Source organism: Cyanistes caeruleus, chromosome Z (assembly GCF_971803275.1).
Source record: "Cyanistes caeruleus chromosome Z, bCyaCae1.hap1.1, whole genome shotgun sequence".
Taxonomy (NCBI): Eukaryota; Metazoa; Chordata; class Aves; order Passeriformes; family Paridae; genus Cyanistes; species Cyanistes caeruleus.
Window position 1 is genome coordinate 3,300,944 of NC_141732.1, and position 70,167 is coordinate 3,371,110.

Below are 70,167 nucleotides of genomic sequence, written 5' to 3' on the forward strand. Positions count from 1 at the left end.
ATGAAACATTGTTCTCTCTTTGGAGACAGGGAGGGCCATGCCTTTCTCAAGTGTTTCTGAATGATGGTGAGCCTCTGGGGAAGTGCAAGCAGCAATTAATATTTGGTCACTCAGGGCTCCAGAAATCTAAACATTATTTGGACAGATACTGAAATCAGCTGGAAAATAAACTTTCCAACACAGTTTGCAGTGTTAGAAAACAGGCATTCTTCAGCAGTGCCAGATACACAGAAGGATATCTCCTTTAATGTGATACATGTGGTGAAATTTCACAGCAGGGTATTTATTCCATCACAATCACACGTATTTATTGCAACTTGCCAAAAAAACCCATTGTAGTCCTCTTCATCTATTTCTACACTGGTTCCAGCTGCACTTACCATCCTGTGTGCACACTTTTACATTCTTTTATCTGTTTTGACAATCAGTCTTCAAGATCTATCCAGCACCTTCAGGGTAACTTCAAATTTCTATTCTGTGTGTTATTTGTCAGGACAAACTACTGTTGTCCAGCATGAGATTTTGGGTACTGCATCTTTGTCTCCAGTACTGAAATCTCAAGTATAATCAGCAGGAACAGAAGGACTATACAGCAATGAAGAGGCTTCCTGAAGTCCCTGCCAGAGGAGATGCTCAGGGGGTTTCTAACCCTGAGAAAGAGCAGGGATCCAGGACACGGCACAGTCCTGCCTTCAGGGTTGGGGCAGGTGAGCTTAGGACTTTCTGTGGTGCCAGTGCCCAGGGAGGCTTTGGGGATATGCTGAGTGTCCCCAGCCCCCTGCTTCTTCCCACCCCAACCTGCTGAGCCCCCTTTCTCCCACCAGGCCATGGCCCTGACACTCGTGTCCTTCCTGGCTCTGCTGGACATCCAGCCCAGGCTGCAGCAACATGGCCAGACTGATGTGGACACGGTCAAGGATGCATTCAGGGCATTCCAGGATGGAATCAAGCTCAGCTGATTCAGTCTTCATTGTAGCATATGCTAAATCAGGAGGAGGAAAACTTACACTTCATATTCTCTTTTATTTTATTTATTAAATTTAACTTATTAGGTAAATAATTATTATTAATTATTAATTTACCTGATTAGGTTAGGTTATTAGGTGTGGCTGGCATGAATTCCCCTGGAACTAAATCAGTACTTACACAGGATTTCTGTGCTACTTCAATGTTCTCTAATAGCGGCAACCTTTCAAAAAACAAAAAGAGGAAGAAAGAAAAGAATACATGTAATTGGTTTTGTCATCTGTCTCATATAGGGCTGGTTAAAGGGAGATGCTGAGGTGGTGCTTGTGGAAATGGAATTGAGTCATTTGTTTTGCAGGGATCTCCTGGTACTGCTGAAATTCATGTGTCAGGTGCCCTCAGGAGCAATTGTGTGTTTGACCACTGGAGAAACAGGACACTAAAAGAGCAGTGAGTGGAGACGCGGTGCTGGAGCTGGAAGGACGGTGGAATGGCAAGTGCCAAGTGGAACTGGAACTCAGGAACAGCCACCAGTGCCGGGGGCTCAGAGGCACCGAGAGCAGCACGCTTGGTGCAGATTTCACTTCTCTGCTCTGGAGGAAGTGCCTTTGGTTCCTGTGATAAAAACAGAGTCCTCGGTATCCTGTGGATGCTCAGATGCTCCTGGGGCTCCAGGCCCCCACATCCCTTCTCTTGGCTGCCACTTTGATTACCTGTGTGGTTCCATCACCTACACGGTGCTCAACAGGGAGCTGACACTGCTGGGTGCCAATGATTGAATTATTCCTGATGTCCTTGTTGTGCATGGAAAGAAATAGCCAATTAAATTATATTTTCCTTGCGGACTACTTGAAAAGGAAAAAAAAATATACGTTGTAATTAAACTCCTAAAACTGTTTTTGGTGCAGAACTATCAATATCCATAAACCTCATGTTTTAATTTTTTTGCATTGTCTCCACCATGTCTCCAACCAGTGATTAGAACACCATGGATCACCCTTTGATATTTCCCATCAGCTTTTATGAAGTGACCACATGCCACCCGTGCATTTTGGCAAGAGCAGGAATGAAGTCACCAGAGATCGGCAGAAGAACATTTTCTGCTTCAGCTACAGAAGGACCAGACCATGACTGAGCATTTTGAAAGTGGGTAGTGACACTGAAATTGGCCAGCCAGAAACTTTCTAACACTTTGAAACTTTCTAACACAATTTGAGTACTAGAAAGCAGCCATTCTTTATTGCAGCACTGGGCACTCAGGGGATCCTTCCTCCACTCAAGTGCTTCAAGTGCTGGGTGAACAGAGATTTTGTCAGACACCTAGATTACATATTCATCAGCTATCCCCACTTATTTGACTTTCTCTGGCACAGTCACACCCCTTATTTGAAGTCCTATATGTTTTTCTGGGGTCTCTCTTCAATGTCCAGTGTCTTTTTTTAGGTAGCTGTTCCTCTAGCCCCTTTTAAGTGCAGTATCTTTGCTGTTCCCTTCTACTGTCCTTATCATGCACGTTGTTTAAGACTCAGTTCCTTTGGGCACTGGTCTGTCAATACCTCTATTTCATTTATAGCGTAAGACACTAAAACAGCTGCTAAATTGAATCCTGATGCAAACAAAAACCATACAGCAATTATTGTGGTAACCATTACAAACACTTGTTTTCACCAAGTCCAACTGGGTAACCAGGAGTTAATTTTGGTCCAGATTTCTTCTAGAGCTGTGCATTGCAAAAAGTTGTCAGCGGCACTTGGAGAGATCCCTTCCACTTTGGCTGGAGCACAGCAGTTTCCCAGTCTCTTTCAAGCAGACCCAGTCTCCTGGCTGAAACTCGTGCCCTGGTGTGTCCAATCCCGTTGGTCTGGAGATCTCCACTGACGCTGCTCCTCACAGCTCACCGGAGCTCCGGGCTAGCTCTGCTCCACTCCGGCGCTGGCAGCAGTCAGGAGTGGGGAACGGTAGGAGAATAAATACCTCAGTGCTGAACCTTCAGAGCCCTGCTCGCACTCGGGCTCTGCCAGTCCCAGGCATCGTAGGTCCCAGTGGAAGGATGGAGGAGGCTCAGTCTCTTGTACTTCCCAGGAACAAGTTTATTAATAAGGAGAGGGAATGGTGACAAGGGTGCAGGCTGGGATGGATGAACAAGAGAAAGAGCCCCAAGCACTCTTGTGCACCAGGTTTTAAGCAGGGGTGGGTACAATCCAGGGACCAATCAGGGCTTACTTTGGGAGGAGTCAAGGGAGGGGTTCACAATCTTAGGGGCCAATGGGAATACAACAGAGGTGGGATAACAACTTTACAACTAATCATGTGCTGAACAAGGTATAAAAGACACAGAAGGGACTGGAAAGAAGGGTGGGGTTTACAATGATGGATAGGGAGAAGGGGCAGGGTGAAGGTAACGGACAAGGAATTTTCAGGAATAAGAGCAGGGGTTTACAACATTGACAGTTAGGGAAAAACCATTACATAACCATAGGGGAGCAACAGGAATGTACCAATTTAACACTTAACAAAATTAAGTAAACAGACTGCAACACTCCACTGCTCACTGGAAATCCTGTAAAGTCTTACTAAGAGAAACGAGGTAATTATTCAAATCAACCTCTCCTTTTATGTGTGTGTTTCCTGGAATGTGTGGAAGTTAGTAGGGTTGACCATAGAGTAGCTCATATGGGCTGATTTTGCTAGTGCCTCACAGCTGAATTCTAATTTGAACTAGACCTTGGACCAGGTAAGGCTTGGACCTGTGTCAAGGCTTCCTGACATATTGTACCCAATTTCAATTTGATTGTATCATTCATACATTCTAATTTGCCAATAGCTTGGAGCCTCTAAGGAGTATAATGATCCCAAGCTGTTACCACAGCTTTACTAACCTGTTGTACCACTTCTGCAATAAAGTGGGAACCTCTGTCTGATGATATTCCCAAAGGTACCCCGAATCCAGGTATTACTTGATTCAACAGTATTTAAATCACTTCTCCAGCCTGGTTAATGCAACAAGGGAAGGTTTCTGGCCACCCAGAAAAGCTATCCACCTGAACTTGGAGGGATTTATACGCCCCTTTTCTGGGCAATTAAGTAAAATCAATCTGCCAGTATTCACCCAAAACTTTTCCAGATTTGATGGCTCCTAGCACTACTTTGTTAGCCATGTTAGGATTGGTTTTTTTTACAAACTATTCATTGCTGGATTCTTGATTGTACAATCTGAGCCATTTTAGACCCAATTACATAATTTTGCAAATGTTTCTAGAGGTAGCCCATTGAGAGGCTTTGTGTTTGTGCTCCAGTATTTTACAAAAGATGGATTCTGGGACTACTCTTTGCCCAGTTGGAGTAACAGCCCAGCCTTGTGGATCAAATCCTGCTTCTGAGGTTTCAGTTAATTGACAGTCCCTAAGCACTGTACTCTGGGAGTTTTTTTTCTACTAGGAAAGATATCTCTGGCAGTGGTATTAAAGATAAAACTTTGTTTTCTTTGTGCCTTTTTCTGTAACCTCTTTGGCAGCCTTATCAGCATAAATGATTCCCCAGTTCTGGGTTGGTCTTACCCACTTGGTGTGCTCTCCAATACATGATGGCAACTTCTGCTGGTTTCTGAACACTTTTGAGTAAATCCAAGATTTGTTTTCCATTTTTCATCAGCATGCCTTGAGATGTCAAAAAACCTCTTTCTTTCTAGATAGACCCATGTGCATGTATCACTCCAAAAGTGTATTTATAACCAGTCCAAATATTAACTCATTTTGTTTTACTCAATTCCAAAGCTCAAGTGAGTGCAGTTAGTTCTGCTTTCTGGGCTGAAACATCAGAGAGAAGCACTCCTGATTTGATTTCCTCATGGTGTGGAGTCACTGAGTATCCAGAGAGTCATTTTCCATTTCAGACAAAGCTGCTTCCATCACTAAACAATTCCCAAACAGGTCTTTCCAAGGGGCTGTCTCCTAGGTCAGGTCTGCTGGAACACACTACTTTGTAGTCTGTAAGCAGTCATGCTCTGGGATTTCTTCCACTTGTTGGTCAGATTAGAACATAGCAGGGTTAACCATGGAAGTTGTTTTGAGTGTCACAAAGTCTTGCTCCAGCAAGACCACCTGGTGTACCAGCTGCACCATGTGTGGTACATAAATGACAATATTTTGTCCCAACATCAGTTCTCAAGCTTCCTGGATCAAGAGAAGAGCAGCTCCCATTGCCCTGAGTCTAAGCCAGCCTTGGCTGACATTATTTAGTGGTTTTGAAAAAAAGGCCACAGCTCTGGTGCCCAGGAGTTGTGACAGCACTCCCAGTGCTGGGTTTCATCTTTCAGAGGGAAATTGTTCATGGGGTATGGCAGCCCCAAAGCAGAGCCCCAAAAGGGCTCACTGGAGCTGTAAAAAGGCAGCCCATGAATCATCAGTCCAGGATAAAAAGTCCTCCTGAGGTGTCTTCAAGAGCTCACACAGCCCGTAATTGCTGATCCACAGGTGACGCCATCCCACCATCCCCAGAAATGCACACAACTCTCCTGCCTTTCATGGCTGTGGGAGTTGGCAAATTGCTTCATTTCATTCCTGTCCCAGCCTCTTTTGTGGAATCCCAGGGCAGGATCTGGAATATTTTTGCTTGTCTTTGGATATTCTGTACCCACTCAGTCCCAGGAAATTCAGTAATGGCACAGTCTGATCCCAGCATAGCTGTTGAGTTTCAGTTCCTCTCTGAATGGCATCTCCGTACTGGAACAAGACTCCCAAGAGGGTTCTGATTTTTCCATTTCACCAGTTCTTTTGACAGCTGATTCCAAACATGGTAGGGCTGTTTTCAAATCCCAGCTGTCCAAGCCTGTTGGGTCCTTCTTCCCTGTGTTTGGATATTTTTTAGATTTGAAGAGCAAAAAGCTCTTCACTTTGAGTACTCAAAGGGATACAGAAAGAGGCATCTTTCAGCCCTAATACTGTGAAGCATTTTCATTTTTCAGTCAAGGTTATTAGCAAGGTGTAAGTATTTACTATACCGGGTATATATCTTCTACTATCTCATTTATGGCTTTGAGGTCCTGTACCAGCTGGTAAACATTTCTATTTTCCTTCCTCAGTGGCCAATTAGGGATATTTAATTTGGTATCACATTCCTTCAATATGCCATATTTTATCAGGTTTTCCATTATTTTCAAAGGTTAAAGTTTTTGCTTTACCAGTCCTGCTCCACATTTCAGTTTAATTCTTACAGGCTCTGTTCTTTGGGACCTCCCAGGCACCTCTCCAGCACAGACTATCGGAATCACTTTATCCCCAAATGATACTGGCACATGGATCACATCTCATTCCCGTGACTGCACTGCAAAAATAGACTTCCACATAATTAGATTCTCAAATAACCACCTGTGTTTTGACAGTTTTAAATTTAATTCCAGCATTTAGTTTTTCCAGTAAATCTCTCCTAATGAGAAACTTTGGTAAATTGGCTAGATACAAAAATTGGTGAATCGTTAATCCATGTTTTTCCTAATTTGAAATAAATAGCTTTTAAAAATGGCCGAGTTATGCAATTCCCTGTTGCACCAACAATTACTATACAACCATTACTCAAATTTCCTTTTACTGGGAAATGTAATGGTGCATCCACCTTGCATATCCTGTCACATTTCTGCTTAGCTCTACTTCTCCCTAAAAGCCTCTGCTCCTTGACACATCCCCTCTATCCTCTCTATCTTCTCCTCTGCCCTTCGACACTTCCTCTCTATCTCCTTTATCTTCTCCTCTCCTTCTCTATACATCCTCTGTATCTCCTTTACCTTCTCTTGTGCTCTTTGATGCATCCTCCCTATCCTCTCTATCTTCTCTTCTAGATGTGCTAAATCTGCCTGGTTTTGTGCCAATTCCCTCACAGTATCAGCCTCAGCAGCCTGATTATCTGTTCCCCTGTCCAGCCTGCGGCTGCTGACACTAAGATCAAAATCATCCTCCTTACTGGGGAGGTGTTTGCAACAAATTTGTCTTACTCTGCTTGTAGAATAGTGTTTTAAGTGTTCTCCTTGGTTCTCCTCTTCAGGAGGCAGCACCAAAGGGTCTGAGGGAGCTGGATTCAAGCCACAATCTTTCTGCCATTCGGGATGATTCCGCAAAGTGACAAACATATCAGCATACATCATCTCATCCCATTTCTGCTCCCGCCTTAAAAACAACAGTAACTGTAGCAATGTATTGTAATTCAAGGTTCCATTTTGTGGCCACTTTTCTCCAGAGTCCAGTTTGTACAGTGGCCAACACTGATTACAGTACTTAATCAAATTCTCTGTGGTCATTGTTCCCCCAGAGGGGCCCTCAATCTTGGTCCAAAGTTGCAAAATGCAACCAAGAGGGGATTTTTTCAAAGTACCCTCTTTAGACTGTCCACTGCCCATCTCCAAATGAAAGACCCAGAATGTTACAATACAAATACAAATACAAATACAAATACAAATACAAATACAAATACAAATACAAATACAAATACAAAAGAATTATCAGTCAATAAAACCAAGTCAAATACTAAATTCCGGAATACCAAATAGCCCACCCACTGTGCTGGAATATGAGGGCAGGATTCCCAAAAAATGCTTTAGTATTGAATGGGGTCTTACCTGTGTCCCAGACTGATCTGAGGGTCTGTGGTCTTCTCCAGGAAAGTCCCAGTGCTGACATGAAGATCCAGAGACCCGTCAGATCCATGGGAGATCAGGCAGAGCGTCACATCTGGATCTGACGAAAATGACACTGAAATTGGCCAGACAGAAACTTTCTAACACAATTTGAGGACTAGAAAGCAGCCATCCTTTATTGCAGCACTGGGCACTCGGAGGATCATTCCTCCAATCGAGTGCCACGAGTGTTGGGGGAACAGAGATTTTATCACACACACTGATTACATATTCATCAGCTATCTCCACTTCCTTAACTTTCTTTGACATGGTCACAGCCGAACCTGGAAGTCTTTGTATGGTTTTTAGGGGTCTGACTTCAACATCTGGTGTTCTTTTTAGGTGCTGTTCCTTGACCTGTTCCTTGACCCCCACTTCGGAGTATGCACAATATTATTGTTTTGCAGAATTTCTGCCTTGTCAGCCTTGCAGAGCTGAGATTGTGTCCAGCTTGCATTTGGCATGGCTTCTGTTTGCCTAAGTTCCATCCTTTATCTATTTGTGCAAGGCTGTGCTATTCTGTGCTATCGTCCTTATCAAAGGTCCAAACTCTCATGCACTGCCCAGAACAGAGACCCAAAGCGCTGGAGACACCCCCTGCCAAGGATGCAGCAGACAGAAGGCTGAAGCCGAGCTGGCTCCAGGCTTTTGTCCCAGGGAACAAGAAAAAGCATGAGAGGAAAATGCTGAGAATTGCACCTGGAAAGGTTTAGTTGGCTGTTTGGAAAGGTTTCTTCACCAGAAGCGTTATCAAACCTTGGAACAGACTGCCCAGGGCTGTGGAGGTGTCACCAATCCTGGAGGGATTTAAAGAGAAGGTAAATGTGGCACTTTAGACACGGCTTAGCGGTTCGATTGGTAGTTTTGGGTTGACGTTTGGATTTGGTGACCTGAAAGCTCTTTGCAGATCTCATTCTCTGTATCCCATCACTTGAGCGAGTTCCTGCTTAGGGACACGGTCGGGCACCCACGGACACCCAGGGGCACTCAGGGACACGCAGACGCCAGTAGGAATTGCTGGCCTTTATTGGCATCGCCAGCCCCGCGCCACGGCCGCGCTCTGCGCGCTCCTCGGGCCGTGCGAGGCCGAGCCCCGCGCTCGGCTCAGCGCCGGCGGCGGCGTCTGCGGCTGCTGCGGCGGCGGCGGTACCGGGAGCGGCGGGAGGCCCGGCGCCTCCTGCGCACGCCCCGGCGGCGGGAGCGGCGGCGCCGGCTCCGGCTGCGGCTGCGGCTGCGGCTGCGGCTCCTGCGGGAGCGCCGGCGGTAGCGAGCCATGCCGCCGCAGGCGGGCGCGGCGCCGGAGTGCCCGCTTTTATAGCGCAGCGGGGCAGCCCCGCCGTGACCTCAGCGGGGACGTCGCCTCTGCGAACTTCTGCATCACAAAGGGCTCCTACGCAACCTCCCTCCCGAGGGAGACCGATTTCCTCGAAATGTAACCCGAAATTACACAGACATTCTGTGCTACTTGACTCTTCTCTAACAGCAGAAACATTTAAAAGAGAACGAAAAGAATAAAGAAAGTGTATAATTTAATTTTGTCATAGATCCTATCTAGGGCTGGTTAAAGGGAGAAGCTGACATGGTGCTTGTGGAAATGGAATTCACTGCTAACCGAATTTGATAGATAACTGTTCTGGTGTGTGCCAGTTGAGTATTTATATGATCGAGAGCTGAGGCTGTTCGATTGGAGATTACTTCATGTACCACTCAGAGTCGGATAATCTGATTTAACATGTAAATTGGAATACGGTATCCCCAGGATCCATCCTGGGCCCATGTTGCTGGCTCATAAGTTTTAATGATCTCCTCTGGTGTCCAAATTCTCCCTTTCCATTTCTGAGTGCTTCCATGTTAATTACATTCCTTCTTCTTTGGTTTAAGTTCTTCAGATCATCATATACTGGAACTCCCAGGCTCGTCCCTGACTCTTTAGGTAGAAGGAAGAAGGCAGGCTTGATAATGCCTATTGTACAGCTCCCTGTCCAATCCTTTGGGAGGATAGTGTAAGCAACATCTCCACAGATCCAAAACAAGTGGTCAGGAGCTTCCCAAAAAGTATCTGTTATCTGTGTAGGGTGTTCTCAAAATTTAGATATCTGCTTTACTTCCCAAGAGGGGTTTACTCCCTTGTCTGCACATTCATGGAGGTTATACCCCTCATGATAAATGCATCCCTTCTCTTTCTTTTCAGTTGCCCAATACATAATTGGTTCTCGTGGGATCCACCTAGTACCTAGATCCTTTGTGATCAAATACCTGTTACAAGCCATCCTTCTGACCAGAGTAGTACACCTTTTTCCTGTTCTCAGTACACATTCTTCACCAATTACCTTTGACTTTAAATCCCATCTCTCTTTAGCTCTTTTTATTAAGAGCTGGGATTTTGTTTCCATTTGAGGATTTCCAATGGTCCCAAACAAATTCCTTCCCAAGGCCCCAGTTCAGACATTGTTGTATTCCCACAGACCCAACAATTAGTTATATTTAGTTCTTTACTGATCCTTTCTACCAAATCTATGAATAAGTTCTTCCCATCAGGTATCTCTAATTGGTCCTTTTTGGCTACTTCTGCTAGTTGTTTTTCTTTTATCAAGTCCTTTATTCCTTCTTGCTCAAAACAGAACCATGCTTCTCCCATAGGGCATTCACCCAGTAGGAGTTGCCTAAACAAGGCAATATTCCTTGCAAGCCAATATCCTTTCCCACCCTCTTGGCAGGTTGTTAACTGGGAGTGGTTGAAGCATTTGGGATTTCTGTTAGTGTGCACCCGGATTAGTGAGCCAAGGTTCTCCCAGTCACAGAGAGGATGGAAACACTTGGAGCGTGCATTCTCTCCACCCTCCATGGTGTTCCTCATCACCAGGACTATTATTGGTCCCCTCAAGAGTCTGGTGTGAACCATTTCTCGATCTCACTCGGTCTTGCCTCTTGAGCTGGGAAGTTCTTATTTCCTTGGAAGGGTGACCGGGTTTGCTTCCTCCCCTTTCCCTACTAATTTGATGCTTTCTTGGGAAATGCTCTGTGGCAGATACTTGGTCAGATCACACTTCTGCAAGTTCTGGGATTAATAAAGAAAACTGAACAGACTTTAAACTTGAATAACAATAATTATAACCATTATAACTCTTAAACACACTTACACAAGAAATTCTGTAAAGTCACACTTATACAAGTTCTGGGATTAATAAAGGAAATTCAACAAAGTTTAAACATGACTAACAGTAATTATAACTGTTATAAATCTTAAAAATTCAGGATTTCAGTCTTTGTTAGGTTCTACCACCAGTCTTTATCTGTCTTTCTTCCTTTCCTTTTTAAAAGTTACTTTAGGGTTGTTTGAATTGGGTATAACAATCCACTTGGGTGAGTTTGCTGGTGTTCTTACGACATCTGGGTCATTACTTGGAGGGGGTACCGGTCCTTTTACTCTGGAAATGTGCATCCAGCCTTTTTCTAGAGTCCCAACTGAAGTGTGTGATGTAAGTAGCACCTGAAAGGGACCTTCAGATTTAGGGGTTAGCGGGATGTTGTTCCACGACTTTATTAAAACCCAATCCCTAGGCTTAATCTGATGTGTATTGGAGTCTAAGGGGGAAGTTTGAGGCAGGTTCCCTCTCTTTCTTAAATCTTCCAGTGTTTTCCCAATAGTTTTCAGGTACCTCTGGGTTACATCTTCCCCTTCCAAATAATTCCCTGTGCTATAGGGAGTTATCAGAAATGGTAAACCAAACATCATTTCATAAGGGGAGGCTCCTATATCTGACCTGGGTCGGGTTCGGATTTGCAGGAGGGCAAGGGGCAAGCATTTAAGCCAGCTCATTTGAGTTTCAGCAATAAGCTTGGTAAGCACATTTTTATGAGTTTTGTTCATTCTTTCTGCTTTCCCTGAGCTTTGTGGGTGCCATGGGGTATATAATTTCCACTTTATTCCTAAAGCTTCGATTACTTTGTGTAGAATTTGGGCAACAAAGTGGAGGTCTCTATCAGAATCAATGTTGTTAACCAACCCGTATCAGGGAATGATTTGTTCTAATAAAATCTTTACAACAACCCCTGCGGTTTCCTTTCTAGTGGGAAAGGCCTCCACCCAATGGGTAAGATGGTCTATTATTACTAGGATGTGCCTGTAGTTTTGGATGGGTGGCATTTCAGTGAAGTCAACTTGAATATTCTGAAACGGCCTTAATGTCAATTCCCTTCCCCTGGGTGTGGTTTTCCTCATTACTTTTTGGTTCACTTTTTGGCAGATTGAGCACCCCCAGGTTATTGACTTTGCTAACTCATATACCCCAATGCACAGATTTTCCCTTAGAAAGTGATCACAAAGTCCCTGGACTCCCCAGTGAGTTAGCTCATGTATTTCTGCTAATACTCTCCTGGCTAATGATTTGTTTAAAAGCCTACGCCCATCAGGCGTCATCCAGTCCCCTTGTTTTGTCCCTGATGCATATGTAGCTCCTTTATCAGCTTCAGTTCTTTTGCATTGAATATTGTCTTTTCTTCTTCTTCATCTTTATCTGATGCTTCATTTAAGTTAAAAATTTTCATTGGTTCCCCTGGACTTAATCCTGCCTCTTTTGCTGTTTCATCTGCTAGCTGATTTCCCTTTGCTCCAAGTGCATCCCCTCTCTGATGTCCCTTAACATGCACTACTGCAATCTCCATTGGTTTAGATAAGGACTCCAACACTAGCTTTATCAACTCCTTATGTCCTAGATCTTTTCCTTTTGAGTTCAAATAACCACGCTCTTCCCAGATTTTTCCGAATGTATGCACTATTCCAAAAGCGTATCGTGAATCGGTGTATATTGTGCACCGCCCTCGTTCTACCAGATCTAACCCCCTGTTCAAAGCATACACCTCACAACACTGCGCTGACCAACTAGAGGGCAACTTTCCCTTTTCTGCAATCTGTAGACTCCCTCCTTCTATGGCTTTTGTTACAGCATACCCTGATACTCTTTTCCCCCCTATCACCCTTGAGGATCCATCTGTAAATAACCTTTCTTCATAAGGTAAGGGGATGTCATCCAGATCTTCTCTAATTTTAGTCTGCAGGTTCACAAGCTCTATGAAGTCATGTTCTAGTTCTGGTAGACGTTCTCCAGAGAGGAACTGGGCTGGATTTAGACTTTCTGAGATGGTTAACTCTAAGTTGTCGCTGTCCATTAGGACAATTTCATATTTTAAAATTCTTGAATCAGTTAGCCACTGTTGGGCCCTTGGACTTAGTAATGTCTTCAGGTCATGCGGCGTATGGACTCTTATTTTTCCATGTAGAGTCAATTTCTGGGTTTCTTTCCTCCATCAGAATAGAAGCAGCAGCAACTGCCTGGATGCAGGTGAGCCATCCCCTGCCTACTGGATCTAGTAGCTTAGAGATGTAGGCAATTGGCTTTTTACATCCCCCCCACTCTTGGGTTACTACCCCGTACGCAACCCCCTTTTCTGTAGTTACAAATAAGTCAAACCCTTTCCTTATATTGGGTAAGCTTAGGACGGGTGCTGTGGATAACTTTACTTTCAGCTCCTCTAACTTCCTTTCATCATTATCAGTCCATTCCAGTGGCTCAGAGTCCACCAATTTGTCATAGAGGAATTTAACATTCTGTGTGTATTGGTCTATCCATAATTTCCAATATCGAAATAATCCTAATAATTTCCTTACATCCTTACATTTTTGGTTTTGGTGCCTGTAATGATAATATACCAGAGATTCTGTCGGGACTTATCTTCTTACACCCCTTTCCAATCAGATGACCTAAATATGTGATTTCTGGTTCCACAAATTGCAATTTGCTTTGAGAAACTTTTAATCCCTTTTCCCCTAGAAAATTTGGAAGTTTTATGCTGGTGACCCTGACTTCATTTTGTTCTGGCCCAGATATTAATAAGTCATGCACATATTGTAATATTTGCACCTGGCCCTCAGGGGTAAATTGTTCAAGCAGGGTTTCTAGCGTTTGTCCAAAAAGGTTTGGGGACTCTGTGAACCCTTGAGGCAGGCATGTCCACCTTAGCTGTAACTTCCTCCTTTGGTCCGGGTATTCCCACTCAAAGGCAAACCAATCCCTACTTCCCTCATCCAGGGGACAAGCCCAGAATGCATCTTTCAAATCAGTGACAGTGAACCATGCATGATCCCTTGGTATTCTGCTTAAAAGGGTGTAGGGATTCTGGACCACAGGGTGCCTCGCAATGGTCCCTTGGTTTACCTCCCTTAAATCCTGCACCAGTCTATATTTGCCTTCACTTTTCTTTACTGCTAATATGGGTGTGTTATGGGGGGACATACACGGTTCTAAAATGCCTTCCTCCAACAGCTCTTCTATTACTGGGCGAGCCCTCTTCTTCCTTCTGGGGATATTGGGTACTGCTTGACTCAAATTGGAGGAGTGTCTTTCTGCATTTCCACTTTTATCGGAGGAATATCCAGATACCCTCTTCCTCCTCCTTCTGCCCAGACTACTGGACCTATTTCCCCTACATCGTCACCAGTCAATTTCATAATCTGGACTACCATTCTCCCATTCTCCAGATTGATCCCCACTCCTAACTGGACTTGCAAATATCTCCCCAGTAAATTACCCGCTAGATTGGGCAGGAATATGAAGTCAGCTAAGCATTTTCAGGAGTTGCCTTGTATTTCAACACCCTCTACTATAGGAGCTTGGAATGGTCATCCCTCTGCCCCTATTACTTCACAAACCCTTCTACCAATGGTAGTTCCAACAGGAAGCTTATTTATACTGGATTTATCTGCTCCTGTGTCCAGTAAAAATTCAAATTCCTCATTCTGGGGACCCACTTCAAAATTTATCAAGGGCTCTTCTTGATGTTTCATTGCGTCCCCCACCACATAGAGCCCCTGACACCCCTAATCGCCACCTCTCAAGATCTTTTCTAGGGCATCCTGTTCCTTTGCAATGGCCTTATCAAATGCCTTCTTGTTACAGTCCTTCTTTATGTGCCCTTCCTCCCCACAAAAATAACATATTCTTCTCTCTACTGGCACACCTGGTTTCCTATCACCCTTAACCCAGGGAGGCACTGTCTTATTCTTCGGTGTTCCCACGGAGGGTTTTGGTTGACTCCCACCTGTCTCAGATGGCTGTTCCTCTCAGTCTCCCACGCTTTCCTTGGCTATAGCCACCATGATCCTGGCCTTCAATTTCCTTCTCTTCTCCTCTCTCCTGAGAAAGACCCCTAAGGCTTCCTTCAACTGTTCATTTATACCTTTCTCCTGCCAGTCTTCCATTTTTTTCAATTTTCCTCCTAATATCTGGCCAGGATTTAGTAACAAACTGCACTTTTACTAGTACTTGCCCCTCAGGGCTCTCAGGGTCTATGCTTGAACACATTTGAAAACTCCTTTTTAACCTATTTAACCAGGCTGCCGGGGTCTCATCGTTCTCTTGCATTCTGTCAAAAGCTAGCTTGGTATTACTGCTCTGGGGAACACATTCTTTGATTCCCCTGATCATTAAAGTTCTATAATCCTCCATATTTCGTCTCCCTCTCGGTTTGGGTTCCACCCGGGGTTTGTCACAGGAATTTTCTGAACCCCTGGAAGCCCTGACCTGTTTTCCCTCTCCCATATACACATCCCTGCCGCTCTAATCATCCTCACTTCTTCTGGACTGAACAAGATCTTAAAGATAGAATCCAATTCACCCCATGTATAAATATTGGGCCCAAGGAACTGGTCTACTTGGTTAGATATTCCTACGGGATCCTCCACCAGTTTGCCCAGTTCCTTCTTAAACCTCCAGACTTCCCAGGCTGTTAATGGGGCATTAACAAATCCAACCCCTCCAGCAACTCCACCCATGGGGACTTCCCTTAATGGGAAGAGTTTTTCTACTCTTTGTGCTCTAGACCTGGTGTTACAATATGGCCCTTCCATCGTGTCCCATTCATGGGAGGGAGCGGGAGGTGTAAAGTCTTGTTGACCTTTGGGCAGGGGATTGGTATTCATTTCCCAATTAGGAGGAGGTAAGGGGATAACAGTGGGTGAGGGAGAATAAACTGAACTCACAGTGGGGAGCACTGGAGATGGAATCATAGGATTGGGTGGAAGGACTGAGGGGGAGACTGAAGGTGTAACTGTGTGAGGGGACCAGGGGAGGGGAACAGTGGAAGCGGGTAAGGGATTTGGTGTTGGGACAGGGGTGTTAGGAGAGGGTTGTGAGGAGATTGAGAAGGTTGAGGGTTCTGGAGGGGGAGAAACCAAAGTTTCAATGGAAGAGGCTGAGGGAGGAAGTGAAGTTACTAAAGGAGGAACTGGAGGATATGACTTGAGGGACTGTGGGGTAGACTGGAGGAGGGGGAGGTAGTTAATCAAGGGGGTCCCATCTTTTGATTTCGTCTCGTTTCTCTTTTTTCTCTTTTTGTTGCTGCACCTTGTATATTTCTGCCATTTCCTGCTCTGTGGTGCTCCTTCCCCAGCAGGCAGCATACATTAGCTGATCCACATCTGGGCTGCCCTGTGACTTTAAATATTGTTTTAACTGAGGACACATCCAGGCGTCCTGTGTGCTGTACCATGGCCATTCCACCTGGAGTTCCAATTTAGGCCAGACTTCTACACAATAATGGATCATTTTAATTTTGTCTAGGCCTCTCGTGGCCTCCCAGGTGTCCCACTGATCTAGCATTTTTCCTAGGGGACTATTAGGGGGAATGTTCTTTTTTTTTATCTTCATCCCTCTTTTGGGAGCCTGACCTTTTGCTAAAGCACTTCCCCATTTCCTTCTTTCTGGGTGTCCAAACAGAAAATCACAAACAGCTAACACAACACCTTGGGCCTCTCACAAAAATCTTAAGGTGCCCCTACCCAAACAGAAAATTACTGACAGGCAACATAACTCTTAAAACTTACTCGGCCCTTCTCTTTAAAACAAAGAAGTTATATACAACTGATCAACCAAAGAAAAGCTAAGGCTTACTCTCTCTCTCAAAAACACTTATTTTCATTCAACCAGTTTAACACTCGCTTATTTCCACTTTCTCACCAGGAACAGATACTGGGGAAAGGATGGGGCTGCACACACTCTCTCTCTGGCCAGATTCTTCTTACACCACACACACTAGACCTGATCTCCCTATCACAGGTCAGCCTATCAGGTCTTGGAAGTCAGCCTCTGTAGGCCTTACTTTACCTATGCTGCACCTCTCACCGTACCCCTGCGCCTCGCCCCCTCTGGGACTACTGAGAACCCTTGATTGACACAGCCAGGGTCCCTAGTACTAGAGTAACCTCAAGACCTTCCCTGTCTAGCCTCCTCCCAGGCTAGAACGTCCTGGCCCTAGTACCGTTAGCGTGTGACCCACACTAGACCTAGGTGTCTACATGCCCCAGAACCCCCTAGGCCTTCACTTAGGTTTGTTACCCCTAACCCCCTTTGCCTCCTAGGTTGGCCACTCTCCCCAGCAGAATGGCCCAGGCCAGATGGGGTGTTTGTGTGCGTGTGTGTGTTTGTGTGTGTGTGTGTGCATGCGTGTATGCCGCCTGCCTCACCCACGTTGGACTCCCCACCCCCGTGCCCTAGGCAGTGGGTTTACAGCCTCTCCCTTAGACTGCGACAGCACAGCACCTCTCGGTACGTCATGATCTAGCTCTGGGAAGAGGGAGCTCTCACTGACCACCCCTGGCACCGGTGGTGTCCGGGGACACCCTGTGAAGGCGTGTCACTCTCACAATATCTAGGCCCCCACATGCCCCGGGGTCACCTAGACTGTTTAATCCCTGGGGGACCTACCCCTTTGCGTGCCACTCACACTCCTTCATTCCCTCCGCACACTCGGAGAGGGGGCCCTGCTGTCCCTAGGAGACGCCTCACCCTCTTCTCTGGGCCCAGTTGTGTCTCTTTCACTCCCTGCCATTCCTGGCCGGCCCCCTTGTGGGAGTCCAGAACCGCAGTGTTGGGCAGTCCACATTTGCCCTGGGGGTCCAAGCTGCCAGTCCCCGTCTCACTCCACACTCGTTTGCCTCCTACTCCTGCGACCAGTGGCTTACCCAATCCGGTGCTCCACTGCGTCGTCGATCCCAGGCTGTTCTGGGTCCAGTATAGCCAGCTGTCCCCTGGAGGCCCGATAGGCTGGGTGGCCGTCCCGTCCCTGGTCCTCTTCGGGGTGTGGCTATCCCGGACGAGCCCCCAAGCTCTTATGAATGGGCCAGGAGACCAGCTCCTTTCAAAAAGGCCTTTATTGAACAGGACAGCTCTGGGGTGGGGGCCCGAGGGGTTGCACACACAGCCACTGCTCCCACTGGATGCTGCAGAAGAGGAGGATCCATGCAGCTTTGTCACTAGCGCAGAGCTGGGCCTTCCTTCCTCACGGGACTCCCTAGGAAGACGGCTTTGCCGGCTCGTAGTCCAGGGGTCAGTACTTTCCTGTTCCTTCCAGGTCATGGTGACCACTTCTGAGCAGGTTCAGGTGGTGTAAGAAGATGGTCTTCCTTCTAACTTCACTGGGATATGTTCTTTTGGTCCTTTATTTTCCTGTTAGTTCGTTGTTGTTAGGGGTTTTTTTTTCCTGGCAGTGCTCAGTCCAACCTCAGTTTGCATGCAGCCTCAGGCACCATTCTGGGGAGCAGTGAAGGCACTGCCCAAGGGGAAGGGGATACAGTCTAAGGGAAGAGTAACCACGGGTGAAGCAGGGAGAAAACAATCAGGGGTAAAGGCACTAAAAACTCAATCAATCAATCAATCAATCAATCAATCAAATATTAACAGCGATTAACTCTCAATTCAACAACTCATAACTTTAGAATCTCATTTCCCACATGAAGCAGATGGAGGGATCCCATTTGTGCTGCTTTGTTCCATTTTTGGCTGTTGAGGGTTAGGTGTCCTTTTTTTGTTGTTTTGTCCTTCTGGCCTGCCCGGGGAATTTTTACCCATTATGTGCTGGGACAACCTAACTACCGGTACTTAGGGGTGCTCAACAACGGACAATGGGAATTTTGCCACCACTCAGACGGAGTTGCTGCTTCTTCTCCTTCTCCCCTCTTTGTTGGCGGCCTCGCACCCCCTGCCCTGCCGGGACGTGTGGCAGTGCCAGGCACCGCTGCGGAGCTGCTGATCCACCTCAGCCACCGGCCCAGGATCTCAGCTCATCCCTGCTGTTTCCAGCCGACTGTTCCTCGGAGCCCTGCAGGAGCACCGGGACTGCCCGCCCAAGGGGGTTTGTGAAAACAAAGCCTCTCCTCCATCCCATCTCAGCTGAGAAAGCTGTCCTGGAGTCCCTGGTTCTGTGTCCTTGTTATTGCTGTAGTTATTGCTGTTTGTTTGCCTGGTTATACTAGTAAAGACTTGTTATTCCTATCCCCAGATCTCTGCCTGAAAGCCCCCTTGATTTCAAATTTATAATAATTTGAAATAATTTGGAGGGAGGAGGTCTACATTCTTTCATCCCAAGGGAGGCTCCTGCCCCTCCCTAGCAGACACCTGTCCTCTAGAACCGAGACATTGGCATACCATGATGTTTCTTAGAATTGGTGAGCCAAGTTTGACCCTTTCCCCCGTCCAAGGCAGTTCAAAGCTGTGTCAGTGAGCCCCGCTATTGACTCCTGTGCTGGAACTCTTTTTCCTCAGTGAAAGGTGCCTCCCGTCATTGCCAGTGGCTCAGGCAGGTGTTGAGTAGATCTTTCTGTGGTGAACAAAGCCCACATTTTCCCACTGACACCAACCAGATCTGCCTATTCCTATTGTCAGGAAAATTAATCCACGAACACCAGAGGTTTATGTCCAAAAAGGAGACAGAGGAGTCCTTTTTCTTTATTCGAATAAAGGGAGAGGCCATGGGGCATTCCCCTGGGGTCTCTCAAATTTTTGGAGGGCGCAGCCTCCTTTTTATCCTAATTCCCGGCCGCTTGTCCCTTCTCCCTTTCCCCATAGGCTGAGGTACTTGAGAGGTACAGGCTTCCCAGAACACCTGACACCTGGGGTACCTTCCCCCCCCCACCCCTAATGCATAATCCCTTCTTAACTTTTATGGAATTCATAGTGTTCTTTCAGTGCCTCTTTGATCTTCTACTGGAATCCATCCCATTGTTTCTGTCGTCTCTCACTGATAGCTACATCTTATCAACTGACCCACAGCTTGTTTGTAAAGACAAACTCATCATTCCTCTCAATCTCTCCTCTTTTAATTTTTGTTAATAATTGTCTTTACAAACCTTAGTTATCATTGACTTAATTTCTTGTTCTTGTGTCTTTTTTGGCTTTGCAATTATTTGCAGTGGCATTACTTTCTGCCCTTTTGTAGCCATCTCTGGGTCAGTAGGCACGGCTACTACCTGCATTCTTTTGATCACATGTTGAATAAGTTGTATTAAGCAAGGGATCATGCATGGTAAAAAGATTAGAGTTGCTACAACACATGAGAGGAAAAAAAAGCATTTGTTTGACTCATAGGCTACCAGGTAACCATGAAAACATGTCTCATTCCCATCCTTTCCATGTTTGGACCGGTACATGGGCTAACTTTCTTATTCCTTTTGTTATTTGTTTTACCACTTTTCTATTGTCATCTATTTGCAAACAGCAGTTTGAGTCATTCAATTTTCCACACACCTCCCCTTCTTCTGCTAATAAATAGTCTAATACCATTCGATGTTGAAATATTGCATTTCTCATCTGAGTAGACTGGTCAGCAAGAAGGTCAAGAGCTGTAGCTGTCTGGTTGATTATTATTTCAAAGACAGCTTGCAACCTAATTATCCGATTTAGATTATAAATGGGTTCTCTGGCACCTGATATTAATTCATTTGGGTTCCAGGTAGCTGGTCTATAGTGTTGTATGATCCGTTCAGGTGGCCATTCATCTTTTCCCCACTTTTGGGTGCTCCTTCCCACCAGGGATGTATCAATAGACCGCTTCTCTCTAATTAGATTATTATATACTTTGATTCCTAACTGATTTCCTTGAACTTGTGGTAGCAGAAAGAACAATGGTCTAATATACTCCACATAACATATCCCTGGCCAGTTTGGAGGTAGCTTGCAGTAAGCATTTTGGCCACAAATTCAGTAGTGCCTCTTTAGAGCCCAGGTCCCATTAGCGAAGGGACCTTTCTAATTTTCATCATCAACTGGTGGGTCAAAATACAGCTTGCTTCCAGGGCTTAGGGGTCCACCCACAATAGTTGCCTCGCTGTAAGAATCACAATATTTACATTTCTAAGCTCTTACATGAGGTTTCTACTTGCAATCACATCCCAGATCTGTTCTATTAGATCTGGACCAGAACTTACTGAAAAGGGTTCGAGCTCCACTCTGGTGCTGCCACTTCCACTGATAGTCTCGGACAACACGTGTCTGACTTGTGGAATTATTTCAGGGGCAGCTTAAAAATAAAGGGTCAAAAAACTTATCTTTCCCCACTGCTTTACAGTTTTCAAAATCTTTTTGGTAATTATGGAAGGAACACTTTACCCAGCTACCATTAGTGAGCTTAACATGCATTTGATTCCATCTGCCTCTATATCTGGAACAGTCATAAGGAGGGCAGTTGGGGGTCTAACAATCTAAACCTAAAGTCTAGTCACAAATGCTCTTTCTCACATATGTGCTTCCTGTTTTGTTTAAGCAATAAATGCCTCTTTCAGAAGAATGAAGCTGCCATGGACTTCTTTCTTTGTCTCAAAATCCAGTTCTATTATTGACTTCACTCAAGGTGCTAACTCACCATTTAGGCTCGACTGGGCTGGCCACCCATGGCCAGCTTTCAGATCCTCCTGGCCCTCTACAGACCCAACAGTTTTTAAGGTTAAAGGTCTTTGCTACTTGTTCTCTTAAAGTAAAAAAACTTATTTTCTCACTTTAGACTCCAACTTAACTGAAAATATAAAGGTAAAATTATTAAGAGAAACATTCTAATAGTGTTATAATCTAATTTCTAATTTTCAATTTCACGTTGTCTTCTACACCACCTGTGGCAAGTGAAAGCACAGAAACAGCTTAGCATAAAGAAAGCAATGACAGCATGGATTGGCTCCCAGTGTCTGGAGATTTGAGAGTAGGGATGCCCATACAGACTATTTCAGCAGGCAGTCTGTGGGTAGGCACTCAGGGCTTCCCCTGATGTCGACACACCAGCTACTGCTTCAGTCCACTCCTGCGGAGTGTCAGTCGCGGCTTCCCATCTTTCTCTTCCAGCTGAGATGTCCAAACCTCTGGGGCCTCAGAGACCTTGACTCGTGTTCAGCTCTCTTGACAGCTGTTTCTGTGGTCAGCAACAGCTGGAAAGGTCCACGCCACTTAGCCACTAGTGGTGCTTCTTTCTACTCTTTAACTAGGACTCAGTCTCTTGGTTTTCACTTGTCCAAAGGCAGGGTCTGTGCCAGCAGAGTTTCCTGTCGAATAAATTTCACAAGAGACAGTATCCAGGCCACAAATTGTTCTAAATATCCATCACTTAACTCTACTCCTGACTCAGGCCGAGAATTACAAAGATAAGGAATTCTAAACTTCAGTTCAAAGGGAGATAGTTGAATATTTCTCTTCGGTCTGGCCCTTACTCTTGCTAAAGCTAGTGTCAAGAGCTACACCCATGGCATATCAGTTTCTATCACCAGCTTTAGAAGATGCTTCTTTATTTTTCCATTCATTTTTTTTTCAACTCGACCTGATCTTGTTTTTAAAAAAAAATACTTTAATAATTGACCTTGTAGTTACGGAAACACTTGGGAACACTTCTGGCTACTCATAACAGACATACTAAAACATCTCTTCACTCGGGGCATCTCAGTAAAATCCACTTGGCACCTCTGGAAGGGACGTACAGCCCAAGGCCTCCCGCCCCTGGCCAGTTTCTTTGTAACTTTGTTATTTGTCTTAGCACAAATCAAACAACTATCAACAGCTCGTTTTGCCAGAACAAAAAGACCCACAGCAGCATACATTTTGAGGAAGGCTTCTGCTATCTCTCGGGAGCCCCAATGACTCCCTTCGTGGAGCTGTTTTAGCAGTTGGGAGGCTAAAACTTTCAGTATCCACTGCTTACCATCTCTTGTAAACTAATTACCCTCTCTTTCCTCTGCCCCACTCTTTTTAACTATGTCAAGTTCTGGTGGAAAAGACAGCTTTTCTGGCAAGGGGGCAGTTACTGGGAGCAAGGGAAGTAACTTAGAGATTTCTGGCAACAATGCAGCTTTTCGAGCTTCTTCATCAGCCAGTCTATTTCTTACTGCCTCTTCCGAGTACCCTGCCTGGTGTCCCTTGATGTGTATTATTGCTACCTTTTTTGGTAAATTCACCACCTCCAATAGGCGGGAGATTAAGTTCTCATGAGCTAACGTTTTTCTTCTGCAGGTTAATAAACCTCTCTCTTCCCACAGTTTCCCAAATGCGTGTATCACACCATATGCATATTTAGAATCAGTAAAAATATTTACTGTCTTGTCTTGGTATAACTCACAAGCTCTCACGAGGGCATACAGCTCGGCCGTCTGAGCTGACCAGGTGGCCGGTAACTTCCCCCCTTCCTTTAATTGCTTTCCACTCACGACAGAGTATCCTGTAAATCGTCTTCTTTCTATCACTTTTGAAGACCCATCAATAAACACGTTTTCCCCTTCAGGCCATGGGATGTCTCTCAGATCATTCCTTGCCCTAGTTTGTAGATCTATTACTTGAATACAATCATGGAATTTTCCTTGGCTCCCTTCTTCAGGGCCATTCAAACAGGAGGCTGGGTTAAAACTTTCCTTGTTTTTAAATTCTAAATTTTCTTGTTCTAATAGACAAGATTCATATCTTAGCAACTTAGAGCTGGTCATCCACTTAGAGGCTCTCTCAGTTAACAACGCTTTAATCTGGTGTGAAACTTTAACAATCAGATAACCCCCCCTTGTCAGCTTTCGGGCCTCAGCCACCATCAGAGCTGTGGCTGCGCAGTTCTGCAGACAATGGGGCCAGATTCTGGCTACTGGGTCTAACATTTTAGAAAAATAGGCAACAGGTCTCTGTGTTCTCCCATGCTCCTGAATTAAAATTTCTTTTGCGTGACTTTGTATAAACATGATTTAGTTCAGCAGCAAGTAATGCCACTGCTTCAAGCCAATTACATTACATTTCTTTATTTATTCTTTTTTTTTTTTCTTTTTAGTAATTAACCACTCTTTATCTTAATTTTTGCATTAAGTCCATTTTAGGCTTAGGGAGATGACTAACAAATTAACTTCCATTAAGGAAACTCTAATACTTATAACATTTTATAACTTTTAACATTTAAAACTTTTATTAAGGAAAGAAACAAAATACTTTCCTTTAAAGTTTTCTCATAATTTCTACAGAGGAAGTGCATGACAAATACTCAGGCTTTCTATAGGACACTATTTTTACAAGGTTGCAGTTACAGAATTTGCTTTAGGGCTACAACACACCACAGACTGGTGGGGATGTTCCCACCAAGGTATGGCTTGCAGCATTGGCTTAATAACTGAAACTTGCCAGTTCTGGCTTTTTACAACAAAACATACAAAAAGCAGAGGGGTGTGGTCCCCTCCAAACTGGAGCCATTCTGCACAAAACTTCATGTAGACAAATTAATTAAATCTCCAAATTAATTTACTACAATTTTTACAATTCTTTCAAAGAAAGATGGTTAAACTTCTGAGCCCACAGAAGAAACTACGATTCTCACAACTCCTTTGAACGATTAAAAAATTCTTTAGACAATTTTCCCCCTCGGGGATAAAAATTAAGGTGAATCGAGAGGTCTTTGTTTTTACTAAGACACACACCTCTCCTCGATCCAGACCTACTTTAAAAGTTGACAACGGCTCTAGGTTGGTGGATATAATGAGAGCCTTTGACACTCTTAACAATCCATTTCTCTTATCTTCTGGACTTTCTCGGCAGTCTAGCTGTTCTTGGCTCTTTTTTTTTATTTATTTTTTTTGCAGACATTGCTGTTCTCAGTGTCCTATGCCCTGAAGACAGCCCACTGATCCTTTCCCAGCCACTGTTTGGCTTGGGTCTCCCCTGCTGGGGAGAAAAAGCCTCTGCCACTTCCTTGTGGCCGATCCCGTCCCCTCTGTCCCGGGGGACCCCTTGGACCTTGCGGTTTTTCTTTCTCTGGCCTGAAAAAGGCCATCACCTTCGCCTTTCCTCCTTGTGCTCACTCTATTTACCACACACTGAATACCAGAGCCAGTCCCTGTCCTGCCACATTGTCCAAACAGCTCCTCCCTGCTCCAGTGTTCCCGGCGGGCACGGCCGGCAGCACCACAGGCAGCCAGGGCGTCCTGCAGCCTCAAAGGGCCGGCAGCTGCTGCTGCCCCTGTCCAGGGCCAGTGGGGTCAGGCACTGCCCAGTGCTGAGTCCCAGCAGCCCCACAGGCCCCCAGCCCGTGCTCCTGGTCCTGCACCTCCACTCCTGGTCCCTGCTTCAACCATGTCTCTCCACACTCTCCATTAACCAATTCTGTTCCAGCACACTAACACAATCCATCCATCTCCTGCTGCCAAAGACTCTTTCTTGACTTCCTTTATTGCCCCCCCACCCCGGGCGTGGATTCTCGAGATCCCTTCTAGTTCCAGGCATTGATATGATATGCTGCTCCCTTCCCCCTACACTACTGTTATTCTCAGGTGCAGCTGTAGGGACAGCATTTCCCTGATCCCTTTGTCCTGGAAGGTGATGATACCGGGACTTGCAGCTGGCCCTGGGTCAGCTGGTACCACCGGAGGACAAGACGGGGGAAGGTGCGGGAAAACATTTTAATCTTCACTGTTTTCTTCTTCCCCACCCCCCGTTTTTCCTCTTCTCCTTTTTTTCTTAACACATAGATTTCTCCTGTTGCTTGTTTAAACCATATCAATCCACATTCCCTTTCAATCCATCCTTTCCAATTCTCCTCTAGATACCTCCACAGAATTCGGCACAAATGAATTCTATCTGTTCCATAAGATGGCCATATAAGTCCATTCGGCAACTTATACTCTGGCCATACATAATAACAATATTTTACCATCATCTCCATAGTTACCTCTGTGTGAATGCATAATCTGTCCCAAGATCTCAGCATTCTACCCAAGGGACTCTCCGGGGGTATTGTGGGATCGTCATCCCTTTTGCCAGGACCCCTTCCCGGCTGTACCCTTGCAACCCTCCATGGGTGCCCTGTTTAGCCTGTGCTACCCTCCATGGGTGCCCTCCCAGGCTTGCCTGTGCTACCCTCCCTGGGTGCCCTCCCAGGCTTGCTCCCCGAAGATCCCATTTTACTCACCGGTGAGGTTTTCAGTGGTCCTTCCCTGTGGACTCTTCACGGACCCCCCTGGTCCGCCACTCGTCTGTCTCCTGGACAGTCTCGGGAACCCAATCGATCGCCCGGTGCCGGCCGCCACCAAGGGGAGCTGATCACTGAAACTGGGTGAGGCGCGCCTTCAGCTCCGCTCGCTGCCCGCCGCCCCGGACGGTGGAAATATCCCGGACGAGCCCCCAAAAATTGTCAGGAAAATTAATCCACGAACACCAGAGGTTTATGTCCAAAAAGGAGACAGAGGAGTCCTTTTTCTTTATTCGAATAAAGGGAGAGGCCATGGGGCATTCCCCTGGGGTCTCTCAAATTTTTGGAGGGCGCAGCCTCCTTTTTATCCTAATTCCCGGCCGCTTGTCCCTTCTCCCTTTCCCCATAGGCTGAGGTACTTGAGAGGTACAGGCTTCCCGGAACGCCTGACACCTGGGGTACCTTCCCCCCCCACCCCCAATGCATAATCCCTTCTTAACTTTTATGGAATTCATAGTGTTCTTTCAGTGCCTCTTTGATCTTCTACTGGAATCCATCCCATTGTTTCTGTCGTCTCTCACTGATAGCTACATCTTATCAACTGACCCACAGCTTGTTTGTAAAGACAAACTCATCATTCCTCTCACTATCGATACAATTTGGCGTTTTGGGAAGAGCTGAGGAAATCAGCACCTGGGCTCCTGATCCCCCTGCAGTCATCGCAGGGCCCTGAAATGTCTTCTTATTTCCCGGTGACTTTTTGGTGTCTCGTTTGCGAGTGGCTCGTTGTGGACTGGAATTGTCCCGGCGGGTAAATGCGGCACTTGGGACATGGCTCAGTGGTGCCATTGGGAGTTTTGGGTTAACGTTTGGAGCGATCTGACACTGACAGGGACTCGGGGCAGGCCCCGCTTGGGGACACGCACGGACACCCACGGACACTCAGGGGCACTCAGGGACACGCAGACGCCAGTAGGAATTGCTGGCCTTTATTGGCATCGCCAGCCCCGCGCCACGGCCGCGCTCTGCGCGCTCCTCGGGCCGTGCGAGGCCGAGCCCCGCGCTCGGCTCAGCGCCGGCGGCGGCGTCTGCGGCTGCTGCGGCGGCGGCGGTACCGGGAGCGGCGGGAGGCCCGGCGCCTCCTGCGCACGCCCCGGCGGCGGGAGCGGCGGCGCCGGCTCCGGCTGCGGCTGCGGCTGCGGCTGCGGCTCCTGCGGGAGCGCCGGCGGTAGCGAGCCATGCCGCCGCAGGCGGGCGCGGCGCCGGAGTGCCCGCTTTTATAGCGCAGCGGGGCAGCGAGGGACCGCATCGGCCGTGAGGTCACAATGGCCCCGGGGGAGCCCCCGGTTACAGCGGAGCTCCGCGGAGCCCGTGTCGCCAGCGGGCTCACGGGGGGTCCGGGTAAAGCCCTTGTGACGTCGGAGCGTGGAATGGAAAACATCAGCGATGACATCGCGGCCGGCAGGGGGGAGCCCCTTGTGATGGCCGAGCTTCGCAGAGCCACATCAGCGCTGAGCTCCCAGGGGCCACACGGACACCCCCAGGCACACCGCCCGCCTCTCCCCCGGCCCGGCGATGCCCGGCGGGGAGCAGGATTCTGGAATGTGAAAAGCGGCCTTTTCCATTTCACCCCGTGGCCGGGGTGGATGCCCGGCCTTGTCACTGTGCCGGTGAAAAAAAAAACTGCTGCCAAAAGAAGTAGCAAAGGAAATTCCTTCCTGGCTTTGGAGCCGCAATTCTGCTTGGCACCACCAAGGGGACTCATTTAATCGGGTAAGCAAGGCACAACAGTTACACGGCCCCAAAACCTGGTGCAAGGAGCCCTCGTGCCCTCGATCGAGCGGGGCTGCAGAGAGGACAAAGTCTGACTTTAAACCTTAAAGGAGAAGAATCTTGTGCAGAGACTGGCCTGAAATGCCTGGAGGTGATGGCCTCTGGCAGCGAGGCAGAGCAGAAGCCTCATGAATAGAGACCAGGGACTGTCACCTGAGGAGATGCTCCTGGGCAGAGCCTGTGGGGGATGCACTGAGCACCCTGGGCTCATTGCAGCCAGCCCTCAGGATACCAGAGAGTGCCCTTCTCATGGAAAAAAAAATACCGAAGAGCTAATAACTCTGAATGATGACAGCAATCTGAGACAAGAAGGGATTTGTGACATTAGGGCCTGCCGACTGTGGCGATGGATCCTGGGCTCTTCAGAGAAAAGGATTGTTGTACCCCGCTCCCGAGAGTCAGCAACTCCAGCTCCTTCCTGCGGTGTCGAGCCAGTCTCCATCGCTGGTACTTTTGAGGAGCAGCAAGACACTGGTTTTCAGGAACATGGAGACTTGGGAAGCAGAGATAGTTCGGGCACTGTGGCCAAATGCCAGCAGAAATGGATGTGCTTGGAGCAGAGGCTTCCTTTTTGCTTTTCCCTGTGGCAGGGGCATCCAAAGGGGTGGGAGACTCCCATGCCCCAGGTTCTCCAAATGCCAGGGCAGGGAGGAGCAGAGGGGTCTGGATCCAGCTGCAGGCAGCCCATGGCGACTGCTCCCACCACAGTCCTGCTCGTGGGACAGCTCAGCAACGTGTCAGGAGCAGGGACACACAGTTGTGGCCACCTGACACAAGTAACCAAAGGAGAGTAGCATGGAGATGTAGAAGTTAAAAGTAAGAAAGACTGTTTTATTTTTGCACCTGACAAGGTGCACCTGCAGGAGGGGAACATCCTATTGTGACATCACAGGGTGGTTGAGGGTGACATCACAAGTGCCAGATTGTGACATCACCTCCATTGCTGATTTCACTCAGGCACCAGCAGAGCCTGGGACAGTCTGGGGCAAACCTTGACTTCCGCCAGCCAAGACTGCAAGGTCTGGAGGGTGAAGTCAGGCCTTTCCAGTACTGGGTGGTGTGTTGGAGCTGATGTCAGAGAATTCAGCAGCTCCCAGTGCCCATCCCAGAGCCATGACTCCTGTTTCCCTACCCTGCCCGCTTGGGGCAAGCTGGCATAGCAGGTGCAGACTGAGGGTGACACCCTTGTGTCCCTGCGGTGGCCCTGGGGCAGGTGACAGGGCTCAGGGAGACAGGAGGGTGTCCTTCTCCAGGCACCTGGGCATTTCCTGCCTTTTATTCCTCTCCTTGGCACAGCCAGTGACTATGGTCTCTCCCTCCTGCAGCATGTGACACCAGCGAGGGGAGCAGCTCCTGGTCTTCAGCTGTCCCCAACGTGCTGCAGAGCACACGGATGGCCACAGGGACAGACAGCAACTGCCCCATCTGCCAGGAGACTTGGGATGACGCGGCTTCAGTTCTGCCCTGTTGCCACCAGTTCTGCCTGGGCTGCATCCTGCGGTGGGCCACAACAAATCCCTCCTGCCCGCTCTGCAGGACAGCAATAGAGACTGTCAGGTTTTCCGAGAGGCGCGAACAGGACTATGTCCAGTTTGTCATCACGTCCCCTGGGGAGGCAGCAGAGACCAGCAGCCAGCCAGGGACAGCTGCCCATCGGCTGGACGAGAACAGCCCCCAGGACCCTGCACCTTCTCCACAGGGGATGCCGCCCCCAGTTGAGCCTTCAGAGCTGGAGTCTGTGGGTGGCCTCCTGCCCGAGATATGGGCAGGACTTTTCCGTCAAGGACAGCTCCTCCTGGAGCCCGTGCGGCCCTGGCTGCGCCAGAGGCTGCAGGGAATATTCCAGGACCAGTGGTGGCTGGTAGATGCTGCAGAGAGCTCCATCCTGTGTGAGCTCTGCCTCCATGGTCTGAATGAGGCGATCCTGGTCCTGAGGTTGCAGAGCCGCCTGGAGGAACACACAGCACTCCTGGTTCGTGACCTCATCAATGTCATTGTGGGAAGGTGCAGCAAGGAGGCCAAGAGGCAGCTGCGCTCCCACGATACCAGAGAGGACAACAGCGCCAGCCCCAGCAGCTCCAGCTCCCGGGTGAGGACTCCTTCCAGTGGATCCTCAAGCTCCAGTGTGCAGGAGGAAGCTGGAACACCACGGACAGGTCTCCAGGAGAGTCACAGGTGTCCCCAGGTTGTGCTCAACCCCACTGAGCGGGAGCGGTTCCTAAGGAGGCGGCATGGTGCACGTGCCCGGGGCCACAACCACTGCTCCTCTGCTCCTGGCCAGGGCAGGGACCACTCCCGCTTTTAAACTCTGATGCGGTGCCTGATTATTTTCTTATATTACATTGCAACTCTGAAACTGCAAGGAGTTCACTCAGGGGTAATAGCAGACAAGGAGGATATTGCAGATGTGTGTGGGAATACTTCACTTGTCTAGCTGACTGAAAAGGAATTGCTGTAACTGAACTGAAAGTCTGCTTGGTAAAATACATTTAAATCTATACATTTAATAAAGGTCTGTGTAAAGCAAAACATGAATATGGCTAAAGGGTCTTTGTAATGCTCTCCTATGTACTTTGTGTTGATGGGAGAAATTCTTGCGGTCTTTTTTCCGTCTCACAATTACAAAGAATGCTATGAAGCAAATGACCAATGAGTACTTTCAGCTCATGCGAAAAATACATTAAGCAAAATATAAACAGGTACATTTGAGCTGCATTTCCCAAGCTGATGGTTTACTTTAATGCTTACAACTATAGAAGGGGAAATGAGAGAATCTGTGTGCTGAACAAAAAACCACAACTCTATCTGTTCCTCCCTCAAATGAATATTCTCATCTTCAAAACACCGCTGCAGATTGAAGCCAAAATTTCAAGTTATATTATTTCAGTGAGATGTGTTAAAGCATTAATAAGAGAATTATTGGTCTGGCTTACTGATTATCTGAATGAATGATCAACAGAAAATTTGTCACATCACAAATACCCCAAAATGCTACTTCCTTGAGTGAGTCAGATTTTCTAGAGAATTCAGCAAGCAGGCTTGAGTTTGGTATGTTTTCTGTCTCTAAAAGAAGCCAAGAGCTCACACCTTTACTGTGAACACACCTTTGCTTTGAACTTTGCTTACTTTGAGGCAAACAGGTTGACAGGGGACACTTGGCTACTGCTAAGGTCACAGATCTGAGATTCTGAGCAAGATGCCTTTGGCTGTCAGCCTTATGACAGGAAAAATGCCAGAAAAGAAACAGAAATAAGCTGAATTCTGACACTCATGCTTCACCCTTCATCGATACACAAAGCTACTCCCTACCCTTCTCATTAATACAAACACAGAAAAGCTGACAGCTGTGGTTTGCAAACTGTAATTGTTAATAGGATTGTATTTGCTTCCCTGCTCTCTCTCTCTCAGCACAGATGCACATTCCTATCCCATCCAGGTAGCAGGGCATGGCCTTTGCTTTCCCTGGGGCCTCAGCAAGGCAGAGGGACTTGCAGGAGGAGCAGGTGAAGCACCTTCTGTGCTGGGACAGTGTGAAGTTCTGCCAGGCCAAATCAGTGAGAGGCCTGCAGGGTTTCCCAGCAGCTCTGCACCTCTGTCGGTGTTAGAGAGGCACAGAGAGCTCAGTGGGGACCCAAGGGCCTGCCCAGCCAAGGCTCTGCAAATGCATCTGCTGAAAGCAGCCTGTGCCTGGCACATCCACAGCTGGGTGACTCAGAGCCAGCCATGGCCAGCATTGCCCTGGAGCTGTTCCCTTTTGACCTCTGCCACAGGGAATTGCTCTGGATTTTAGGATTCACACAGTGGGTTGGGCCACCAAAAATCTGTGGTTTCATTGCCCAGCTGCACTGGAACGGAGAGATCTGCTGGGCTTGCTTGGATATTTTCCCCCAGCTGCCTTCACTCACTGACAAAATCCTCAGCATCAGAATGTCTACCCTGCAAAATGCTTTGAGTAACTGTCTTGGGGTGACTTTACTTTTAACATAGCTTTGGGAGCTAGGGAAGTTTGAAGTTGCTGGAGGCTGATGGGAGTCTTTTCTCCTGACCAATTATTGGCCATTCCTGAGAAGTGGTGGTGGGTTTAACCATTAAGAAGTGAGATCAACTTGTGAACACCACCTTAAGATGTAAGGCCAGGGCTCTCTTGTTCTCTTTGGTTTCTGGCTTCTGAACTGAAACCTGACACCATGAACATCTGCAGCTTTCCAAGACTTTAATTCTTTCACTACCTGGATAAGACTTACAGATGACTCCTTTTTCCCAGAAAGAGAGGAAGAGAGAGAGAGAGAGAGAGAGAGGGATAATCAACATGAAGAAGACATCATAAAACCATCAAGGACAGTGAAGAAAAGAATTAAGTTTTAGATGGGGAAGAGAGAATAAGAAGATGCTTTAATAAGCTGAAATATTTTTCTGTTAAAGCTATGGAGATGGACAATAGTGTTCTGAAAAAAAAAGTCCTTTAATTCATGACAGAGTATATTGGGCAGAATAAAGTATTTCAAAGTATAGATTTTAAGCAAAAGGTGTAGTAATTGTGATACAGTGAGGTGCTGGAACAGAGGGGGAGAAGTAATAGTTGAAGATTTGGGACCATTGAGAGGCCAAGAGAAAACTTCTCTTTCCAGGGAGGCTCACAGAGACAGATGAAAAGAACTTTTGCCTTTAAATAACTCATCCTTAAAAATGACATCCCTAGACTCATTTGACCCATCACCTCAGAGTGATGTGAAATGGGAGGAGTGAACTGATGGCAGATTTCCGGGCAGCTGACATCAGAGAAATAGAAAGCTATAACAGAAATAGTTTTCTTGTGAGAAACTCCATAGATTAGCAGAAAAGGACTTCTGTTTCTCTACAAAGACTGATGAAAAGACTCTAGCAAGAATTGGGACTGTTGTAAACACCAAAGTTGTTTGTCTCTATGTTGTCATGTGAACAAGGGAATGGTTGCGTAGTGGGGGATAAAGGGGTTTTCTGGAGGGTTTATTCTGGTTTTCTTATTCTTGTAGTTTTGTTAATAAACTTTCTTTATTCCTTTTAAGTTTTAAGCTTTTTTTGCTCCTATTCTAATCCATATCTCACAGCAAGAAATAAGTTTTCTAGTGCTTTTTTAATTGATGCTTTAAAACCACAACATTTATTTGGTGCGTTGGCCAGGAAACTAAATTGGCAAATTCAAACCACTACAGTAACACAGATCAACACCCATCTCAATTAATACTTTAATTTACTGGAAACTGCTACAATTACACTGATAATATATTGAATTATCAATTCCAGTGTCAAAAATTCTTCAGATTACAACAGGACTGACAAAAAACAAATATAAGCCAGGACTGCACACGTGGACAAGGCTGTGGCCTCATTAAAAAAAAACTCTAAATTCTTGGAGTGTAGAAAACTTTCTCTGGAAGAAGTGGGGGAGCCTCCTTACCTGGGAGCAATCCAGAAGCAGCTCCACTTGTCCTGGAGGGGCCTGGAAAAAGCCAGAAAAAGGGACCCTGAGTCAGCATCAGCTGTGTGCACGTTTCCCTTGGCAGCAATTGTACTTCTCTCAGGGATTATAAAATCCCAGATCTTCCTGAACAGGCTAAGAAAGAAAATACCCCAACAAGTTCTGGGGCTTTCCAAGAATGAAGAACTTTTCTATTTAGCTTTCACATCCCTATTCACTCCTCCTGAGAACCAGGCTAGCTTGCAATCCCTTGGCAGGAAAGCACTGCCAGAAGCCTCACTGCCAGGTCCTTTCCCCTTGGCACACAAGAGACAGAAGTTCCAGCTGTCCCTGCACACAACTGACCCCACATCTACATGGACCCCAAGATTTACAAACCCCCAAATCCCCCATGTCACCCCGGTCTCACCGCACAGCTGGCTCGAGGGTGGCAGCTGCAGGTCCCTGCTCAGGGCTGAGTCCAGGTGCTCCTGGGAGTGGCTGGAAGCAGAGCTGAACACCTCCAGGCCGCCCGGCAGGTTCTCCTTCTGGTCTCTCTTCAGTCTCTTGGTGTCTGCAGGGACCTCGGGGCAGCAGTCGGGGCTCTTCACGAGGAGCTGCGCCCCCGCAGCGCGGCCACCATCGGCACCCACCAGGGCCAGCCCTGGCTGGGAGCTCGGGCACTTCCGCCTGCGCAGGGCAGCCCTCCTGGCGAGGTACAGCAGGTGGAGCTCTGAGAAACACCGGGAACACGGAGTCAGCAGCGGCCATCGGGCACGTTTTCCCAGGACAGAACTGTACTACTACCAGGGACTGTGCGGATGGCCAGAAATGCAGAGTCTGACCTGGGAATTGGAAGCTGCTCTGCAGAGAACAGCAATGCTTCCAGAGCTTTCCAGACTGCAAAGGTCTGAAGTATCCCCATAAAGCTCCAGCACTTGCAGTGCAAACGGCACCCACGAGAGTTGTGAACACAGCCCCAGCTCACACAAAGAAGCCTGGCCCTGCTCTTTCCCTGTGCTGACAGAGCCCTCAGTCCTCAGTGGAACGGCTGAGGCTGAAAAGTGCCATGAGCTGAGCCATGAACCAGCTCCATTACCTGGGACTGAAGAACTGCCTCTGCAGTGAACCACAGCTCCTCCAGCTCTGCCTGCAGCCCTGGCAGGAACAGCTGGGAGGAAAATTGCTCCGTGTGAGGCCTGCAGGCTGCACCAGCTTTCATCTGGAATGCAAATCCAAAGGGCTCCCTCTCTCCTCTGAGGCCTTGCTAGGCTGGGGACATTTAGGCTTTCCCTTTAGTTACTGGCTTTGAGAATTGCTTGCCTTCAGATGTTGTGCTGCTTGTTTTTCTCCTGTGTCTCAGGACAGGTATCAACAGAGTGCTACCAAATTTAGGTTATGATTTGAGGCAAAAAAGTTTGGACTTTGGCGCTGGCTTCATCATTTTGGTGGGGTTTTGCTGTTGCTGCAATAGTCACCCCGCCCAGCACCGCCTCGGCAGCGCTGTCACCCTGCAGCAAATTGATCCGTGGACCTCAGCCTGGAATGGGGACACTGGGGTTGGTGACACAGCTCCCACAGGTCAGGCTCAGGCACGGCTCTGCTGCCACAGCAGAGGCCTCGGTGTCGGTGCCTCCTCAGGAGCGCAACTGCGGGGCAGGGCTCGGGGAGGTGCTGCCACTGCAGCATTTGAACTAAAGGCTCAGGAGGTGCCCACATTGCAGACAGGACTGAACTCCTGATCTCCCACTGTGTCTGTCCAGCTCAGAGCAGCCCTTTTAGACCTCTCACAAGGAATGGGGGCTCTCCTCTTACCAGGCTCCTCGGGCTCCAGGGAACTGTTCCCACTGCTTGTGTTGCCAGGCAAGGCTCTCTCAGCTGCAGCCCTGTTGACAGGCTGCTCCCCTGAACACTCAGGGACAACGCTGACATCCTCCTTGGAAGAAAAACAAAAACAAGTCAACCAAAGATCACTTGGTATTTTCTAGGAACCACTTCAGGCACACAGTAACTGTTGTTCTCCACTCCCAAGGGATGTGGAACACGAGGGGAGCACTGCCCTGGTGGTTCACATGACAAGTGCTTTAAACTCCAAATTGAAGTTGCCACAGAGAAGCTCAAGCTGTCACAAAATGATCTCCCAGGCAAAACATGAACTCAGAAAAACAGAATACACCAAAGGAGCATTTGTGCCCTCCCACTCTGACCCTGGCCTATGCCATGAGCTGTAAGAAATCAGCCAGCAGAAATCCAGGGGCTCTCCTTGTCCCCAGCACGGGTGAGCAAGGACAGATCTCGCTCCAGGCACTGCCCAGGATCGTGTGCTACAAGCCCGCACGCAAAGTACACATTTCTGGCTGGGAACCTCAACCCATTCAGCTGCTCAGACATGAAATTCCAATTTGCTGCTTTTTGGAGCCCTTTGCTGCTGCTCCAGAGGAAAATGTGCACTGAAATTGGGTATTTCCAGGAGCATGTGACAAAAAACTGTAGGGTAAAAAGCATCACTGTCCATCAAAGTCTGAATGAAAGAAGCCTTTACTTCTCTAGCTTACAAGAAAGCTCTCAGTCCAGACCCAGCATTGTCATCGAGCAGACTTACCTTCAAGAAAGAGGCCATTTCAAGGTGGGGCAATGAAAGCTTCTCCTCCAAGAATCTGCCACACCTTCAACATCTGCTGAGCTCAGGCTGGTGGCTCCGGGCAGGGAGGGCTCCCTCGGGGCAGCGGCTGCAAAGAGCCCCCAGTGCCCTGAATGCCCTCCCGAGCGGCCATGGGCCTCAGTGCCACCACTGCCCTCAGGTCCCCAGCATGGTCCTTCGTGTTCCCAGAGCCGTCACTGCCCTCAGACCGGTGGCGCCGCCATCGCCTCTCAGTACTGCCCTCAGCGCCGCCATCACCGTCAGCCCCTCAGTGCCACAAATGCCCTCAGGTCTCCAGAGCCACCATTGTCCTTCGTGTCCCCAGAGCTGTCGCTGCCTTCAGACCAGCAGCGCCGCCATCGCCCTCAGCTCCCTATACTGCCCTCAGTGCCCAATGCTGTCCTCAGTGCCGCCATCGCCCACAGCCCCTCAGTGCCGCCATCGCCCTCAGCTCTCAGTGCTGCCCTCCGTGCCACTATCATCCGCAACTCTCAATGCTGCCTTCAGTGTCCCCAGTGCCATCATCACCCTCCGCCCCTCATTGCTGCCATCGCTCGCACCCCACACCCCTCGGTCCCACCACCGCCCTCAGCGTCCCCAGCCCCGCCATTGCCCTCAGCGGCGCGCTCCTCCCAGCCCCCGCCACCTCCGCCATCGCTCAGTCCCCTCAGTCCCGCCGTGCCCCTCAGCTCCCCGCCAGTCCCCGCAGGGCAGGCGCTTCCTCCCAGCCGCCACAGCCCCCGCAGGTGCTCCTCAGCCTCACCGGCTCTTCACGGGCTCCCGCTGCCTTGAGCCCCGACGTCCCGCTCAGCCTCGGTGCCAGCGGCAGCTCAGGCCGGGCCCCGGGGCTGCAGCTGCTGCTCGGCCCGGCCCGGCCCGGGAGCGGCCACAGCGGCACCTGCGGGGGACCCGGCTGGGGCGGTCTTTGGGCTGTAGCGGGGGGGAGAAGGGAGGAAATGAGGAGCGGGAAGGGCCGGGTGCCACGGCGATCTCCTGCTCTTCACTCTGTGCTCAGCCTGACTCCAGGCTGTTCTGGCAGGGTGAATGCAGCCAGTGCCAGAGAAAAGTGCATAAAGTTGCACCTGAGAAGGTTTAATTTGGCCATTTCTAATGGTTTCTTCAGCAAGTAGTGTTGTCAAACATCGGAACAGGATGCCCAAGGTGGTGTCACGGTTCCTGGAGGGACTTCTAAAAGGAGAGAAAATGTCCTGCTTGCATTTGGCATGGCTTCTATTTGCCTAAGTCCCATCCCTTATCTATTTGTGCAAGGCTGTGCTAATCTGTGCTATCGTCCTTATCAAAGGTCCAAACTCTCATGCACTGCCCAGAACAGAGACCCAAAGCGCTGGAGACACCCCTAGCCAAGGATGCAGCAGACAGAAGGCTGAAGCCGAGCTGGCTCCAGGCTTTTGTCCCAGGGAACAAGAAAAAGCATGAGAGGAAAATGCTGAGAATTGCACCTGGAAAGGTTTAGTTGGCTGTTTGGAAAGGTTTCTTCACCAGAAGCGTTATCAAACCTTGGAACAGACTGCCCAGGGCTGTGGAGGTGTCACCAATCCTGGAGGGATTTAAAGAGAAGGTAAATGTGGCACTTTAGACACGGCTTAGCGGTTCGATTGGTAGTTTTGGGTTGACGTTTGGATTTGGTGACCTGAAAGCTCTTTGCAGATCTCATTCTCTGTATCCCATCACTTGAGCGAGTTCCTGCTTAGGGACACGGTCGGGCACCCACGGACACCCAGGGGCACTCAGGGACACGCAGACGCCAGTAGGAATTGCTGGCCTTTATTGGCATCGCCAGCCCCGCGCCACGGCCGCGCTCTGCGCGCTCCTCGGGCCGTGCGAGGCCGAGCCCCGCGCTCGGCTCAGCGCCGGCGGCGGCGTCTGCGGCTGCTGCGGCGGCGGCGGTACCGGGAGCGGCGGGAGGCCCGGCGCCTCCTGCGCACGCCCCGGCGGCGGGAGCGGCGGCGCCGGCTCCGGCTGCGGCTGCGGCTGCGGCTGCGGCTCCTGCGGGAGCGCCGGCGGTAGCGAGCCATGCCGCCGCAGGCGGGCGCGGCGCCGGAGTGCCCGCTTTTATAGCGCAGCGGGGCAGCCCCGCCGTGACCTCAGCGGGGACGTCGCCTCTGCGAACTTCTGGCATCACAAAGGGCTCCTACGCAACCTCCCTCCCGAGGGAGACCGATTTCCTCGGCTCGTGCAATGTCTTTTCAGTCCCTGTGGCGCAGGAAAGTGGCGAGACCCAGGCCCCGTTGCGTCACAAGCGTGAGCTCCTGGGGTTTTCTGAGTTGTCTGTCCAGAGCAGGTTTAAACAAATCCAAGAAAATAAATAAATTAATAAAGAAATAATAAACCCCCCCAAAAAAACCCAAAACCCCACCCCACAATCCGGGGAACTCCTCTGTATCATCTAGCTTAAAAACTAACGAAAAGCAAAGGAGAGCTCTGTCCCGCAGTCTGTCCCTGCTGCAGACAACACAGTCTGGAGAAACATGCGCTGGGAGTGAGCGCTGTTTCTGAAAACAAATAAATATTTCTGAAAATTTCTGAAAACAAGTAGCTTCGCTACTGGAACCAGTCTTAAAGATGTGGAACTTAATTTGTAGCAGAAACAGAACAGACCATTTGGGATACAAGCACCATAACATCAACCCAGGACAAATTATTACTGATGTCCTTGCTTTGCATGGAAAGAAATGGCCAATTAAATTATATTTCCCTTGCAGACTACTTTAAAAAGAGAAAAATACCTTTTGAACTTAAACTTTTTTAAATGTCTGTGTTGAAGAATTTTCAATATCCATGAACTTCAAGTTTTCATTTTTCTTCCATAGTTTGCACTATGTCTCCTACTGGTGATGAGGACCACCCCTTTCTCTGCCAGGGATCAGCCTTTGGTATTTCCCATCAGCTTTTATGCAGTGACCACACACCACCCGTGCATTTTGGCAAAAGCAGGAATGAAGCCAGCCAAGACCTTTTATTTCTGCTTCAGCTACACAAGGACCAGACCATGACTGAGCATTTTGAGAGTGGATACTAAAGAAGGGTCTGATGGCAAAACCTGCAAGTGCTCAGCTGGCCTTGGTGCCGGAGGAGTGGAAGTCCCTGGCAAATGCAGCTCTCCAGCCACAGAGATGAGGGACAAGCCCTGCTGGATCTGATCTCTAAAGGTTCTGGTCCAGCTCCACCACACAAGGCAGGCCTGACTTCAAAGCCAAATCCACCTCCAAAATCACCTCCTGTGGCACAAGTTCGTGTTCAGGGAAGTTCTGGATCAGTGCATGGCCAGAGTTCAGGGGCAGGGGTTGTACCTGTGCTGCACTAAACACGGGAGCTTTGGGTAGGGGAGGAACGACTGTCTGTCAGTGCCTGACACTGATTAGACTGTGGGGAGAAAGCTGAAGGCACATGGAAAAATGGGAATTTCCTGCAGCTACAATATTCTTATTGTGGTAAATCTGATCCCTAGTGGAGCTCTCAGATAAATGTCTTTCAAGCTGCAGTGATCCTGTGGCTCTCTGCATTAGCAGTATATATTTCCTTAATGTTCAAGGTATTTGGGGGCTTTCAGAGTTCTGTCTTTACGTTTTTCCTCCTATTTCAATTTATAATATAACTTTTTTTGATGTTAAGAATTAATCAGAGCAGAGTTGAAGACAAAGCAACACACCTAAATAATGGCATAAAGCAAATACAGGATATTTGCCTGGCCAGTTCTTGCATTCAGTGTCTTTTCTTCATGGTGGTTTTGCCCAGAAGCATCGTTCTGCCTTGCCAGCGTGTGCAAGATGCAGTTGAGGTGCAGATCCACGGAATCCCAGGGAATGCTCGGGCACCTCTTGGGATTGTCCAGCTTGTCTCAGAGGTGGCTCAAGCCCTCAGTCACCCTCAGGGCCGGTCCCTGGACTCACGTGGCAAGCGGAGCTCTCTGTCCTTTGGGGAGGGGACTCCCACGGTCACATCCACATCATTTCTTTGCTCCTTGGTTCTCATCCAGAGGCCCTGAGCTGTGCCCCTGGCAGCTGTGAGCTGCAGACACTGTAACCCTGCTGTTCCATACAGTCCGACAGGGCGCTGCATCCACAGCACTCATCCCACCAGCTCTCACTCCTGCCAAATCTCTGGGACTGCACCGAAGCCTCGAGCTCCTCTCATCTGTTCCTCACACTGAGAGCATGGGTGTAGAAACATTTCAAGTGTGGAACATGGTAGCCAACAGCTCATGAAGCAGATGGAGGGATTCCATTTGTGCTGCTTTGTTCCATTTTTGGCATACCATGCCATTTCTTAGAACTGGTGAGCCAAGTTTGACCCTTTCCCCCGTCCAAGGCAGTTCAAAGCTGTGTCAGTGAGCCCCGCTATTGACTCCTGTGCTGGAACTCTTTTCCTCAGTGAAAGGTGCCTCCCGTCATTGCCAGTGGCTCAGGCAGGTGTTGAGTAGATCTTTCTGTGGTGAACAAAGCCCACATTTTCCCACTGACACCAACCGGATCTGCCTATTCCTATCGATACAATTTGGCTTTTTGGGAAGAGCTGAGGAAATCAGCACCTGGGCTCCTGATCCCCCTGCAGTCACCGCAGGGCCCTGAAGTGTCTTCTTATTACCCGGTGACTTTTTGGTGTCTCGTTTGCGAGTGGCTCGTTGTGGACTGGAATTGTCCCGGCGGGTAAATGTGGCACTTGGGACATGGCTCAGTGGTGCCATTGGGAGTTTTGGGTTAACGTTTGGAGCGATCTGACACTGACAGAGACTCGGGGCAGGCCCCGCTTGGGGACACGCACGGACACCCACGGACACTCAGGGGCACTCAGGGACACGCAGACGCCAGTAGGAATTGCTGGCCTTTATTGGCATCGCCAGCCCCGCGCCACGGCCGCGCTCTGCGCGCTCCTCGGGCCGTGCGAGGCCGAGCCCCGCGCTCGGCTCAGCGCCGGCGGCGGCGTCTGCGGCTGCTGCGGCGGCGGCGGTACCGGGAGCGGCGGGAGGCCCGGCGCCTCCTGCGCACGCCCCGGCGGCGGGAGCGGCGGCGCCGGCTCCGGCTGCGGCTGCGGCTGCGGCTGCGGCTCCTGCGGGAGCGCCGGCGGTAGCGAGCCATGCCGCCGCAGGCGGGCGCGGCGCCGGAGTGCCCGCTTTTATAGCGCAGCGGGGCAGCGAGGGACCGCATCGGCCGTGAGGTCACAATGGCCCCGGGGGAGCCCCCGGTTACAGCGGAGCTCCGCGGAGCCCGTGTCGCCAGCGGGCTCACGGTCGCCACCTGGATATGCCGTGATAGTATGCAAACTTCTTCCTCTGCAAACTTTTCAGATTTGGGCACACACATTTCACATCTTCAGTATCAGAATTCTTTAGATTCTTATGAACTTAGAGGGGTGTCGGCTGGCGTTTATTTAGTTTTTTTGCTAGATTGGTAATGTATTTGCGGGCAGAATTATTATTCCAAATTCCCTGGTGCTGTGGCAGGAGACAAAGGAAAACCACGAGAAATTCCCACGGATGCTTAGACTCGGCGTGTGCTGACTGATTTTTGCAAAAGTAAGCCAAATAAGTTTTTCAGCCCTCAGACTCCACCTATTTGAGCTGTCTTTGGTGCTGCATTAAAGCGAAGAACATTTCCTCAGAAATGTTTACCTGCTTTAATTTTCTTTTTGCTTTCCTTTCTAGTGTAGCCCTGGCTACTGTGAATGAAGAATGGATGCCAGTGCGAAAAACAGAATAACTCTTCAGTATTTTAAAGAAGTTTAATAGGGAATAAAATAAGATACGAAAGTCCAGCGCTGGGGTGCTCCTTGCAAACAGCCAAAGACGACGCTGTAGATTTGAAACAATTTGCCTTTATAGTGTACCGTTCATCAGGCTCATGCATATTCATGTTTTATTATTCAAACTTATTTGGCAATTTTTATAGGTAATGTCTTCACGTCTTCCTATCCTATTATTTCATGCTCTGGATGCTTATGCGCTAGTTCACAAATGTAAGGAAAATTAGTGGTTTTGCACCGTTCTTTAAGTTATTTATATAGAGATATTTTTAGTCCCTATCTTTAACGGTTCACTAATGCCTACGATACAATGTATTTATTACATTACCATTCATATAAGTGTATACTGACAGATTATACTATACAAAAGCAGTTAAAATTAAGTATAAATTGTACTAATTCAAAATACTTGTGATAGAAAAGGTTATATATAAATAAAAATTATGTATAAATGCGAAAGCAAATATTATATTGTTATCTCTAACACCAGTATCTGTACAACAATCTGTCTTGCATTAAGAGACTAATACAGAAATTTGGCAACAGCGAGCGGAGTCCTGGCACCCATTGTCTGCTTCAGCCAGGACACGTTTATCAAGTGTACCTTATTTATTTAAAACTTCAGGTTAATGCCTGTAAGATTATGTATGTCATTACTGTACTATAGCTTATTTATTTATGATGTAAGTTAGCATCAAACTAGTATTACAGAAATTTCAGCATTTACTTACTTCTGTTGTTGCCTATTATAATATTTGAAGCTGAGTTTTTTCTGGTCTTTTCCTTTCTTCAGGGCTTTATGAGAAATTTGTCAGTAGATCCTGGAGAGCCGGTACCCTTACTATGCAGCTGTGCAGATTTTAAGAAAAATACCGCAGGACAGTGCTCTCAGGCACATGGGATAGTGGGGACGTCCTGTGCAGGGCCACGAGTTGACGGTCCTCGTGGATCCCTTCCAACTCAACAAATTATGTGATTTTGTAATTGGTTCGGTGATTAAGAGAAGAATAAAACCGAACGTACGGAAGAATTGGCATACAAGGAACGAGAGAATCTTTTGACAGCACCGGCCGGGTCCCTCAGCCGCCTCAGCCGCCTCAGCCGCCTCAGCCGCCTCAGCCGCCTCAGCCGCCTCAGCCGCCTCAGCCGCCTCAGCCGCCTCAGCCGCCTCAGCCGCCTCAGCCGCCTCAGCCGCCTCAGCCGCCTCAGCCGCCTCAGCCCTGTCCGTTCCGCCCCTTCTCGGCCCGTCCCTTCCCTCCCTTGCCCGCCCCGTCCCGCCCCGTCCCCGCCCCGGCAGTCGCCGCCATGGAGGAGGTGCTGAAGGGAGCGCTCGGCACGGCGGTGCTGCGGCCCACCGGGCACACGGGGGGCGGCTGCATCAGCCAGGGCCAGAGCTACGACACGGACCACGGCCGGGTGTTCGTGAAGAGCAACTCTCGGTCGGAGGTGTGGCGGGGTGGGGATCGGGGGTGCTGGGGGGGACAGGTGCCGCGATGGGAAGCAGCATTCCGGGCCTGGTGTGGCAGCAGGAGCAGGGCAGTGCCCGTCCCTGTGCTGCCACTGCTGAGGCCACAGCTCGAGTGCCGTGTCCAGCTCTGGGCCCCTCAGCACAGGGAATTGAGGGGCTGCAGCGTGCCCAGAGAAGGGAACGGAGCTGGGAAGGGGCTGGAGCCCCAGCAGGGGCTGAGGGAGCTGGGAAAGGGGCTCAGCCTGGAGCAAAGGAGGCTCAGGGGATCCTTCTGGCTCTGCACAAGTCCCTGCCAGGAGGGGACAGCCGGGGGGGATTTGGGATGTTATCCCAGGGAACAGGGGCAGGAGGAGAGGGAACGGCCTCAGGCTGGGCCAGGGGAGGTTCAGGGAGGACATCAGCAGGAATTTCTTCCTGGAGAAGGTTGTTAAGCATTGGAAGGGGCTCCCTAGGTATATGGTGGGGTCGCCATTCCTGGAGGTGCCCAAGGAACACCTGGACATGGCACTCAGGGCTGTGGCGTGCGTGACAAGGTGCAGGTGGGTCAAAGGTTGGACTTAATGGTCTGGGAGGTCTTTTCCAGCCTGACTGATTCTGTGGAGGGATGATGTGTTATCAGTGTTGTTGGTCCAGGTTATGCAGTACCATGATGTGCTGTTGTCATTTACAGAGGGTAGCAGTGCTGTAACAGTGTCTGCAAGTGCTATGACACTGGCTAAGGCAACCCAGTAGGTATAAAATTGTCTGCTGAGGGGATGTATGCCTTCCATGGTTTTAACTAATTAATTCTCTGCACACAAGAAAGAGCTTTTCTCAGTAAGTGATTTTTTTTCACAGTAAGTAATATTTTTTCACAGTTCTTCAAGCTTTTCTGCTTTATCCTTTCAATATCTGGAACATACTGTGGAAGGTAGATACTTAGATTTGGTAGAGATAAGTACAATGCAACTTACTTCTTCAGCATCCTTTGCAAAAATAGAGATCAGGTGGAATTTACTTTAAAGATACTTTGTTCTTGTGTTTATCACACAAAGAGCTTCAGTGGCAAACAGGAGCCAAACTTGTGTTTGCCCTTCATAGCAACCAAATGTGTTTGAAAGTATGCATGCCACTATATTTATTCCATATTTCTCAACAATTTCTGATCAAGCTGGGGAGCTGATTGGCGGTGGTAACATGGAAGGACACAGGACGGTTGTCCTTCTTTACAGAAGAGAATCTGAAATGGTGTAGCCCTTGACTAATTCTGTATTTAGCTATACAGTCCAACTAGCTGCACGATCAGGCTTGTGGGGGGACAAAAAAGACCTGGATAGATTTTTCTATTCAGCAGTTTCATTTTGTATGCTTTTGCCTGTGTGTGGATCCTGAGCACTGATCAAAGCAAACTTTGTTGAAGTAAATGCTGTGCTGTGTGAGCAGCAGCTGCTGTGCATCAGCAGTTCTTACTCTGTTTGAGCAGCTGGCTTTAGCCAAATGTGATGCTTTAGACAGAGACACAGAATTTCCTGGTTTCCTGTGGACACAGCTAACTCGTGCCTCAGTAACGCAGCAGTTCTTCACTCTTGAGGCAGAAGGACAGCCAGAGATGATGGAGGGATGGAGCACCATAAGGAGAGGTTGGGAGAGCTGGGCTTGCTCAGCCTGCAGAAGAGAAGGCTCTGTAGAGACACAATTGCACCTTGCAGCGCCTGAAGGGAGCCCACAGGAAAGATGGGGAAAGACTTTTTATAAGGACCTGGAGTGACAGGGAAAGGGGGGATGGCTTCAAACTGACAGAGAGTAGGTTTAGGTTAGATATTAGGAGGAAATTCCTGACTCTGAGAGTGGTGAGGCCCTGGCACATGGTGCCCAGAGGAGCTGTGGCTGCATCTGGATTCCTGAAAGTGTCCAAGGCCAGGCTGGATAGGGCTTGGAGCACCCCAGGACAGTGTCCCTGCCCATGGCAGGGGATGGGACAAGGTAGTGTTTATGAATATTTATGGATGTCTTAAGGTCCCTTCGAGCACAAACATTCTGTGTTTGCCTCTAAGCTTTGGAATTTTTAATTGAAGTCTACTCAGACTGTCCTATGACTGCGTTGTGTGGATCATTACTGAAGGGCTAGCATTCTCTTTCTATTTTATTCATTCTGCTTCTCTGCTTTTGCTTTTACCAGATATGTTAAATTTCCCACGTGCTCTTTCTACAACCCCTGCCTGACTCCTGTAAAGAAGCATTTCTCCATGTGATGAGTGTGACTGATGTCAGAGGAGGAGCTCAGGAGACTAGATTTTTCTTGGTGTGGGTAACAGGTGCAGAAATAGGCCCCAAATTCAGAATGTCTTCCAAGCAAATGCAGTTTGTAGTGGCTTGGGTTGTGCAAGTGTGATAAGGGGCATTTGGCTCCAACAGTTGATTCCCACCCACGCCCTTCCCCCATGAGGTAAAAGAAAACAACATGGAAAACCATTCTGGAAAACCAGTCTGATGGGGCACAGCTGAAGGAGCTCATACTCTGTCTGTAAGCAGTTTGCACTCCTTCAGTTGCAAACAGACTTTCCAAATTATAGAGAATCCTAGAACCTAAGTAATTTTCACTCACTTGTTTTATGAAGTGAAATTTCTGTAATTGTAAAACTACTGTCAAGTCTGACGGTGTGGTTCTGCCTGTACCTTGTGTGTGAATAAACATTTCCTCCAGCCTTTCTGTGTAAGTCTTATGAAACCAATTGACTTTGTGGAAGTGCTTTGTTTACCTCTGACTGATGGCTCATAGACACTAACACTTTCCCTTAATATCTGGCAGGCCAGAAGAATGTTTGAGGGAGAAATGGCAAGCCTGGAAGCCATTCTGAAAACACAGACGATAAAAGTGCCTAAACCCATCAAAGTTATAGACCTGCCCGGGGGCAGTACTGCATTTGTGATGGAACATTTGGAAATGGGAGGCTTAAACAGGTAAAACAGTGTTATCTTTGCCTCCTTTAACAAGAAATTTTGGCTGTTATGATAGTTCAGTCACTTGTTTTCACAGGGGACCCTTGTTTCATTTCTTTCTAAAGCAAGCCAAGCCAAATATGGGAAATCACCCAGTGTAGAGCTGTATCAAATACTTCATAATGCCTCACCTAGCAAATTGATCATACATCCCAAAGTGAGCCTGGGTTTTGGTTAGTTTGGGGTTTTTTTAGCTTAGGTAATTAGTGATTTTTACAGCAAGGTTTCTTTTCACAGAAAGGAAAATGACCAGCCTGATCCCATGTTTTGTGTACTTGCCCTCTATATAAGAACCAGTACTTTCTTGCTTGGCGTGATTCTGCAGAGGCACTTCCCCAGATCAATAAATCTTGATTTCAGTATTTTCAGCTCTTACCTTCATTTTGATAGTTTCAAACTTTTGACCCTTCTCTGTGACGAGAATTTAATATGATGAATTCATCTGTCTGCTTCCATTAGGGAGGTGATTGGGACCGATTTCTCATCTCTCTCCCTTAGAACTTCTGCAGCCAATTTAAAGTCTTGTCCCTCATCCTGCTTGTTGGCAGAGTTTCTAACTCATGAGGAGCCCTCAATGAGTCCCAAGGGAAAGGGCAGAGATGTTGCTGTTTTGGGCTTAAAAATGGTACCTTTGGTATGCAGATTTCCTGTGCTAACTGGAACAAATTGAAGAAAAATTTGGCTTTGAATGACAGTGCCTTGAGAACAAGGATAGTTGAGAAAGGTCAAAGGCAGTAAAAAGGAACATAATTTTGTTAGCATGGGAGGTGACTGGTTGTAAAATCTGTTTGTAATTACTACAGTGCTCTTCTGAACTGTGTAGAGGATGAGGCTCTATTAGATAATAAACTAGGTCCCTGTGACTCTCATCATCTAGGCATATTAGAGAAAAGCAGCTGGAAGCAGCAGTAGAAAGAAAAGGATCAGCCTTATTTGGTTCTATTTGCCAAATACAGTTTACCAGAGTTAAAAAAACAAAAAAGGCATAACATGTTGTGCATGCTTTCTTACACATATCTTACTGGTAGTCCTTACAGAAGTGATATCACACAGAAATTAGAACTGATAGTTTCTCATTATTAGTAAATTTATGCTTGCTGCTCACTTTCAGTAGCAGTGTCAGAAACAGCCAAGTAAGTATGTTTTGTGTTAATATGCAGTCTTGATAGGAAGACGAAGTGTTTATAACTGGGATACACTGAAAAATTATTTTGTTAGAGGTGTAGAACTGCTTTTACTTACTTGATAAATCTGTTCAAGTAACTCCTGGAATGTCAAGACCTGATTCTGTTCATGTGTCAGTGGTACTCAGATTGCTTTTTTGTTTCTTAGACATTCAGCACTGCTTGGAACTCAGCTGGCTGATCTTCACCTTCATAACCAGAAACTTGGAGAGAAGCTGAAGAAAGAAGGGAACACAGTTGGTACAGTACACAGCTGTTTGCAAATTCAACCCAGTTGATGATAATCTACAAAGCAGTTAAAATGACTTTTGCTACTTCAGGACAAGTTCATCTTCCCTCGAAAACAGAATGAGAATAGGTTTGGATGAAGCAAACCTGGGGAGGGTTTATTTTTGATTTTGTTTGCATTGTTTGGGTCTGTGTAAGCAAAACACTCAGTATTGGACCCTTTTTTGGAGCCCAAACCACAGTTTCTACAAGGACATGGTATCAGAGGGGATAAAGAACTTTAAAATACAATTTTGAAGAGTAGAATAAGTCTGCTTTACATTTAAATTTAAATTTAAAAAACAACCACATTGTAACCATAAAAAGAACATTAAAATTTTTTATTCTCAGTAGAAGCAGCATTGCACTCTTCTTTAGTTTTAAAGGTTCAGTTGTGTCACGGATGCTCAGTATTTTGTCACTGTTGTTGAATTTTTGTCTTTGGTTTAAAAGGTAAAGGTCCAGGGCAAACAGAAGTCCAGTTTGTGGACCAGTTTGGCTTTCATACAGTTACCTGCTGCGGTTATCTTCCACAGGTAGGTTGTACTTCATCAGACAAATTTATCTTTTTTTCCCTTCAGTGACACAGGGGATCAAAAATTAGCATAATGGAAATAGATAAATTTTTGTGGAGCCATGAAAATAAACAAAACATGGTTCAGCCTGCTAAGGAAGGTGGTGCTTTGGACAGCACTTATAACTGCTTTGGACACTGATAACTCTTCAGTTTCTTGGACTTTAATCACTGAGAAAATTATTGCCCTACTTTAATGTTTTAAGATAACATTCGATTAAATGATAGCATTTACTGTCCTGGATGGTACCAGCACAAAAGCTGTGTGATCCTTAAAAGGCTTACTTGAAAAAGAAGAAAATCTGCCTTTTGTGTGCTGTAGAACTGACATCTGCAGTACTGTTCCTTCAGGTGAACGACTGGCAGAGTGACTGGGTGACCTTCTTTGCCAGACAGAGGATCCAGCCCCAGATGGACATGGTCGAAAAGAAGTCAGGTGACAGAGAAGCAAGAGAACTTTGGGCACAGCTTCAGGTAGGAGCAATTCCCTCAGTTCTCATTATTGGCAGAGCTGGGTATACTTCAATTTTATTTTCTTAAACCGAAGTTCCAGTTTGTTGGTTTGCACCAGGTACAGTTGATAAGAGACTCCAGTTTTTAAGGATTAAAATGCCCTTTATTCTAAGGTAAAATGGCATTTGCAACATCACCCTTGGCTAACATTCCAGAGTGAATTCCAAACTGCCAGATACTGCCCTGCCTTACCATTTGGGAAATACTGGATGGAGCTCATATTCTTATTCCCTTTAACACATTCATGAGGAGAAATGTACACAAGTAGTTCTGTCCTGCACGTTATCTGTTTGTGCACTGTTTGCACTTGATTAAGTGACTAAACTACTGGTTGGCTCCTTGGGTTCTGCTTTTTGGAAATTTGATGAGCTTTCTAATGATGAAGGGTTGGTGGTCACTGTTACTAACCCTGGTCAATATCTGAGTTTCAAGGATTTTATTTTCCTGCTAGGAAAAATTTAGGTTACTGTTCTGCTGCTGCCTTTTATGAAAAATAAGTGTCCTCTGGATGTACTCAGCATCTCTCTTGACCAGGTCCTATGGTGTTTCAAATGATGGGTTTCAAGACACTTCAAGTATGCAGATAAACCTCTACATTAATTTACATGTCTTACTTTTCTCCCCCTGCAGCTGAAGATACCCAGTTTGTTCTGTGGTGTGGAAATTGTTCCTGCTCTCCTGCATGGGGATCTCTGGGGAGGAAATGTAGCTGAGGATGATTCTGGTCCGATTATCTTCGATCCGGCTTCTTTCTACGGCCATTCAGAGTACGAGCTAGCAATAGCTGGGATGTTTGGTGGCTTCAGTAGTTCTTTTTATTCTGCTTACCACAGTAAAATCCCCAAAGCCACAGGGTTTGAGAAACGCCTGAAGCTTTATCAGCTCTTCCACTACATGAACCACTGGAACCATTTTGGTTCAGGGTACAGAGGGTCCTCTTTGAACATTATGAGAAACCTTGTAAAATAAGTTGCTGCTTAAGCCAAATACTTCCCATGTTGTGTGGAGAGCCCCATACTTGGTGGTGCAGCTGCAGGAGTAGTAATGTTAAAAACAAACTGTGAGACCCCTGACCGTGTTAAAGACCTATAACCAGTGACACCTGCTGAATGCCAAGTGTAAAATAGTCATCCCTTTTTAGGATAGCTGGGGATAACTCCGTGAGGGGAGAAAACTAAGGAGGGAGTTTATTAATTTGCACAGTGAATAAAGGTCTCAGTGTCCAGAAAGCACATGAGACAGTGCAGGGTAGTACAAATAAGCATCGAGGAGATGCCTAAAAGAAGCTGCTCGCTGCATTTTGCTGTGTCTTCCTCTTTCAGCTCTTCATGTCCAGTTGTGTGCATGAGAGCAATGTCAACAGCAGAGCTTGAAAGTCAACAGTAAAATTATGTAACAGGAACTTTGAGAAGGGATTTGGACTTGCTATTAATTTTCACAGAATCAGAGTGGGTGAGATTGTGGGGGGGTGGGAATCACAGAATGTCATCTAGTCCAACCTCCCTGCCTAAGCAGATTACTCAGGATTGGGTCCAGAGAGGCTTTTAAAGACCTCCAGGATTTTGCTGATTGATTCCATTGGATGCAGACTGTTGGTGCCTCCTGGAATGCTTGTAGGCTGTTTGGTGCCTTCTGGTCAGTGGGCACTTATCCACAGCAATTTTGATTCCAGCAGAACTAGTTCTCTTCCTTTTTTGGATTATGCTTTTGTCCAGCATGCCATTAGAGAACTTTCTGGTTAAGACACTTTTCATGTACACACCTTGTGGAGGTGTATTCTCTAATAAAACCTGTACACACTTCACGTGCATGACTGAAGTCACTCAAAATCCACCTAATCATGAAACTACATCAGCTGGAACTTTGTGTTTTCCACACCCTCAAAGAAAACAATAAAAATGCAACATAAAATGGGAAGGAGGTCAGGGAAGACTCCTGGGATGGTTTACAGGCTGTAACCGTCTGCTTCTCCACAGGAATGCCTGTTAGGTAATTTTATTCCAAGGGGATACTACTGCTTGTGGTTTCTGATACCAGTGTGTTTATCAGCAATAGTTTATCAACCTTATTCTGGCACAAGGGTCAGTAAACCACAAATGTGCCCAGTGTCAAGTCTCCACCATTTCTGTATCTGTGCTCATGAGAGGTCTAATGCAGATTTAAGAGTGCTGCACTGTTCATTCTAAAATATTCAGTGTGAAGATCTCCCAGGGCCTCACCCACACTAGAAAAGGGAAGATGTAGACATCTCTGGAAAACAAGGAGGTCTTCCTTTCCTAAACTCTCACATGACAGTCCCCACTGAATGCCTGCGGCAGCTGTTGTGGTAAGAGAGGTGAAAGGGAAGGAAGTTAACATGTAACTCACGGTGCAGCACTTCAGCCCTGTCAGAATTCATTGTGATTGTTCCACAGGCTGTGGCTTTTGCCTGCAAGGAGTTAATACTGAAATTGTTCTGTTTTTGATGTAGGCTGGTACTGGTGTTTCTGTGCAAGCCTGCCAGGTAGGTGAGAGAGATGCATGATACCTAACGTGCACTTTGAGTGTTGGGGAATTACTTTTGTTAACTAGAACTGCTTTGCACTGGGTGTTGGCAGATTACTGAGGGTTTTGTAGTTGCTAGTTTGGAAATTATTGACACAAATTGGAAACAAGTTTGGATAAAACTAGTATTTGCTACAACTTTACTTAATTCTACTACTCTTCTCACTGGCTGTTGGACTTTTGCTGCAAAAAATCTGCTTGGTTAATACATTTTACTTTTACCTTGTTGCCTGAATAAAAGGTTTCCCAGTTTACTATTGTTGTCACTGTTTTCTAAATTAAAATCTTACATCTTGGTTTATTTTTGGGGAATTACTTGCTCTGACCTGTTAAAGATCCTTAGTTTATTAGATAAATTATGCTCATTGGAGGTGTTTCTGTGCATGGTCATGGGTTGGTTTAGAGAAGTGTGTCACTGAAAAAAATCGACGTGTTCCTTACAGTGCAAGTCAAGATGTTAATTTTCCTAAAATACATAAATAGTCTTCATTGTTAGCAAGGGAAGATGAATATGAAAGCGGATTTTCTGTGAGTTGTAATTGTGAGATCAACTTACTGAGAAACAGCAAGTGTTCAGAGATGACCTTTTCCTAGTAGAACTGAATCAAAATATTTTTGTGATTGAAGAAAAGTTGTATTTAATCAAGTTATGCAGATAGAAACAATTGTATTGAGAGTTTTAATGTAAGGGTATTATGCTCAGTTTTTTAAAGCTGTTTTTTTGCTGTAAGATCAGAAGGGGTGTAGAGAGGCAGACAAATGGAATGTAATGGGAATCTCCTTTTTCATGGATCCCTTGGCTCTGAGCCCCTCTCGGGCTGCAGCCGCCTGCAAAAACTGCCTGCAGATACAAATGTTACACTCCAGTGCTGGTTTTCCTCCTGCTTCTCCTCCTCAGTGCTGTTCCAAAATAGATCTGGTGATTAAAACTGCTTGCTGGGCTCTTCTGGCAGAAGTCAGAGCAGGTGGGAAGTGCTACAGAATTAGAATGTGACAAAAATCTTCAGTGGGGGAAAAGGTATTTCTGGTAACTGAGCCACACCACAGTGACAAAGGCTTTATTATTTTTTCTTGGTAAATATTCAGTTATTTCTAATTTGTTTTTATTTGAGGTTTTATTTGTTTGGGCATTTGTTTTGGTTTTCCCTTAACAATTAAACAGAAAAATTAATTAGTATTGCTTTCATTATGCAGATACAAGGTTTTCTATTTCTTGTCATTGTTTTTTTGCCAAAACAAAACACTTTATTCCTTTCCCCATGTGCTCCATTGCAGCCCAGGGTATGATTCTTCCAGCAGCTGGAGAGCCACCTAACCAAGAACGTAATCTTTATAGAGGCATTGGTAAAACAAGTATTATAGGATCTGGGTTATGATAGTGTGTATTAAAGGCTCAAAACTTTATACCTGAGAGTGCCAGTGCATTTTGCAAGTACATCTTATTGGTTGATCTTGTTTTTAAATTCAGCATCATTGCAAAAATGGGTTTTGAATTTTCTTCCTTCTTTGCCTCTTCAGAGCAATCCACTGTGAAACAAACAAGCTGGGATTCATTTACAGCTCAATACTGTGGAAAGTTACTGTCCTAATCTTCGGTACCACTGATACAATGTAATTTAGAGGCAGTGATTCCGAATAGAAACACAAAATACAATCTCCCAGCCAAACTCACAGGAGCGAGAATGAGGTTTATTGGTTTCCAGAAAAACACTTGGTTTGCATAGAAAGGATTGCTCCTTTATATAAAAGGTGAATTAGCACAATTCTTTCAGTTCTTTGCATGTCTCATGTTCCACTGGAGCTTTAATAAATTATTCCCAGAAACTGTCTGCATCCAAGCTTGAAATAATGTGCATATTTTCTCCAAGTTGTTTGGTGTAAATATTTACCTCCCCTTTTTGCAGTCATTGCCTCAGAGCAGACCTTTGCTGCTTGGTCAGTTGTTGCTTTATCTTCTGTTTCACCAGCTCCTACAAACAAACAGATTAGAACTTTTTGAGATGATTTAGCACTAAGGACACACAGCCAGTCCTTTTTCAGGACCAACATGAACATTCATGATGTTCATCTTGACTGTAGAAATGATGAAAAGGGTTGTTTCCTCGTAAGAAAATAATGGAAAAGGGAGATTTTTTGCTTTGGACCAGGTCTGCATGGAGTGCTGTGTTTGTGTTCAATGCTACACCCTCAGGACTCAGAGCACCTAGAGAGGTGTGGGGTTATCTGTGCTATTGTCTTTTGATAGTCTAAACTCTAATAAACAGCATTTAAAATCCTACTTTCCAGTACAAGTGTGTTTCTTACAGGGGTGACAAAGGACCAGCAGCTCTTGGTGTAAAACACATGCCTTCCACAAAAAATGTAAAAGCTGATAATATGGTAAAACATTTCAGGTCCAGCAGTAATTCTTTGGTTTGTGCCTATTGTAGAAAAACTGTTTTTTCTACAGTTAAAATTGCAAAAATATGAGTGGTTCTATCAGAAAACAAGAACTCCTTAATACGAGTGTGGCTGAGACAGATGGGCAGTCATCTGTTTCATCATGGTGGAGTCATACCTTGTTGGAAATGTGCTAGAAGAAATCTTTGACATGTAATCTAATGTAAATTCATCAAAATCTATCGCTCAGACAGAATACTTGCTGGAAAGACTCACTGGTCTCTCCACCATCACAACTTAAATGTGAGCAAATACTGAAAATGCTTCAGACTGAGCAGATGGACAATTTGTTACTTATATGGTTGACCATTCCCCTCGTTTCCTCCGAGTTACACAAAAGTATGTAAAGATTTGTACAAATACAGAATGATGCCTTACTTCATTTGAAATAGCTGATTCTTCACAATTCATGATGCTTTCTATTTCTGGCATAGTCTGCAAGTTGTGGCTGCATCTATTGCCAGTCCTGCCATTGTTTATAGCAACAAAGCCTGCAAGCATTTGTTTTTGTGATTAGCTTAATAATCTTTTTATGTTTTAATATGTTTTCTCCACTGACAGAGAGTTGCAAGAAGATAAATGCTTGCGGCAGTATCAGCTCTAATCAGCCCAGTGGTTCTTACAGAAATGCCACTATTTTGCATTTTTAGTTCTGTAATTATTTTCCCATGTTACAAATAGCCTGTTATAAATATTTTTATTTTAGCTCTTAGCACTCAAAAAGTAAAGGCTGAGCAATGGGCAGAAAGATCATTTTACTCAGCCTAAAATCATGTAAGTGGAAGCACTGTGCAAGGTAAATTAGTGGAAAGCAAAGTTTTTTATGCGGATGAATTGCTTGAAAGCTTTTCTTCTAAGTGCTTTTGTATTTCTTTTAGAACAGAAACTTAGGCAGGCACAAGCCATTTACATATTGTGTATTTAAAATACCTTAAAAAAAAAAATAAAATAAAATAAAGAATCCAGACATGAGAGAGTAAAGCAGCCAACTATTCCGTGAGTATCGGAGCCACACCTTGAGTAAGACAAGTCTGATTGACAGAGTAACAATGGTGAACGTGTCAGAGGTGGCTCCACCACGTCCTGCACAGCCTGGGGATGAACAAAAACGCATTAAAGTTCTGCTGGAAATTTAAGAAAATCTGTTCTGATTCACATCGTGCAGAAAGACAAATTCAGACTGCCGCAGGGATCACTGCTGAAGGTGAGTTCACAGAAATCTCTAAGATTTCTCACTTTTCTCAGGTGAGAAAGGCCAATTGAAACCTGGGCTCAAGCACATCCACATTCCATGGATTTTCAGAGCATGTGGTAATTTACAGCTGGAACAACACTGCGAGTCAGTCTGGTGTGAAATAATCTGTGAGGAAGTTACCACCAAAATAGTCAAAATGATCAGAGAATTGGCTCAACATGCATATACCTCTCTGGTCTGATTTTTGAATTTTTTTATGCTTGTGTGTCTGCAAAATGCTTTAAGACAGGTGTCCCACTCATATTTTGCAGTTAGAGAAATACTATATTAATAAAAATAGTTGAAAATGCCACAAATTATCAGTGATAGTTACCAGTGGAAAAAATATTTAGGAGCGGGCATCATCAAGCAAGGGCATTTGATGTTTGCAGCACAGTCACACAGCAGTTTGAATATCAAATGGGCATTTGTGTTTGACAGGTCTCCAGTGCACTTGATTTTCTGGGGCTTGGATTGATTTTGGACACTTTAAAGGCTTCATGTGCACAAAACTGGGCAAGCAAGAAGTTCCATGCCTAAATTAGGGGGAAACCATGCCAGGTGTGCTTTAACTAATCCATCTGCTGCTTGCATTGCACACCACATCATGGAAGTACCCCAAAACACACAGGTACAGTGCAAGATGCTTTTATTCAGGCTCCCCATATCTCTGCTTTGATGTGGGACATTATTTTCCACACAGAAATTGTGGAGGTTCCCCACTGCATTGCCTGCAGAGAGGGTTTATCCACCTGCCACCCCCTCTTTTAAACTCATTTTAGTCTTTTCCTCAGACCTCTTCTTCCATTGCAAGTGCAGCTACTTCTTAGATCAAATTTAATCAGAAGAGGGCAGTATTTCATTTAGTCTGACTATTTTTTTTGTGGGGCCCTCTGAACGTTCTCTCTTTAGCTTCCAGAGCATGCTATAATCAGTTTTACATGTCATGAATACATTTTCCCTTGAGCTTACTAAAAATAGTAACTTCAACCACATCACCTTGAAAAAAGTGATCCTGGAGGATTTTTACTGGGTTCTGGGGGAATTTTACAAGTCCACTTTCTATGTGCACTTATGCCTGAAGTGGCATAATTTTCTGCAATTGCATAGAAATTCAACTCATTTACAAACATCTTCAGAGCTGTAAAATCTGTAAAGATAAGAGAGATAAGAGTTTAATTTGGAAAAGCTGTAGTGCTGTGCTTCTTTTTTTTCCCCTCACTGTTGTTTCTCAGTTTCTTCCCTTCATCTAAAGGGAAAAGCTACCCTTAAAGTCTTTCATTACTGATAATTTATCACCTTTTCTGAAGGAAGGAGCCATTGGGAAAGGAAAACAAAGCAGGTAGAAGAGCCCTGGAGTAACTATTTCAGGGAGCAGGTTTAAGTGGAAGGTGTAGGGGAGGTTTACCCCAAATCTGCTGTTCTGGTTTGTAAAGGGCTTTGTGAAACAGAGATTTCATAGGGGAACATGTTGGGGGAGTTACCAAAAGGAGGGAATTTGACTTGCTGAGATGAAAGTGTTGTTAATTAACTAAATCAACACGGGGCACTTGGGTTATAAAGAGATGCTAATTTTTTGAATATAGTGAAACTCTTTGAGCTGGGAGAAATAGATGATTTGCTTCATGAATAGGACAAAGTGGCCAAGCTTTGGGAAGAGGTATCACAACTGCTGAGAGATTAATAAACATCTTACACTAAGATTACCCAAGAAATCTTTCTGTCACTTTCCAAAGCATTTGGGAGCATCCATCTCTACAAGGATTTTCATTAAAGTACTGAATAATAAAATCTAGGGAGATTTCATATTCAGTATTCTGGCTTCTGATGACATTTTTAAGGGAAATCAAAATACTGAAGTACATAATCCTGCCCCAAGGAGAAAGGGACGTGGTGATGCAGAGAGGGGGAGAGACTGTGCTCTGATAAGGTCTGGTGTGATGGCTGGGGGTGAGGGGTTAAATTTTGTCATTAGATTTTCCTTTATCAAAAGAGAAGTTCTCCCCATTGCTTTTCCTCCCCCCTCCCCCTTTGATTCTGCAGTCTCTGTGCTTGTAAGTGCTCTAACACCACCCACTTTTCATTTTGCCATTGTTGATTTTTCTCAGGATGTATTTCAACCTATTTTTATCTGTGCTCTACAGAAAGTATATTCAGAGAAATCAGAGGAAACTCACCTCAAGCATCATGTCAAGAAACAAACAGACTGTGAGGAACAGCTACAAAAGGTACATCAAGGTGCAGAGAAAATTAATTACTTCACTGTGATCTCCAGAGGAGATACCTCATATTCAGATTGCTGACCCTATATATCCTTCAGTAAGTGAGCCCAAAAAAATGCAGAGTGCTTAACAACTCCTAAAAGTTGCCCAGCTGTAATTTCTGATGTGGTATTTTGAAGCACAAGAGCTGCACACAGATCTTTGTATAGATATGTTCTATATCTGTGCATTGAAAAAATGCCACTTTTGCTTTGTGATCACTTTCAGAACTCTGCAGCTCCTGTTGCACGCACATGTTCAAGGTGTGTGTAAAGTTTTTGCTTACTGTGTCCAACAGTTACCTAAGGGTAGTTTCTAAAAGAAGGAAACCAACATGAAAAAAAAGAATTAAGCAAGAAAACAACTCTCCAATTTCTCTTATTTCCAGGGAGTCCAAAGTGAGTAACAAAGACAGCACAAAACCCACAACAAAAGAGTTGCAGAAATGTGACCCCCATCTACAGCAGATGTTCCAGATGAGCTTTGTCTGATTTAATTTGTATTCTTTACCAATTTCTTTGCCTCAAATCAAGGCCTGCAAGTGGGACAAGTGTCTCTCACACCTGCCTTGTTGACCACTCCACAGCAAGAAAAGTAATCTCCCAGACTTCACAGCCTTAGGGCAGATGCAGGGAATCTCACTGTCCTTGAATCAAGATGCCCAAAGTCTAAAGTGCCTTTAATTGATGATTAGAGTCCTCCCAATAAACTGGGACATGAGTTTATGGAATTCTTTCAAGATAAAGCATTTTAGAAATTGGAAAAAATAGGTGTGGGTGTCCCTAGGGCAAAGACTGTAAAATATAAAATCCTCAACTGCAGAGCCATTACTGTAACTTCCCACTGACTCAGAGCCACACAGGAACTGGCATGCTCATAAACAAAGCCATTTTTACAGCCCCTTCTCTGACTCTAACAATAATAGAAGATCAACTTCTATAAAAACGCACTGGGGTGTTAATTTTTCACTGATGTGAAAAGGAACTGAAATATTCCTGATATAAATACACACGTGTAAAGTAAACAGATGGACTAACAGACCCCAGCAGCATATTCCTAATTTTTATACAAGAATGTATATGTGTTTATTTTATAATTTTATACAGGAATGCACACATGTGCATTAAGCACATTAAAATGCTGTAGGGGATATCTCGGGGATGGGAAAAAAACCCAATCTTTCTTGCTAATAAACTTTATTTCAAAGAGGGATTGCAGCATTGGGTTTATTGTTTTTTGTTTGACTAATGATTAGTTTAAAGGGTCTAAGTTTTAACAAAAAAATCAGTAACTACTTTATACTGCCACCATTACAAGGCTGTTTAACCTAATTTTCCAACAAAGTCTAGCCATGAAAGAGAAATATTTGGCTCAGTTGAGCTGTAATGAATGCAGAGATGGAGAAAGAATAAATACAAATACACTGGTAGCTTAACACTTAGTTAATTTTGGAGGCAGATAAAGCTTGGGTTGAAGCTGAAAACCACAGAGAAAATTTTGGCTTTTCCAAATCATTTTTGTCTGCTTTTCTTACTATTGCTGTCTGGTAGTAATTTTCAGTCTTGCTCCCTGCTGTGTAAACACACATCAGGTGTATGGGACCCCAACTGACAGCTCTTGTAATCACTGAAATAGAATTATCAATACACAAATTTAGTCTTCTTCTGCTTCATGCTTTCTTGAAAATACAGAATTTGAAAACAAAAGAGAAAAAAGTGCTAGATTTGCCTCCTGCCATAGCAGAAAAAAAATATTTAAAATTTAATTTTTTTTAATTTTAAATTTTAAAATTTATTTAAAAATTGATTCCTTTTAACATTAAAATTAATCATCAGTTGATGAAGTGAGTCCTGTACAAATATTGCCAAGTTTTGAGTGGTTTTTTTGAGCCTCACAGGGAAGTAGCATTTGCTCTGTATCATTCCATATTTCACCTGCTCTCACATTAGCCTCCTGTAGATTCAGCTGCTCCTTTTTTACTTTATATTTAAGATTAGTGCCATAGTCAGACAATATTGCATTATTCAGAAAAGCACCTTATGTTTGAGAGGTCCCGTTAGAAATAATAAAATAAAAGCAGATTTTTTTGAAGGATAACCCTGTGATGCCAACCAATGTAAACACAAATCCAGATGTTTTGACAAGCTAAAATGAAGAAAAAGCTCTCTGGTCTTCATTTACATTTTAAAGCAAATATTTTACTGAGAGAAAGTGAAGAATGTTGACATTCCACCACTTAGACCCAAGGCAAAACGATGTTCTCAATGCCAAAATGTCAACATTTGTTGCAGTTTCCTTCACATTAACATGCTAGAAACACATCTGGCATATTTCTTTCTCTTTTCCCCCCTTTCTTTCTCCCCTAGTTTCTGCTGTACATAGGAAAATGGGAAGGCAAGATGATTGCAATTTCTCCCAGCCAGCCATCTGCACTCAGCTGTTTTGAAAAAAGAAAAATCCCAAACAAAACAATCCAAAAAGCCATCTCAGATGCACATATTGTGCACAGAGATCCATATTTATTATCTGTAATCTATAATCCTTACATCCCTTTTAGAATATACATTTACTTATTCTAACTTTCATTTCTTATTAGGGTTTGTAAATCTTAAGAGAACCTGTATTTGTTATAGATTACAGGCAAAATTTATTTTATCTGTCTCTGTTTTTATTTGCCTGGTAATGTCATGGTCAGTACTGCCAGGTGAGTTTATTTCATGGCTGGACTGCACCCTCCAAAGCTCTCAGGGAAACACTTTGATTTTGGCCCAATTCCTCATCCAGCTCACTAAAAACAACCATTCCCCTTTTCCAGACACATCCAGTAGCAAATTAAGACCCTTTTCTCCACACACATCTTTTCTCTCTCACTCTGATTCTGCACCTGTGAACTGGAAAGATTTTGTCACTGATTCTTCCTCCTGGTCAGGAGGGGAAAATAAGAAATGTTCAGCTTCAGGAGCCATACAAGGCTTGGTGTCCTTGTCCAGCTTTTCATTATGAATTTATTAGCTTTGTCTATATTGCCCCTCAAAATCTGACTGCCTGAAGAACCACTTAATAACATCTGTGTTCCTGATATTTCATTCCTCATAAGTAGAAAACGTCCCAAAGAATCCACAATTGTGTAGATATGAATTATTTCTGAATTATTGGCTTCTGTATTTTTTCCAACTGATGGAATCTCCAGGAAGAAAATGAGATCCAACTGTGACAGACTTATTTATGGCATTCAAGAAATAGAAAATGCTGTGGGAAATACTTACATTTTTCTCCTTCAAAACTTCATTAACACTTGTTTCGCTTTGTGTGACTGTTCTTTTCAAAAAATTACAATAAAAGCTACTCTCTTATATACAGGAATTTCTGTGTGAACTAACAAAAATCAAAAAACCAAAAACCAAACACCAAACCACTCAAAAAAGAAAAAAAAAAAACCCAAAAACAAAACAAAAAAAACCACAAAAAACCCCCAAAAAACCAAAAAGGGAATATCATTAAAACTAAACCACACCACCACACCACTTCATACCAAAGACAGCATTTTGATTTATATTTTCTGACATGGCCTAGAACACATTGTGTCAATGATGAGTGCAAAGAGCAGACAGCTGATCTCCAGTGAAAATGATTAAATGGTTTCTTTTTCCTTTAAATACAAACTGGGTGCTTAAGGAGAGTGTGTCCCATCTGATCCACAGCTCAGGGATGCAAGGTTGTGATGTCTGCTGGCATCTTCCACAGTCACGAATTCGCAGATTTCTTGGCCCACAATTGCAATTATGCAGGGGTTAGGTGTTTTCAAGTGGAAATAAATTTAAGTAAAAGTATTTATGAATATTTGTTAATTGAGGACTCAGCACAGCTACAACCATGGCACCTGACACAGGCTCATTTAAAAAAGGCTGGAATGTGAATTATCAGAAAAGAAGCCTTGAGAGCTATTAAATTTAGTCACAAGTCCTGGAGAAAACCCAGAATGCAGAAATCACAGCAGTAACTGGGCACAGTGCAACATGCAAGTCAAGTCACCATCTCCAAAATGATCACTGGATTCATTAAGAATTCACAAACAAATTGAAATTCAATTGCAACTTCTTTTTTATTTTCTTTTTTTTTTTTTTTCCATTTTATTTCCTCCCCTTTTTCACACAGCCTTTGCTTCCCACAACTATCAGATGGACAGGAAATTTTGAGAGCTTTTCTTAACTTGTATTTGATACAACTATTGCTATTTTCTTATTCCATTGCTAATGTTTGCAAAGTATTTTTTGTTTGCAGGATTTTATTAAGGTCTTAACAAACTGGATACTTAGAAGCTGAATGACCTGCTTCAAACCTTGAGCCCTGCTTATTTTTGTCTTCTGGAAGAAAGCAAAGTCAGGCTTCCCCCACTTCTTTATAAATATTTTTCAAAAATTCAGGTGTGATTGTTTTTCAAATACAGAATGTGCCCTTAATTCCCATCTTGTAGATAAATAAAGCAAAGTAAAATCACATCGAAACCTCTAGAGGTGCAGCATAAAACCTCTCCCACTTCTGTAACAGCAGATAGCTGCATTTGAAATTTTGAAAATCATATGCCTGTTTATTAGTTTCAGACCAAATGCAGCACCCTGTGTCCTGCACCACTAAAGGACAGGACTAATTTTGTGGTTCACATTCTTATTTTAAATATTGAAACTGTAAATCTGTAAAGATACTGTTTCTGAACTCATAACTTGCTAAATTCAAGTGTAGCCTTAAAAAAAAAAAATGTTTAGTACATTGTATTTTGGACTTTTTTGGGGTTTTGTTGTTGTTGTTGTTGTTGTTGTTGTTGTTGTTGTTGTTGTTGTTGTTGTTGTTGTTGTTGTTGTGGAGCCCATATCAGATCAAGGAGACAAAAGAGTTGATCTCTCTGTGAAGATTTTTGACAGTTTTGTAAAGAATTCACAGCTTGGAGATGGATGGCATTTTATTGACATCTGTCCTACAGAAGTTTCCTCACAGTTTTCTATAATTCTTGGAGAGATATGTTAAATATATCTCTTTAGCAGACTGGCTACAGTGACCCTTTGCTTGCAATTTTTTTATTCTCTTTGCCTCTCTGGTTCCTGTTTTTGACTAGACATGAAACCCAGGAACAGCTATCCCTGCAAGTCAGGCTGGTTTGGGTAAGGATCCTTTGGAACCATCCACTAGAACTTCCCAGGAGTTTATTGAAGAGTTTATTTGAGAAGTTTATTGATGTTTACCCAATAAAACACACGCACTTTTCATGGCCCCAGTCCCAGACATGGCAATAAATACTCCTCACAACTCCTTAAAGTGTCTTGCATTCTTTTAGTCCATTATTCCATCCTAAAGACACCACCCCCTCCCCTGCCAATTTTTTTCAATGTCACTTTCTTACTTTAAGTCTTTTTGATCAATAAAAGGTTCAGTTATTTTTTCTGTCCTCTCCAAACAAGAAAAATAAAGTATAAGAAAATATATTTCTGGAATTTCTATCCCATCTGATTCCTTCTTTTTCCTTGGAAGAACAAATGTAACAAATGGATGGAACAAAAGATTTACATAGTCTTTAAATTAATCATAGGATGGGGGTTTTGTACTTTTCACTGTTCTTTCTTTGCCATTGCCTCTGAAAACAAAAAAAAATTTCTTTTTCTTTAATGCATGTCAAGTACTGCTTCATTCCAGAGCTGTTTTGAGGCAAAGTGCAGCCCCAAATTCTGAAATGTTCCTGTGATGTGATTTGGACTCCAGACCATGAGCTTTAGGCTCTGCTGTCTCCACATGCAGTTCCCCCTGATCCAGCTTCTGCCTCTTCCTTTTTACTGTTTCCTCCATCCCTGACCTCTATTTTTTGAGCATTTTTGCTTCTTAATCTTTTTCCCCTTCTTCTTCCAGGAACTTTACTGATGGAAGCATTTCCCAACTTTGGTCCTTCTGTGTGAATTAGTCTGCTTCCCGTTCAGTGACACCATTATCTGATGCACATAAAACATTCAGGAAGAAGTCTGGATCGGTACATTTGCTCCAGAAGCAAACAGAGGTTCTGTCTCAGTATTCTTTTCTGTTCCTGGTTTAGTCACAAACTGAAAAATGTCCTTAACTTGTCCTTACATGCTGTTTTTAAATGCACAAAAAGCCGTTTGCCCTGTTGCAAACTTAAAAATATCCAAGATACCCAACCCTGAAGAAATGCAGAAAGCAGTAGGGTTCTCCCATTTAGCTGTGAGCAAATCAGGGAAGAAGCTTGATGGATCTGTGGCCTGCTTAAGAAAATATGGGCAGAATTTGTACATTTGTAGTTTTTTGTATGTGTTCTAACAGTTTAAATAAATGGGGTATTTTCTGCCACCACGAAAGTCACTTGAAAAACGAGCTCTAAAAAAATATAATAAAATAAAACCCACAAAAACCCAAACCATACTTCTAGAATTTTGTTCTGAAACACACACACAAAAAAAAAAGATTTGGGTTTTTTTCCTCCTTTTGTGGATGGAAAATTGAAAGATCACAGCATCCTGAAGGCTAGCACAGCAAACCAGACTAATCCTGACACCAGTCCTGTTGGCAACTCCCTCAGCAGTTTTGGCAGCCAAATATGGGGCCAGCCTGGAGCATGAGGAAATCCAGCCAGGCAGACAGCTACAGTCCAGTACATCAGACCTGGAAAAAGCATTCCAGAGCCTGGCATCTGTGCTCTGGTGCTTGCCAAGCACTCCCCAGCAGTGGCCACACGTGTGCTGGCCTCTGCAGCACAGAAACAAAAGGAAAGCAGGGAACACACCATAGCCCCCTTCTTTCTTCTAGAGAACATTCTCTGAGAGGTCAAAAGTGAGGCTGCACATATTTGGTCTAAGCTACAGAAGGAGTGTTAATTCTTATTTCCATCCAGAAATTTTATTTTCTCTTTCTGCTCAAACTGTTTTCACCCACTGTCGTTTATAAGGCGTGATCTCATATAGCTTCTCATTAGTCCCAAGTCATTCACAAGGAAATTAGGATGAAAATCCACACCTGACAACCCACAGCATGCAGACAGCATTCCAAATCCCCATTCCATGCCATTAAAAGGATTTTGACTTCCACTGAGACTTTCTTTTTTTTTTTTCCTGTATATGGGCTAAAGATTATTCCATTTCATGAAGAGCTCTTAGAAAGACAGGAATTGTTGTGCTTTTTCAGACTCAGGAGGGTTCCAGAGTTTGAATTGAAGATTATTTCTAGCTTTTGCACTGGCTCAATAACATGCAATCACTACTTTGTTTTCATGCTGCTCCCCAGGGAACCAGTAAAGTACTGGGAAACCTCTACCTGCTGATTTTAGACCTGTTTCCTCATTTTCATAGAGTTAATTACTAATTACAGCATGCCACCGCCACGTGTGGTCCAGCCAGCTGCATGTCTTCATCAGTTATTCCACTCTGGGCTACCCATCAGATTTTCAGGATTGTTATTAATAATGTATTATTAATATTCAATTTCATCGTTATCAAGGCTGTTTCATTGAATTTATGGACTACGAAATCTTTCTCTGTGTGTATCTCATTGCCTGAGATCCCCAAACACCAGAGACATGACATGAAATTCCCATCACAGAACCAGGACATAACTAATCCCAAATTTTATGTGTTCCATTGAACCCTTTATGCCACAAAAAATGGAGCTCTAGACTTGAAAAGGAACTTTCAGAAATGAAAAAAAAAACAAAAAACCAAAAAGCACAGAAGACAGATCTTCACACAATTCCAAGAAAAATTCTCAACCTGCTCAGTTTCCAGAGGTCCTTCTTCTTACAATGGCACTTTAAGTGGCTCTGAATTTGTTTCCTGCAAATGCAGGAATAGTGATTTTTTTTTTTTTTTAAATGCCCTTCCTCAAGCTGAACTTTAGTCTATCAACATTGGATTTGTCCTGGGACAATATAAGATAAAATATAAATATATATCAATATATTAAAATACTAAATATATTAAAAATAAATATATATAAAAAATGAAGTGGATCTCCCACCTGAAAAAAAAACCCGCATTTTTAATCATGTAGAAGTAGCTGGAGATTTTGAAACCTTTTAGTCTCCAAAATATTGAAAAGTTTAAATTTTAGGATTCATTACTGAAGAGTGCTAGGTAGAGGCTCTCAGGACCTACTATGCTAAAGAAAGTTCACCTTTCCTGCTGGCAGAGACGTAAGAGTTATGTTGCCATTTTTATTTGGAGCAAATGCTGATAAACTTCAATCAGAAAAATGTGAGGATGAGATCTATAATTTAAATTTAAGTGTACTAAATTTTTTACAAGGCTAACTCTGAACTAGAAATGGCTGTATGTGTAGAATAATGGTAACAGTTCTAAATTTATGAATATTGATGACAACATTGATGACAATTTTGTGGTTTCATAGGTGATAAATATTCGGTGGGAGGTGGTCACATGAGTCCAGAAAATTGCCCCCCACTCAGCCTTGCATCACCAATACTGACAACCTGTAAAATTTAAATTTCTTTTGACTGATAACACTCACTGGAATGAGTGATCACCCCCAAAATTATTTTGCCTATTTGAATTGAAATATTTTTAGTATTTTGACTGCTATAACCAATAACAAGAGTAAGATACTGTCTGTCCTCAAGAAATCAACAGTCCAGGATCTCCTGTCAAATAAACTGTGAACCAACTCTGGCAGATGTCTGGCACCTTTTTCATGACTTCCCAAAAGTCAGCCTGGGTAGGAAAAGCCTCTGCATATATGTAAGAGCTATAAATTAATTTTACATGTGTCTAGAAAACCAAAACACGTGTAAACAGATCATGTCAGCAAAGCCAGCACAAGAAACCAGTGTAAAGTGAATGTGAGTGAAAATTGTTGTGTACAAAATCACATTCTGATAGCTTTTACAGAGGTTTTTACGCTAACAGCTGGATTTGGCAGCCAGTTTGTAGTGTTGGCACTTAAAGTTTATAATAACCAAGTTCCTAGAAGTACCAATTGTGGTGAAGGTGATACCCACATTACCTGCCATCCCAGCCTTACAGTCACTAACAATATACAGAAAAATCCTCCTATCTAAAGCTCCCAACAGGGTAAATTAGAATTTCCTTGCTTTAATCCAGCCTCACAGAATTTCCTGAAGTTTATTTCAATTCATATTTCTCTGCTTCAGTCCACTACAGCATTAGTGCACATAACTTACATACTGAACATCAAATTAACGTGCAAAGGGGATAAAGTTGTGTACCCAAACACCATCACTGCCCACCTGTTTTGTCATGTTCATTTTTTTCTTTATGGTGGCCATAAACAATTTTTTGTCATTATTTCTTCAGATTTCTGCAGCAAGATCAGTTCCCATGAAGAAAGTGAGACTCAACCTGTGGTTTATAGGAGAATTACAGCCTAGGCTTCACTCCTTTTGTTGTTTTCATGTTTTGAAAAGTTACTCCAGCATTTTCTTGGTAGAAAGAAAGCAAATGACAATGAACGATTTTTAAATTATTTTATTTTTATTTTTTTTAAACAAATGAAACAGAATATTTTCAGCTGTATTTATATATAAATATATATACATATATAAAATGTTTCAATTCTGGGCTTGTTTAGTTTATTAATTCCAGGTTTATTTATTCAATCCTGGAATATTTTATCAAAAGGAATATGGATTTACACAACTGTTAGTGATGGATTTTTTTGCTTGTGAGGTAACAGAAGGAATGGGTAGTGCTGTGCTATGAACTTTGCATTTCCCAACTAGGTAATTTAACTCTAGATTACATTGTTTTGGGGGGGCTGCTTTTTATCACAGTGCTTTAAATTTTTAAAGACACAGTATTGCATTATAATTCTCAAGTTCTATTTTAACTTCAGCAGAATACGGGAAAGTAAACAAACAAAGAAAGAATGAAATAAATTGCAGGCTTATGGTAATCTCCTTTCAACTGCAAATTGAGAACTCTACCAGTCCTTATCACTGAGATGTCTGAGCCATGTGAATGCCAGAATCAACCTGCTCACAAAGACAGGCTAAGTGCCATGAATTATTTGCTTATTTGCTTCTGACAAAATTATTTTGCTGATTACACATCCTATGTTGTATCAAATGTAGGTTATGTGACCCTGCTTTTTAAGAATCTTGTAGTTACCCCTCTTTGGGATGAGGAGACTGCCTTTTGCTGGCCTGTGGAACAAACCCTCATGTTTTGTTTGTTCTACAAACTTGATATATTTCTGCCTTTTCCTTTCTTCTCTTTTGGAAAGTACCTGCAAAGCATCTTCCCCCCTCTCATCCCTCACTCACATGGTTCCAGAATTTTAAGTAGCTGTGCATAATAATGAGCATAATGAATCCACCTGCCAAGCTCACCAGCATTTCTTCTGTATGGTCTCTGCTAGACAATTCCCTCCTCTTTTATATTGGTCACAGTATTTTGTGATCAAGAAATTCATCGCCCATCCCATGCTTGCAGAACACAGCCCCAGTGCATGAACAAACCCCTAGATGTCACTATAATAACACCAAAAAAAAAAATCTTGAATGACACTCGAGGAAATTTGATGAACAGAATTCAATCTGTGGTTTAGGTAAAAGAAAAAGATGTTTTCCTCACGTTCACATGTATTTTCCTCTAGGTTCTGTGCCAGTGGAAGTCAGTGGAGAACATGGCTTGGTTTTAGCTGCTGCTCTGAAAAGCTCTAGCATGGAGCAAATTTTGTGCAAAGAACCTTCTGGGATATGTAATAGTCACATTTTATGTCAGAGTTGGGTTTTTTAGTTCTCCTGGACCAAGTCCTTCTGAAAAATATTCACGTGCTACATATATAAAACTATATTTGTACATTTGCACACCTATAAAAACACAAATACATGGTCTTTTACCAATCAAAGGAGGAAATCTAAGAGAATAAAGCTGTTCCTATTTTTTGTGCTTGCATGTTGGGGAAAAAAAAAAAGTGAATCCCAAGGGCTAGTTTTACAAACTTGTGGAGAAAAGAATTTCAATATATATTATAGATAAATAAGTATCTATGTATGAAATGCATAGATATATTTACATAATGTAAATACCTATGTATGAAACAATATGCTTGGATTAGCAGAGATCTGTGACTGTATTTCTCTGCATGCAAAACACATATGCAATCTGTGAAATGTTCTGCTGTAGGCTGAAGGGGAAAGGGGTGTAACCAGCATTTCCTTTTCAGTCTGAAAATTTACAGGAATGCAGCAGGACATCTGTATGGAATTAGCATGGCTTCTCCCCCTCATACATGGAGATTCATGTGTCTGCAAACTGAGATTCTGTCATCTCAAGTCCAGATTTGTTTTACCTAATAAAAACATCAGGACTGATTGTACCTTGGGGTGTAATATTTTAAAAGACTGAAATTAAGCTTCTAAGGAAGTAAAAATAAAAGCAGGCTGTTTCACGTTGTTTTGAAGTCTTTGAAACTTCAGATATCTTTAGATTTGTGTCAGGGGTTGTGTGTGGCAGCCTATGCACCAAACCTTATACCTATACCTGCAGGCAATATTTGGGAGCTTCAAATGTACTCCAAAAATCCTTCCTTCTGGAAAGCCACGTGACAAATATTTCTGCCAGTTTTCTTCTGGAATTTGCACTGGTGCATGACCTATTCTTTTTCCCTCCTATAGTCTATAGGAACAGCATATAACATTTTATAGTTACAATAATTATGTATAATTACGATGTTTGCCTAGAGCTGCTGAAATACATTAAAACAAACTTTGTTCTTAGTATATGTAGTGCCACCACAGATGTTTTAAACATTCCTCAATGACATTATAAAATATTGTATACTAGAATTTTATATAAAATATAGATTTAATTTCTCTACCTGAACAGTGAGGTGGGACCAGCTGTGGTCCCTTGACACCTGAAGCACCCTGGGATTCTGGGGTTCCATGAACTCAGCATTTGCACCCGTCTCACATCATGTAAAGAATCAAAGCCTACCTTTACTTATATTCCATGAACCTATTTTAATTTGGCAAAAAAGAGGTTTTGCTCCAGGATGCAAAACCAAACATGGAATCACAGAGCTGTGGAGGTTGGAAAAGACCTCTAAGATCAATTGGTTCATCAGACAGGAAAACCACAAAATGATCACCACACAAAACTGTTACTATTTCTTTTGTTCAGGATTATTTATATAATATATAAATAATCATATGCATATCAGGATAATATACATATATGTATATATTAGGATAATTATATTGCTTAATTTGGGGGTTATCAGAGAACATGTCATCTCAGCAAGCTTTAGGACAGCTGAATCCTATCTTTCTAAATATGTTGTTCAAGAGAAGCTGAGTCAGAAAATAATGCTGAGAGTAACCTATAAAATGGCAACCACTTTTTATCTATAAAATTATGAATGTGTTTAAATAACTTAAAACGTGCTGTCTGAGTTTAATGCCAGATGAAGTTTCTCCTGAGTAACTGAGTCCTTTTACCTGCTTCTCCTACAGAGTCCCCAGGTAGAGCTTCTAGAACAAGAGAAATTAAATTGATTATTAATTATATACATCTTCTTAGCCTGGGAATTACTCTAGCAGCTATGTTGGATTTTTTACCCAAAATAGAAAGAGAATATCCAATATCTACTGTGGTTCTTATTTTGTTTAACTTGAATAATTTTAAAATAGACACTGAAGTGCTTGAGGTTTACATAGGGATAACTTCAACCTCCTGTTTAATTTTATTTCTTATTTCTGTTACCAATTTTTGCACATGAAATTTGGTTAACTTTTTCTGCATCCAGGAAAACAAAAGTGACAATGCTTAATTTTTTATTTTTTATTTTTTTTAACTCTCTCAACTCCTTCCTTTTGATGACAGATTTCAGACCTCAAAGTAGGATTTAATTACTGGTAGTTGAGATGTCTAAATTAGGAATATTTCACTTCTGTTTACTATCACTCAAGAAAAAAACCAAAAGCAGTAGAGTGGTCCACCCTACTTCTCCCATGCTAAAAAAAAAAAAAAAAATAAAAAAGATCCCAAATAACAATGAAGTTTTACAGGCAGAACAAACAAATAACTTCTGGAATGATGTGCTAAAGTATCTTGCCTTGTTTACATTTTCATTTGTGTCACAAAGGTAAAGAATCAGACATTCCAAGCTGGGTAATCCTTTTATAGCTGAAGCTT

General features: G+C 44.7%; 3 protein-coding genes and 1 long non-coding RNA gene across 9 annotated transcripts; 3 read left to right on the plus strand and 1 right to left on the minus strand.

Annotated features, from left to right (window-relative positions):
* Window positions 1-28,614: 28,614 nt before the first annotated feature.
* On the plus strand, window positions 28,615-30,235 carry LOC111943587 (uncharacterized). Its single transcript, XM_023946530.2, has 2 exons — window positions 28,615-28,719; window positions 29,026-30,235. Exon 2 carries the CDS (start codon window positions 29,094-29,096, stop codon window positions 30,003-30,005), a length of 912 nt encoding a protein of 303 aa, XP_023802298.2. The 5' UTR covers window positions 28,615-28,719; window positions 29,026-29,093; the 3' UTR covers window positions 30,006-30,235.
* A 2,676-nt stretch (window positions 30,236-32,911) lies between these two features.
* LOC111943588 (uncharacterized) lies at window positions 32,912-36,674 on the minus strand. 2 transcript variants are annotated; one of them, XM_086867027.1, is made up of 6 exons: window positions 36,542-36,666; window positions 35,740-35,866; window positions 34,953-35,073; window positions 34,237-34,308; window positions 33,568-33,870; window positions 32,912-33,179 (listed from the first exon to the last, which is right to left on the minus strand). In XM_086867027.1, exons 2-6 carry the CDS (start codon window positions 35,755-35,757, stop codon window positions 33,082-33,084), a joined length of 612 nt encoding a protein of 203 aa, XP_086723153.1. In that variant the 5' UTR covers window positions 35,758-35,866; window positions 36,542-36,666; the 3' UTR covers window positions 32,912-33,081. The 2 variants fall into 2 exon arrangements, with proteins under 2 accessions (XP_086723153.1, XP_086723155.1); XM_086867029.1 differs by lacking the exon at window positions 34,237-34,308 and having other exon boundaries at window positions 36,542-36,674.
* Window positions 36,675-37,268: 594 nt separating this feature from the next.
* LOC147647989 (uncharacterized) lies at window positions 37,269-39,491 on the plus strand. Its single transcript, XR_015280089.1, has 2 exons — window positions 37,269-37,357; window positions 38,610-39,491. It is a non-coding gene; the product is annotated as an uncharacterized LOC147647989 (long non-coding RNA).
* Window positions 39,492-40,985: 1,494 nt separating this feature from the next.
* LOC111941884 (ketosamine-3-kinase-like) lies at window positions 40,986-51,321 on the plus strand. Of its 5 annotated transcripts, XM_086867025.1 has the most exons (10): window positions 40,986-41,311; window positions 41,441-41,684; window positions 42,332-42,984; window positions 43,677-43,822; window positions 45,165-45,300; window positions 45,795-45,946; window positions 47,318-47,409; window positions 47,890-47,972; window positions 48,362-48,484; window positions 49,154-51,321. In XM_086867025.1, exons 6-10 carry the CDS (start codon window positions 45,804-45,806, stop codon window positions 49,490-49,492), a joined length of 780 nt encoding a protein of 259 aa, XP_086723151.1. In that variant the 5' UTR covers window positions 40,986-41,311; window positions 41,441-41,684; window positions 42,332-42,984; window positions 43,677-43,822; window positions 45,165-45,300; window positions 45,795-45,803; the 3' UTR covers window positions 49,493-51,321. The 5 variants fall into 5 exon arrangements, with proteins under 5 accessions (XP_086723151.1, XP_086723152.1, XP_086723149.1 ...); XM_086867026.1 differs by lacking the exons at window positions 43,677-43,822; window positions 45,165-45,300 and having other exon boundaries at window positions 49,154-49,290; window positions 50,994-51,321; XM_086867023.1 differs by lacking the exons at window positions 43,677-43,822; window positions 45,165-45,300.
* Window positions 51,322-70,167: the final 18,846 nt, after the last annotated feature.

Excerpts from the sequence above, each read along its gene's own strand:
- LOC111941884 (XM_086867023.1), top strand. The coding sequence starts at position 42,844 with ATGGAGGAGGTGCTGAAGGGAGCGCTCGGCACGGCGGTGCTGCGGCCC. Across the intron at positions 47,410-47,889 it reads GAAAGAAGGGAACACAGTTG|GTAAAGGTCCAGGGCAAACA; the intron begins GTACAGTACACA and ends TTGGTTTAAAAG. Across the intron at positions 47,973-48,361 it reads GCTGCGGTTATCTTCCACAG|GTGAACGACTGGCAGAGTGA; the intron begins GTAGGTTGTACT and ends CTGTTCCTTCAG.
- LOC111943588 (XM_086867027.1), bottom strand. Across the intron at positions 34,309-34,952 it reads CCTGGAGCCCGAGGAGCCTG|CTGTTCCTGCCAGGGCTGCA; the intron begins GTAAGAGGAGAG and ends TTTTCCTCCCAG. Across the intron at positions 33,871-34,236 it reads AGGCAGTTCTTCAGTCCCAG|AGCTCCACCTGCTGTACCTC; the intron begins GTAATGGAGCTG and ends GGTGTTTCTCAG.
- LOC111943587 (XM_023946530.2), top strand. The coding sequence starts at position 29,094 with ATGGCCACAGGGACAGACAGCAACTGCCCCATCTGCCAGGAGACTTGG.